This window comes from Lissotriton vulgaris, chromosome 10 (genome assembly GCF_964263255.1).
Source record: "Lissotriton vulgaris chromosome 10, aLisVul1.2, whole genome shotgun sequence".
NCBI lineage: Eukaryota > Metazoa > Chordata > Amphibia > Caudata > Salamandridae > Lissotriton > Lissotriton vulgaris.
The window spans coordinates 958,049,331-958,121,419 of record NC_141698.1 but is presented as its reverse complement, the minus strand read 5'-3'; positions in this window follow the sequence as shown (position 1 = coordinate 958,121,419).

The following is a 72,089-nucleotide window of genomic DNA, read 5'->3' as shown; positions in this document are numbered from 1 at the left end:
GCCACCAGGCCTGGGGCCCAGACGCCGCCAGGCCCGGGGCCCAGACGCCGCCAGGCCCGGGGCCCAGACACCGCCAGGCCCGGAGCCCAGATGCCGCCAGTCCCGGGTCCCAGACGCCGCCAGCCCCGCCTGGGGCCCTGACGCCGTTAGCCCCGCCCGGGGCCCTGATGCCGCCAGACGCCGCCAGGCCCAGGGCCCAGATGCTGCCAGACCCCCCCCCCCGGGCCCAGATGCCGCCAGACGCCGCCAGGCCCGGGGCCCAGATGCCGCCAGGCCCGGGGCCCAGACGCCGCCAGGCCCGGGGCCCAGACGCCGCCAGGCCCCGGGGCCCAGACGCCGCCAGGCCCGGGGCCCAGACACCGCCAGGCCCGGGGCCCAGACGCTGCCAGGGCCCAGGCGCTGCAAGGCCCAGGCGCCGCAAGGACCAGGCGCCGCAAGGCCCAGGCGCCGCAAGGCCCAGGCGCCGCAAGGCCAAGGCGCCGCAAGGCCCAGGCGCCACCAGGCCAGCCCCAGACACCACCAGGCCGGCCCAGACACCACCAGGCTGGCCCAGACACCACCAGGCTGGCCCAGACACCACCAGGCTGGCCCAGACACCACCAGGCCCAGACAACACCAGGCCCAGACACAGTCTGACCGTTACTGTTGTAGCAGTGTTTGGTGCTCAGTCTGCTTTTCCTCCAGAGAAAGCGTAGTTTAGTTAATTTGTTTTGTTAAACCATCGGCAGTCCTCATTCAGCTCCTTTCAAAGGAGTTCTGAGGCAGAAGATTCACGAGCTGTCATTGCACCAGCAGCTTCTTGCCAGAGTTGAAAGATTAGTTAAGACAGTTCCAGGGACGCAAGTTCAGCTCCGGGAAACAACTTCAAAATATATATAGACTACTCAGTAGTTCGAAACTGTTTCCGTTGCTCAGACCCCAAATAGCACTCACCTTTGGTATTCAAGGGTTCTTTTAGAAAAGGACATTTTTCAAAGAGTCTTAGGTTTAATTAATTAGTACAGTAAGTGAAAACTGACCTGTGTTGTTGCTTCAGTTGAGTGTAAAGGTTCGTTGATTCCACCTGCATTAAAAAGAAGAGAAAGGTTAATAGTTCTACCAACAGTATCCGATACGGATTAGTTAATAGACTGCACATTAGTTACTTTGAATTGTAATTGCATTCCTCCAGGATAGTCACGCATTGTGCATTGAAATCACTAGGAGTGAAGGATGCGGTTCCTATATCTCAACCCCTCTGTTTTCGTAAATCTTTGGGTATCTTGTGTAGTCTACTTGGAAGATTTCATACAGGTTCAATCTCTACATATGTTCACATGGGGGACCCTTTTAAGCAGACCCTGGTGGGCTCCCTCATGGAAACAAAGCACATAAAGACTCTTCTCTCTGGGAGACAGGCTTTTACCCTCGGTGAACACCGCAACACACTTCAACTCCATTTTTCAATCTATCAAATAGTTTCTGCATGATCGCAGCGATGGTCGATACGCTAATCTTGGAAGGGGTAAAGTTCCATCTGCTTCATTTCAACTGTCCGCAAACTCATGTATGTCCCTACCCTTGTCTTTGAAAGCAGCCAGGAAGTAACATGCACATATCTTACCTTAGACAAAGCAACATCTCATCCTGTACTCTCACAGTTTTCATTCAGCACCAAACTCACATAAATCCCCATGTATTGAAGCACTTTCACTCCGCACTCAGACACTTAACATTCATTCTTGCACAGAGGACTCACACCATTCTCTGTGCACTCATTTATCAACCTTCATTTGTGCACATATATTACTCACACCATTCCCTCTGCACTCACACGTATCAACCTTCATTCTTGCAAAGAGAGAACTCACACCATTCTCTGCACTGAATACTTATCAACCTTCATTCTTACTCATTACTCTGCTCCACCACCTCTGTACTTACTATTAATCCCCCCCCCCAGGCAAAACCTAATGCATTTACCATTGCTTGTCTTTTCAGTGTTGTTGCCCTTGATATATTCAATGGGTGTGGTGGTGGAACCCAGTTATTGTCTTGACAGAGCTGGGCATGGGCCTCAACTGCCTCCTTTAGCAACGCCACTGATCAAATGATTTATCTGCCATTTTTCATCCTGTAAACTCTGCTGAAATCCACTTGGGAAACATGCAGGAGCGCATGTTTTATTGCACAAATGAGTTGCCATCACAGATAGTGCAACTATCAAGGGTTTGAGTGTAATCGGGCCATAGAAAGCCCACCTCTCAGTCCCACAGGTTTATGGGAGATCTCTAGACAGGAGTGCACTGTTCCAGCTTGGTTCCAGTTTCCTTGTCTGGAAATCAATAAAGTTAGGCAAAGTTTGGGATTGCTTTCGGGGCTCTGCTGCCGTCTCACTCTGCTACAAAGGTTAGAAGCTTGGATGGCAAATGGCCTTTAAAGAAAGGACCTGGCTCGTTTCTCATGTGTCTGTTGGGGTTGGACTGGCCCACAGGGAGACCAGGCAGGGCCGGAGGGCTGGGGACAGGCCGGTCTGTGGTTAATTCCTGTCTGATGGCCTATTGGTAGTCTCCGGACTGCCGATTTTGGTATCTGTTGGTCTGGTGGTCAGAAATCCACGAGTTCTCCACGAACGGGAGTCGACGGCCTCCGTTCTTTGGTTGTTTGGTTCTGGGAAAATACATGTCAATGTAAATTTTTTTATGTTTTGTTAGTTTCTCTTATACGTCAGATCCTGTGTTGAAAGAGATTGAGTATGAGTGAACATGGCCATGTTTGAGAGTTTGTGAGCGGGTGTATCGTTGATAAATATAATGTGTTTTAGTAAAATATGTTTTTGATGTTGTTGCCGCAAGAGTGGACGATTAGATGAAAGCCAGCCTGCTCCGCCAGAGGGCAGCCCAAATTGAAATGTATGTAAAACATGGCCTTTATGCCTATTTTGTTTAATAATTTATGGCACAAATATACGAAGGATAATGTGGAATTACAATGGCCCTTAACTGGATCATTCAATGAGAAAAAGACAGTATTTACAGGATCGATTATTCGCTAAAAGAAGCCGACAGGAATGTTCGATTCTTTAAAGCTGTGTCAAAAAGAGGCGAAACGCCGTCGTATGCGAGAAGAAAAGCTGCTGAAGATAAATGGTCAGACCATAACTCGGAAAGCTGTAGCATATGACAGGGAGCAAACTGAGAAAAAGATTGAATGTTTAGATAGACAGTTTAGATTACAGGCAGATAAAAGTTATACAGCTTGAACTGAGCCGGAAGAAGACATTGAGGACCTATTAGATGTACGTCCTCCGCCTCCTTATGCCCGGAGTGTACCCCGCGATACCTCTTGAAATACTCCCCGCCTCGTCCGCCCCACAATCTACGGCCCCGGCTGTTACCACAGCCCCTACCCCTACGGGGGCAACTTTCACTCCTGCTTCTCTGGTACCGGCCACAGCCACATTATTGACTGGTATCCTGTCACCGCCGCTATGTCCTCTAACATTAGCTTGCCACAGCCCATTACAAAACTGTCACCTTTGTGAATTCTAAAGCTGAACAAGATGATGAAACAACTTGCTATAAAAAGTAACTTTAAAAACGTCATTGAAAACAATTAGAATTAAAAACATTTATGTAAAAGAACATATTTCACGGGCAGGGCTGGCGCAGAGGCTGCGAGTTGGGCACGCCAGCACGTGGAATCACCGTGGGGCACTTTAGTGCCCGGTGTCACGCGCCTGGCTGGGGCATGTTAGTGCACGCCGCCTCGGAGGCACTCGTCCGTGCAATAAGCACCAGTGCACAGGAGGGGGGTCAGATATGTTATTACATATATGTGTGGGTGGCTTGTGTTATCATATGGAGTCTGTTGGGATTTTGATGGGGCTTGGCGCGTGGAGTCTGAGTATGACGTGATTACATGGCATCTGAGTGAGGTCTGATGTTACACAGAGAGGGGGTCGGAGGTGTAGTGTGACATCCGGGTGTGTTCTGCGTGGAACATCTTATGTGAATCTGGCTGTAAATGCCAGTACGAAGGGCGAGGGTGGGTCCAGCTAGTGCTGTGGGACGTGTTACTACCTCGAGTCTTGGCGAGGTGTGTTATGTGGAGGCTGGGTGGGATGTGGCATTACGTGGAGTGTGATTGGGACGTGATGGTATGTGGAGTTTGGGAAGCCTTAGTACATGTGGTCTGAGTGAGATATGTTATTACTTTGAGAGTGGGTGAGGCGTGTGGAGTCTGCGTTGCATGTTCTGTTTATGTGCAACGGGGTGAAACATGGTATTAGGCTGAGTGTGGGTGGGAGTGGGTGTAGGATGTGGTAACTGGTGTCTAGGTGGGATTCATTACTATATGGAGCCTGGGCGGGACGTGTAATAATGTGGCATCTGAGTGAGGTGTGCTATTATCCAGTCTGGTTTGGATGTCTTATGTGGACTCTGGGTGGGTTGTACAAATATGTGAAGTGTAGTTTAGATGTGGTATTAGGTTGAGGGTGACTGGGAGTGTGAGCAGGATATGTAATTTGGGTGGGATGCGTTACTATTTGGCATCGAAGTGGGTGTGTTATTATGCAGTGTACGGTTTGGATCTGCTATCTGGAGTCTGGGTGGGTTGTGTTATGCGGAATTGGAGTGGGTGTGTTATTATGCAGAGTCTGACTTCGATGTGTTATCTGGGGTCTGGGAAGCAAATGATATGTGACATTGGAGTGGGTGTGTTATGCTGAGTCTGGTTTGGATGTGTTATGTGGCATCTCTGCAGAATTCAAAGGGGGGAAACGGAGACGTCGGAGAGTGACTAAAAAAGAGGCAGAGGAAGTGAGACAGGATGGAGATTCGAAGGGGGGAAACGGAGACGTTGAAGAGTGACTAAGAAAGAGGCAGAGGAAGTGAGACAGGATGGAGAGAGGGTCAAGGCCGAGGAATAGGAAAGATAGGCACATGACGAAAGAGAAATTAGGGTAGACTGAAAGGAAAGAGGGGGGAGAGAAGGTCACAAAAGAAAGACTGGCAGTGAAACAGAGGCGGAGGAAACTGAGGAGGCAGAGTGCGAACACAGAGTAGAAAGGCTTGTGGGAAAAGGCAGATTGCGATAAAGCAGAGACGTATAGACAGACGGACGGAGGTGCGGAAATGAAAGACTGGCAGTGAAACAGAGGCGGAGGAAACTGAGGAGGCAGAGTGCGGACACAGAGTAGAAAGGCTTGTGGGAAAAGGCAGATTGCGATAAAGCAGAGACGTATAGACAGACGGACGGAGGTGCGGAAATGTTAACAATGGGATAAGACGGGTAGGAGATGAAAGGCAAGAACAAAAAATTGTGAACAAATGCGTGCGCCGGGAAACGGAGCCATGAATAATTAGGGGAGGAGACGCCGAGAAGCCGCAGAGCGCACGCTGGGCGAAGCCCTTTGATGTGCTGTGCGGCCGTTAAAAAAAAATGCAATTAGGAGGGAGGGAGGCTGATGCGCGTGCTTGTGCGCATTGATAGGTCGCGAGGCCTAAAAAACAAATGGTGATAGACCAGGCATCCCAATGGGTGTAGAAGGCCATTTATACAATTACAGAAAGATTACAAATCAGTTATGCAACAATATCCTTTAGAAACTATGGCCAATCGTTTAATTTCCCTATGGGAATAATGTTTTGAGGATGGGAGAGCCCCACAGGTCCTATATGATATTGTGGACCGGGCACATAAATTTGAATTAGATTAGAAGATGTATACAGTAATCTTGTGACTATAATTAAGTACAGAGAAAGGCTGTTCACTAAATGCCCGAATTGGGACTCAGCATCCGATGTGGGAAGTTCATCCCATTTACCATCCCAAAATCCCTGAGGTCCGGGACAATGGTAATCAAATTATTCAAGCCCGTGTTGAAGCCAGGTTCCAAGAGCAATGGGTTTATACCCCTTGTAAAAGGAGTGAGGTTCTATCCCTGAAGTCCGAATTAATTGACCCTCGAAAAAATAACAGTGCTTACTATAAAGAACTTACTGAGGCCACTTCATTGGCCGTGAGGACCTTAGCTGATATAGAATTATTTTTCGGGTTACTGGTCCCTGTCGATGTATGGCGACAGGTGCACGATCATCACGTTAATGAGTTAGGAGAAACTTGGGATCAAATTAAAGATTGGGACAAGGATCGGAAACCCGGAGATAAACCTAGACCGGAAATGTTAGCCTTGCCGGGTCGGATCATTACATATATGCATACTTTAATCCAGCCCCGGAAGGTGGATTGGGATAAATCACCAGCTTGCAAACAAAAGAAGGATGAGAGTGTGTCTGATTTCTTCACTCGATTTGAGGGAGTGTTCATTGATTTTAGTGGGCAGGATTTGTCAGTGGAAGATGGGATAAGATTATTCGTTAATCGTTTTGTGACTAATCTGTTGTCCGAAATATCTGCCTGGCTCCAGGCAGCAGAAAGTACTTGGACCACCTCTACTCCTTCTGTTATTTTAAGAATAGCCCAATATTATGAGCATAGGAAAAACAAGAGCAAAGATAAGTCTGACAAAATTTGTTAGGATTGGACCTGTTGAAGAAATTACATGGAAAGATTTATTGTTCTCCCGATGGAGTGTATTTAACTATTCAATCCCCTAATCAGCATACTCGGCAGAGTTTCGCGAAAAAGAACCCCTCCCTCCTGAGTTTGCTGCCATTCCCTCTACATTGTGGGCGGCTGGTGATACGGACATTGGCCTTTTAAATGAATGAATGAATACACACTTAATTTGCACATAGATACCCAAGGGCATCCCAGCACATCTTGTGACACCTAATCATTCTTCATTAATCATTGAAAAAGAAAGGTTTTCATCTGTTTCCTGAAACGGAGATAGTTAGGTTCAAGACGAATAAGGTCAGGGAGCTGGTTCCAAAATGTAGCCGCACGGCGAGGAAAACATCGCCCCCCCCATCCGTGCCCGTTTAATCCTCGGGACTGCCAGAAGTTTTTTATTGTTGTTTTATTGTTGTCACAATTAAAAGCAAAAAGTTTAGGGATGATCCTGCCACAAGGGCCAAGTCCAAAACCCCTAAGTCCCACTCGGGACTTCGCTGGGAGTATGCCCCCAAAAACAAACATAGGCACTGTTGGAGCCGGGGTCACCGTCCACCTAGGGTAGCTTGGCTCGAGTGGGAAGGCCTAACTTCAAGGCAATTGGGTTATGCTTGCGTCACACTCACTCAGTAACCCTGCACCACTCCACTTGGAAAATGACACCACACCTTGTTAGAAAATAATATAATGCTTTATAAAAATTCCTTATATTAGCTTACTCCGTTAGCAATATATCACTTTAACATATTGAGCATTTCCACATATGATTACCTGCATCAATAAGAGCACAAAATTGCATTTAGTTAAAGAACCTTTCCCCCAGAGGAAATGAGTTCAGCAAATCCACTTAATACTCTAATTTTCAGGCAGTTACTTTGCAGTTTAAATAAAACAAACAGCAAGAAAACAAAATGCATCTATTCAGGGAAGCAAGATTGTGCATTACTTCTGTAAGGAAACAATATGGCATATCTCTTTTAGTAAGGTTGGAATATGCATTGATGTAGCAGGAGCCAGAATTATATACTCCCAGTAAAACAAGAACGTGCATTAATTTCAGTCAGTAAACATGCACTTGATCTGGTAACCTGCAATGCCCTGGCTTCTGATTAGCTATAGTGTTGTACCAGCAGCAGTTCTATGGATGGCAGATCCCTGGATCCAGTAGAGTAGTTTTATCAGTTTAAGCTCCCTTGGCTCACATTACATCTATTACCAAGGATCAGGAAAGTAGGCCTGACACTTGGCCCAGTGGAGATTTCTCAGAGTTTGTGTCCCGCACCAGCGCCCAAATCCATGCTTACTTGCGGGCTTGAAGTTATTATTGGCAGTTTCAGCCGTCACAAGCAGCTTGGGGAACTTACACCTTCACAGGCAGTCTTCTGATAAAGCGTCCGCTCCCTCGCAGGCAAGGCCGGCCTACACACTGGGCCTGCGCTGGGGAGAGGACACTTCCGCTACAATGCCCAGACGAGATTGCCGTTGCTCAGCCACCTCTACAGGCAGCCACTCCTCTCCTCCGAACGGCCGCGCTTCCTCCCAGAGAAGTCAAGCCCTCCACTGGGCCTGCGCGGGAGAGAAGTGTCTTCAATGCGGCGCCGCCCACTCAGGAAAGCCGTCAAGCCCGCCACTCTGCCTGCGCGAAGGGAAGGACGCCTCAATGCCGCGCTGCCCCTCACCGAAGATCTCCTCAGTGAGGGGCAGCTGCACAGGCGTCGGATTGATTAACGGTTCCTCACCCTAGGAGGGAGTCGCGTTGCCCATAGGAGGGCACACCTAATCTCACTGCCCCACCAAAGCCTCACAGGGCCCCCAGCCTGATGTCGCAGATCACGCGACCTCCACGCCACAACGGGGCCCCAGCAAAATCGTCCAAAAGGGGGGGGGGGGTGGAGTCAGCGGTGGAGTCTCTTCTCAGCGCTCCTCAGCACAAGTAAGTTGGGCAGGCACACGCAGTCTACATCCCCGCAGGAGCGGTGTCGCTAGAGAGGAGGGAGGGGGCAGTTCTCACAGACCCTTCTTGATACTTGTAGTTTTCCAGTGCCCTCAGGACAGCTCTCACCCCCACAGGTCAAAGGGGCAGTACTTTTTAATCAGCACAAGCCCCAACAGTTGCTCCGGGACAATCCAGTGAAAGTGACAGCCTCTTCCTTTTGTGTGGAGACACCAGGGCAATGTTCATCTACTTAATATCTAGGCAGGGTCAGGCCTACCTTATATAGCCTAGGCCCAGGTCACTGTAATGGGCCGGAAGGTTCTAGATCCCTCTAATGCTAACCTATGGGCCAAGCTCCGAGGTAAAACTTTGTCAGTTGGCAGGCCACCGTTTTGTGAGGGTTCCTACTCTTCCTCCATTTTACGAGAGCACCTGCGCCGCATTACTAAATAGTAATAATGAGGCACCCAGAGACCTATGGTCAATACCAAAAAAAAAATGTAGTGCACAAAAATTCAGAGGGTCAAAAAGGGGAGAAAAATTAGGAGGGACCACCCAAAGGACTGACAGGTCTAACAGGCACCACTGTGGGGGGCCACACCTCGGGGAACTTCTGAAGATACTTGCCCCCCAAAGTGTTGTAGCAGCCCGCTGCTAGACGGGGCTGCTTAAGAATGCAGGGGTCACACAGGGCCTCCAACGGGCACCACCAATAGTCCCCTCTGAGCCCCCCCAGCCCTTCCTGACTCACCGGACTACTCAGGGAGGTGGGTGCTCCTTCCGTGATGCGGTACTCGGTAATGCGGGGGCTCTCTGCCCAGTTCCTTTGCTGTGTGTAGATGCGACGAGGCTGCCCACGGGACTCCCTCTGCCCGGTCCGCCCTCCTGGGACCAGGACCGCACTGGCACACCTGCAAGCCTGGCCGCAGCTTCCTCCAAGCCGGGGGGGAAGCAGTAATTGAGCCCGCGAGGATCCTCGCCTTCTCTCTGCCGGCCTTTCTCCTTTGAGGGACTTCCTCTGCTTCCTGGAAGCCCCTCCCATGGGAGACATCGCCGGGTTTGCCTTCTGGGTCGCGCTGCTTCCAGGGTGCACGTGGGGAAGCCCTCGTGGCCCCAGGATGACGCGGCGGGAACCCTGACAGCCGGGGACCAATCCAAGCGCGTCTAGGAGGCGGGCCCAGCACTCTGCCCGGAAGCCCCCGGGGCCGGCGTCAGTGAAGTCAGTAAAACCACGGGGTAGGCTCCTGTTTAAAGGTACACAATTGCGGGGTAGGCACCCGCTTAAAGATAGGGTCCCTGGTGATTCAGCAGGTAGCGGGCTGGCACCCGATTAAAGTTATAAACGATACCCAAAGTCGCAGGGTGGGCACCTGCGCTGAATTGAAGCAAAAAATGGGGGATCCCCACGCCGGGGAATCCGTCTGGTTGCAGCTTCGCGCTGCGGCCACCAGTACTCTGAGACAAAAGTGGAGAGCACTCAGGACTGGGACGATGTAGCACTCTTTAGAAAAACGACAAATCAAGCGCCACTTAAAATAAAGGAACAATCGCTCCCATCCCTCGAAGGGAAGTTTCAGTGCTCCTCTGGAGGAGAAATAAAGCGCTGCCCAGGCGCTTTTAGGGACACAAGTTTACAAGTTCAAAAGAAGTCCAGCTAGGTCCTTAGGCAGGGGGCAAAGGCTGGGCCCAGGGGCCAGCTCACAGGGCCCTCCAGGCAGGAAGGCAGTCCCCAGTTGCAGTCCTCCTGGCGTCCAGCAGCAGCAGGCCCCGTTAATTAGGATCAGGAGAAGAACAACTTGTAAGGGGTCACAGCCCCTTTTTGTACACAGAAACCCTTTGTCTGTAGGGTGGTGGGGGAACGAGTTGCAGCTGGTTTTGAGCACTCCGATGTGTTCAGCCCCTCTCCCCATTCACTGGCCAGGCTAGGGTCATTAGTCGCACCACAGGGGGCGGAGCCAGCATTGTGTGGGGAAAGCCCAGCCCTATTCAGGCCCCAGGTGCACACCTCCCTCACATCACTCATGCAGATCTCTCCACTCACCACCGGGGCAGACCCATCCTGACTTCCTGGAGCCAGGCTCACCAGCCAGCTCCAGCCAATCACAAGCCAGGCAGCCAATTCACATACATTACACAGACATGCCAACTTCTAGAAGTGGCACATCCACAGTAGACAACGCCGCACACATCATCGCGCAGCATTTAATTACACGAGTCCACACATATAAAACTCGCATCTGCACTCCCAACGCATCAGGAACTACCAGGGACACATACATTCCACATGCATTCCTATGGGAGGGCAGGCCACCCTCACTACACGCACGCACTTTACCCTGGGACACAGTGGTCAAGTGCGCAGAAGCCAAAAATCACTAACACCAGGTCACAATTAAAAGAAAAACGTTTAGAGGTGAACCTGCCAGAAGGGCCAAGTCCAACACACAGCATTCATCCTTGTGCACTGCCAGCTCTGCACCCACACAGCACAACATTCAACCTTGTGCACTGCAAGCTCTGCATCCACACAGCACAGCATTCATCCTTGTGCACTGCCAGCTCTGCACCCACACAGCACAGCATTCAACCTTGTGCACTGCCAGCTCTACATCCACACAGCACAGCATTCATCCTTGTGCACTGCCAGCTCTGCACCCACACAGCACAGCATTTAACCTTGTGCACTGCAAGCTCTGCACCCACACAGCACAGCATTCAACCTTGTGCACTGCAAGCTCTGCATGCACACAGCACAGCATTTAACCTTGTGCACTGCAAGCCCTGCATGCACACAGCACAGCATTCATCCTTGTGCACTGCCAACTCTGCATCCACACAGCACAGCATTCATCCTTGTGCACTGCCAGCTCTGCACCCACACAGCACAGCATTCAACCTTGTGCACTGCCAGCTCTGCATCCACACAGCACAGCATTCATCCTTGTGCACTGCCAGCTCTGCACCCACACAGCACAGCATTCAACCTTGTGCACTGCCAGCTCTACATCCACACAGCACAGCATTCATCCTTGTGCACTGCCAGCTCTGCACCCACACAGCACAGCATTTAACCTTGTGCACTGCAAGCTCTGAACCCACACAGCACAGCATTCAACCTTGTGCACTGCCAGCTCTACATCCACACAGCACAGCATTCAACCTTGTGCACTGCGATCTCTGCATCCACATAGCACAGCATTCAACCTTGTTCACTGCCATCTCTGCATGCACACAGCACAGCATTCAATGTTGAGGAGTCCTGCGAGACTCTTCTGACGTTTCCTCTCGAGCTGCGAACTCCCAACTCCCTCAAGGATCAACCAAACCAATCAGGACTTTGACTCTGACTGAATTGACTTTTCCCTCAGGGAAAGGGGAAGTGGACAGAGAGACGTACAACAAATTATACAAGATTAAATCTTCGGTTGTGTCTCTCTCTAGGAAGTGCTCCAGGCCGAGGATCTTCTGTTAGGAATGTTCTGCGCTGTCTTTGCGCTAAACTGCAGTGCAATATTAACAACAATTACTAACTGCCGACTTCTTAATTAACCTTAATAATTAACTAAACATTGTTCTTACTGACCATTTGTCCGTCTGACCCTTGTTCGCACTTTTACTGAAATCTTAACTTTGGCTCTGAGTCTTGACACCTTTGAGTAAACATAACATGTCAAAATAACTTTGCACTTTTTCTAAGAAGACAGGCTAATTGGATTAATTGGGTTAGTTTTAAACTAAACGCAAACTTCATGCAGGGCCATACCTGAGTCTTTACATAAATCTTCTGTTAGAAGGTCCTGCAGTAGGAAGACAGGAAATAGCAGAGCAGCCTCTCTAAATTCACTCTACTATCTAAGATAATATTTCCTAATCAACCTTGTACATATGCTACTTTCCTTCCTTCACACTGTAATTAAATCTACATAACACTGAAAAGCACACATAGATTCGAATTGCCTTTTTTACAATGTTGTCTCTACCAAGGCTTGTTTATTTCTACTGTCCGCTGTTGAGCACTTTGATTAGTTCAGAGTTTGGCTCACTTTCAAGCAGACATAAGTGTCTTTCAAGTCCTTGCTTTAGAGTCTCTCAGCACAACAAGCGCTAAGCTAGCTGATTTATTCCCAGTTCACTATTCTGAAAGCCTTGCCTTTGACAAGGCTTGATGTCTCAATAACCAGCTTTACTCGGTGCGCTTGATTCTTAAGCGCTCCAAGCGTTTCCCAATTAACTTTCCTTGCCACTTCTTATTACCAGTCAATTGTTCGTGGCAAATTTAAATGTAATAAAACCTCTTACTGTCCCTTTTCAACTCAGGCGGCAACGTGGTGACTGGAGACTCGAATTGGCAGCCTGCAGAGGAGAGCGGATAAACAAACCCTCCGGCTGCTTCGGGGAAATGCCGGAATACAGCCGCGTCGTCTTCAGGGCATTAATCTGCTCACTGACAGCCAGGAAACACGTGAAGCAGTTTTCGGGGAAAAGGGAAATACGGGGCCAAGAAGAACCAAGCAGGTTATTTAGGATCAAGAGGGTTAAGGAATTCTTACGCGAGGGCAGAAGCTCTCGACAGGGACAACGAGAGACGAAGCGTTTGGCAGTTGGCTGAAGCTTGTATTTATAGCTTCAGCCACGAGACCAGCGCGAGGCTCTCACTTCAACTCACCAAGCGCGAGGACAGACACGAGCCTGTCTCACATGAGCGCACAGTCTAAGGAATTACTCATACCTAAATTAAATAACAAACAAGCATTGCTAAAGGCAATTGCTACAGGTTGCATTTCTAAAAGGATTTTTAATTACAACTGTACATTAAATAATACTGTAAATGAAATCACTAAACTAAAACTACCCATAGATTCACAATATATACACTGAGTCCATTCTGAGTCAGAATCTATTTAAGACGACCTGTAACACCCCTAACAGTTCCTCCCCCCAAAGGTCGTCTTACAGGTCTAGGTTTATCAGGATAAAGAGCATGAAAAGATCTAACAAGTCTAGGAGCATGAATATTTTTCTCAGGTTCCCATGATCGCTCAGAAGGATCATAACCTTTCCAGTCAACCAAATAAAACAAGGCACCCCGAATCCTTTTGGAATCCAGAATGGATTTAACCTCGTACTCAACATGGTCACCGACAATTACTGGCGGTGGTGGGTTATCAGCACGAGTAGAAGGTTCAAAAGGTTTCAACAGAGAAACATGAAAAACAGGGTGAATAGCATATTCCTCAGGTAAAACTAATTTCACAGACACAGGGTTCAGAACTTTCTTAACTTCAAAAGGCCCAATATATCTAGGCTTCAGCTTCCTGGGACCCTCCAACTGAATGTTTCTAGTGGATAACCATACCAACTGACCTTCCTTATACAAGGGAGCAGCTTTACGATGAGAATCAGCAGTCTTTTTCATAGATAACTTACTTTTGACCCATTGTTTTCTAGCCTTATCTTGGATATCTAACAGATGAGTCAACCTATCAGTGACCGCTGGCATAGACAAATGTTCATCAGGTAAGAGTATAGGAATAGATCTTGGATGTTGCCCAGTGAAAAAATAAAAAGGAGAACAACCCAAAGCTGAATGAGTGGTGTTGTCTGACCATCCGTCTGTGGGTGAAAAGAAGAAGACAGAGCCAACTCGATTCCTAAATGTTTACTGAGTTGTGACCAGAATTTAGAAATGAATTGAGGACCCCTATCCGAAATAATCTTTGAGGGCAGACCATGAAGTTTCACAATATTAGATAAAAATACAGTACTGAATTCAGTTGCAGAGGGAATCTTGTGTAATGGAATAAAATGTCCCATTTTAGATAGCAAATCCACCACCACAAGAACCGTAGTAAAACCATTAGACTTAGGGAGGTCAGTAATAAAATCTAAACTGATTGTATGCCATGGATGAGGAGGAATAGTCATAGGACGAAGTAAACCCATTGGAACTTCATGTAGAGCCTTTTGACGTGAACAAACTGGACAGGCTTTCACGAATTGTTGAACAATAGAAATCATTTTTTCCCACCAAAAATGACGTTGACATAAATCCAAGGTTTGTTAATACCTGGATGTGCAGCAATTGCCAAATCATGATTCCATTGCATGACCTTATCCTGTAAATCTCTTGTAGGAATAAACAATTTATCATTGTGATAGAAAAACCCATCTCTAATGGAATTACCTTTTTTTAATAACCATTCGTGAACATCAAAGTTCTTTAATTCCTTCCTAACGGAATCCAAGAAACTTTCTGAATGGATTTCAGCTACGATTTTTTCTAAAGGCAAAATGCTGGGAGGATCCTTCATAGAATTTAAATCTTTTTCACAAACTAAACGTGAAAGTGTATCAGATAACAGCTGTTTCTTCCCTGGTCGATACATAATTAAAAAATCAAATTCGCTAAAGAATTGTAACCACCTCATTTGTCTAGGAGTAAAAGCCTTAACAGTGGAATAAAATTGTAAATTTTTATGTTCAGAATAAACAGTAATAGTGTGTTTAGCCCCCAAAAGATGATGTCTCCATTCTTGAAACACATCTTTAATGGCCAACAATTCTCGTTCCGCAATCGTATAATTCTGCTCAGCCAAAAGTAATTTCCTGGAGAAAAAGGCGATTGGATGAAGGTGACCAGTATTTGAATCCTTTTGAAGCAACACACCACCAATAGCAGTCTGTGAAGCATCCGCTTCCACAAAGAAAGGCCTATCAGGATCAGGATGAACCAAAATGGGAGCAGAGGTAAAAGCCTTCTTTAACAATGAAAATGCCAGGTCAGCCTCCTCAGTCCAAGAGAAGACTTTCCCTTTTTTCAATAACTGGGTAATAGGAGTAACAATTTCTGAAAACTTAGAAATGAATCGCCTATAAAAATTAGCAAATCCTAGAATTCTCTGTGTGTCTTTTATTGAAGCAGGAATTGGCCAAGTTAAAATTGCCTCAACTTTCTTTGGATCCATATGAATTCCCTCAGGTGATAAACAATAGCCAAGAAATTCAACTTGAGAAGCATGGAAAACACATTTTTATAATTTAGCATACAGAGAATGATCTCTCAACTTCTGTAAAACTAACTGAACATGCTCTTCCATATTTTTGGAATAGATTAAGATGTCATCAATATAAACAATACAACAGACATCCAATAAATCATGCAGGACCTCATTTATAAAATATTGAAAAGCCGCTGGAGCGTTGCAAAGACCAAAAGGCATAACCGTATACTCAAAAAGACCAAACTTCGTACGAAAAGCGGTCTTCCACTCGTCACCTTCTTTGACTCTAATCAAATGATACGCTCCTCTAAGATCCAGTTTGGTGTAGACACTAGAACCTTTAATATGATTAAGAAGCACTGGAATCAAAGGCAATGGGTACCTATTCTTAATAGTTGCTTTATTTACCGCTCTGTAATCAATACAAGCCCTCAAATCACCAGACTTCTTCGCAACGAAGAAAAGAGGAGACGAAACAGGAGAAGTAGAATGTCGAATAAAACCTAATTCCTAAAGCTCATCCAAATAGCTCCTTAAATAAACATTTTCAGGTTCAGTTAAGGCGTAAATTCTGCTACATGGCAGAATAGCACCCGGAACTAAATCAATCCTGCAATCAAAAATTCTGTGTGGTGGTAATTTGGTTGCTTCAACAGGATCAAAAACCTTAGAAAAACTCCTATACTCTACTGGAAGTTTATTATCTTCAGCAGTTAAAGCAGCACAAAAAAGGGGCATCACTGGATCTTTGGTCTCTTGATAACAATGTAACTTACAAAAAGAAGACTCTAAGGTAACAGTCCTTTTGATCCAATCAATATTGGGATTATGCAATTCCAACCAAGGAATGCCTAGGATGACACCAAAACTAGGTGCATCAATAAGATCAAAAACCACTTTCTCAGTATGCCCATTATCTGCTACCAAAGTCAATGGTTCGGTGTTAAATTGAATCATACCAGAAGACAAAACTGAACCATCAACAGCTCTCACAGACTCAGGTTCCTCCTTAGTAACAAATTTCAGATTCAATTTATGAGCAAACCCAATATCGAAAAAATTCCCAGTAGCCCCAGAATCCAAAAGTACAGGAATGCTATGCCTTTGAAGAGTAGTTAAGATAAAGACCATCCGAATAGTAAAATGTTTGGGAATATGTGTAGTTACATTGGTGACAAATTTGGAGATCTTAGAAGAAATTTTGCTCGAGGAAACGATCTCTGCTTCCCTCGAGTATTTCAGTTTTCCGACGGCTTAATGGGAAGAGTTTCAACAGCTAGAACTTTCTTTTTTGCGGGTTTTACAGAACAATCCTTGGCAAAATGCCCAGGTTTGCCACAGTATAAACATAAATTACCCTTACGCCTCCGTTCTTTTTCTTCAGGAGTTAAAGGCCCCTTGAACCCACCCGATAGAACAGGCTCAACAAAAACATTCTTAACTTCTGACTCTTTTTTCTCAACTTTAACTAAAGGACTTCTAAAATCACTCCTTGCTTTTTCATTTCTACGTTCACCCAATCTGTGATCAAGTCTAACCACAAGATCCTGAAAATCTTTAAACTCATCAGGCAAATTCACTATGTGTGCAAGAGAATCTTTTAAATCATCTTTTAGACCTCTATAAAATAAAGAAATCCTCTTCTCCTCTGGCCAATGAGTTTCGGACAGAAGTCTATTAAAGGTAGTAATATAAGAGATAAGATCCTTAGTCCCTTGACGAAGACTCAATAACTCATTATCAAAAGATTGCATTAAGGTATGTTTAGCGAATAAATTGGACATGGCCAATTTAAAATTCTGCAAGTTATGAAGCAGAGGGTCATTATTATCTACTAAAGGCATGGCCCAATTGGCAGCCACCCCTCCCAAATAAGAAATTATAAATGCTACCTTAGCAGAATCAGAAGAAAAAATTTGAGGTTTACACATGAAGTGTAATTGGCACTGACTAAAAAAGGTCGCAAATCTGCTATTATCTCCAGTAAACCTTTCAGGGTTAGCCAAAGGGACAGGTGTAGGAGTAACAACAGTAACTTGAACTGGTTGTTTTTCAGACCGATCTTCTGAAATATGAGGCTGAACAACATCAGCTCCAAATCTTGCTGGCGCTAAAACCGGCTTCCTCTCCTTAGAGGAATCCCTCCAAGTCAAAAACCCAGCCCTAGTCTCACCTAGATCCTGACGAAGCGATTGATTCTCTAAGCGTAAATTTTCCATCTCCACAGTCATCTTCTGGACTAACTGTGACAACTGTGAAGCATCCATGAGGGTGAGTTTGCAGACTCGAAAGGAAACGATTTAAAAATTTTGGAAGATAGGCTTCGTCTACTGTTGAGGAGTCCTGCGAGACTCTTCTGACGTTTCCTCTCGAGCTGCGAACTCCCAACTCCCTCAAGGATCAACCAAACCAATCAGGACTTTGACTCTGACTGAATTGACTTTTCCCTCAGGGAAAGGGGAAGTGGACAGAGAGACGTACAACAAATTATACAAGATTAAATCTTCGGTTGTGTCTCTCTCTAGGAAGTGCTCCAGGCCGAGGATCTTCTGTTAGGAATGTTCTGCGCTGTCTTTGCGCTAAACTGCAGTGCAATATTAACAACAATTACTAACTGCCGACTTCTTAATTAACCTTAATAATTAACTAAACATTGTTCTTACTGACCATTTGTCCGTCTGACCCTTGTTCGCACTTCTACTGAAATCTTAACTTTGGCTCTGAGTCTTGACACCTTTGAGTAAATATAACATGTCAAAATAACTTTGCACTTTTTCTAAGAAGACAGGCTAATTGGATTAATTGGGTTAGTTTTAAACTAAACGCAAACTTCATGCAGGGCCATACCTGAGTCTTTACATAAATCTTCTGTTAGAAGGTCCTGCAGTAGGAAGACAGGAAATAGCAGAGCAGCCTCTCTAAATTCACTCTACTATTTAAGATAATATTTCCTAATCAACCTTGTATATATGCTACTTTCCTTCCTTCACACTAATTAAATCTACATAACACTGAAAAGCACACATAGATTCGAATTGCCTTTTTTACAATGTTGTCTCTACCAAGGCTTGTTTATTTCTACTGTCCGCTGTTGAGCACTTTGATTAGTTCAGAGTTTGGCTCACTTTCAAGCAGACATAAGTGGCTTTCAAGTCCTTGCTTTAGAGTCTCTCAGCACAACAAGCGCTAAGCTAGCTGATTTATTCCCAGTTCACTATTCTGAAAGCCTTGCCTTTGACAAGGCTTGTTGTCTCAATAACCAGCTTTACTCGGTGCGCTTGATTCTTAAGCGCTCCAAGCATTTCCCAATTAACTTTCCTTGCCACTTCTTATTACCAGTCAATTGTTCGTGGCAAATTTAAATGTAATAAAACCTCTTACTGTCCCTTTTCAACTCAGGCGGCAACGTGGTGACTGGAGACTCGAACTGGCAGCCTGCAGAGGAGAGCGGATAAACAAACCCTCCGGCTGCTTCGGGGAAATGCCGGAATACAGCCGCGTCGTCTTCAGGGCATTAATCTGCTCACTGACAGCCAGGAAACACGTGAAGCAGTTTTCGGGGAAAAGGGAAATACGGGGCCAAGAAGAACCAAGCAGGTTATTTAGGATCAAGAGGGTTAAGGAATTCTTACGCGAGGGCAGAAGCTCTCGACAGGGACAACGAGAGACGAAGCGTTTGGCAGTTGGCTGAAGCTTGTATTTATAGCTTCAGCCACGAGACCTGCGCGAGGCTCTCACTTCAACTCACCAAGCGCGAGGACAGACACGAGCCTGTCTCACATGAGCGCACAGTCTAAGGAATTACTCATACCTAAATTAAATAACAAACAAGCATTGCTAAAGGCAATTGCTACAGGTTGCATTTCTAAAAGGATTTTTAATTACAACTGTACATTAAATAATACTGTAAATGAAATCACTAAACTAAAACTACCCATAGATTCACAATATATACACTGAGTCCATTCTGAGTCAGAATCTATTTAAGACGACCTGTAACACCCCTAACATTCAACCTTGTTCACTGCCATCTCTGCACCCACACACCACAGCATTCAATCTTGTGCACTGCAAGCTCTATATCCACACAGCACAGCATGCATCGTTGTGCACTGCCAGCTCTGCACACGCACAGCACAGCATTAATTGTTTTGCACTGACAGCTCTGCAAACGCACAGCACAGCATTCGACCTTGCAATCACGGCCCGCATTGATCACTCTACAGTATGCCACTATTGCAGCTTGAAGTAATTTCAACCATTGCCCCATGTTAAACTATGGGAAGGGTAGATCGCATAGGTAGTGAAAACAGATGGGTATTCCTCACTACCTAGGCAGGGAACACACGTGTACCTGCCTGCCTTTCACCTACCTCTTGCTCCACCACTAGTGCTTACCCTAAGGGTGCTCTAGTAGTAGTGAAAGGTACCCTCAGGATTGGTCAGTGGTTAAGAAAGGCCAACCTGAGCATAAGTGGAACTGAGCAGACAGACCTGCAATGGCAGGCTTGACATTCAAAAACTACAAGGGTGTGAGTGTGACGTTGAAAAACATCAGGTAAGCAGCAACTCCTAACATGTGTAGGGAGGGTGTGCACACTTTCACACTGCATGGACAGTGGGAAAGTGCCCAGAGCCCTGATGCTACAAACAAAATCAGCAAAACCCGGGAGGAAAAAGCTAAAAGTTTAGTGTTAGAATTGGGGGTCTCTTGTTGGCACAGATAAGTACTTGTGACAAACAGGGACCCTCTCCTCTTGTCAGGGCAAGGGACTCACTCCTTAGAATAACCCCTGCTCACCCTCTAGGTTGCGTGGCACGAGCAGACAAGGCTAATCTTCAGAGCGTTCAATGGTTAAGCATTTATGACAGTATACAGCAATCAAATGACCCACCACGAATGGACACCAGTCTTAGGATTTATAAAAATAAGTATACTATAGATCTATATAGTATACTTATTTTTATAAATCCTAAGATTCGGTGTGTAACTCAGCTCAGGGATGAGCAGAGACACACGGGCAGGGTGGCAGCAGCACGGGGAGTGGATCAGGGTGCGGTGCGGCCCAACTTTGGTGCGTACCTCGGCTCGGGGATGAGCGGAGACACACGGGCAGGGCGGTAGCGGCAAGCATTTCCACTGCAGGGTTTGTGAGGTGCACTCTGCGACGGCTCCAGCGGCAGACAGACACCGGCAGTCCAGCGGCTCTTGGGGAAGGGCCCAATGTTCCTGGGGCTCAGTTCAGGGACCAAGCTCGCTTACAAGCCCTTGGAGATCGTTTTCAAAAAGCACAAGTAGATTCAAAAGTCTCTCAGTCTTTTCCTCTCCTTCTTGCAGCAAGGCACCCACCACAGGCCAGTCTCCCAGGTCAGAGACAGTACTTCTCCATAAAGCTTTTCCAGGTCCTTCTCTTCGGGCAGAGGTTCTTCTTGGGGCAAACAGGATCTGATTTCTTAGGAGCAGGGCTCCTACTTTTATACACAAAATCCTTTGTTCTTGCAGACAGGGGGGCCTGTGCCTAATCCAGTTCAGTTCCTGAGCAATTTGTTTTGCAGACTCTGGCTTCTTCTTTCAGTGAATAGGGCAGGGACATCAGACGCTCTGCAGGAGGTGGAGCCAGCATTGTGGTGACAAGTACAGTCCAGGAGTACTCTGTTGACAGTCTTCCCCTCTCTCCTCACAAAGTGCAGGGCAGAGTCATCAGTCGCTCCCCAGGGGGCAGAGCCAGCATTGAGGTGGCAGAGCATAGCCCTATTCAGAGTCAAGGGGCACTCCTCCCACCTATCCTGGTGTAATCTCTCTATTCACCACCTGTCAGCCCCAGCCGGTCTCCTGGAATTCCCCAGCCCTGTGTCACACAGAAACCAGACAGCAGATACAGATAAGAGCAGAGGTGGGCTGAAATGGTTACGCAAGCAAATGCCAGCTTTCTAAAAGTTTTTTTTTTTTTTAATGTAAAGGAGTTAGGCCCTTAACATGTGGGAAAGGTTTTTCACACAAAATGCCACCCCACTTCTTTTGTTAGCTCTTAGTTATAAGCAACACATCAACCTTAGTTTGATATGTTAGGTATATTTATTTTTACCTTTTCTTTCAAATCTCTTTTTGACAACATTTTTTTGGTTCTATGTCAGAGAAAGAACACAACAAATATAACATATATGTACATCAATTTAAACACAACATTTACCAAAAAGAAAACTTCCAGAGACCCGTCTCTGGAATTCCCTACCTCCTGAGCTGCGAAAGGCCCAATCAGAAACAAGTTTCAGGAGACAGCTTAAGTCGTGGCTGTTCTCGGAGCATCTATAAGCTGCAGACTCCCAGCTAGCTTTCTTGTCGAGCCCTCACAGCGCCGGGACGCCTCCTAGTTGAGGCAGCTGTTCGCGCTTTATAAATACTAGTATTATTATTATAATTATTATTACATCAAAATACATTCACTATACACAACATTGCATCTATATCTATTTCAGACTGTTCCAAAGGCAAGTCACAATTTCTCGCCTAATTAACCATCAGTGATTTGAAGTGTAAGGAGCAGTAGTGGACAAAGTCACAGTTAAAAGGAGATATCACGACACATTAATTCTACGAGTCAGTGGTTATTGGTATTTCTAAGTTTTTATCTCCTTTTTGCCGACGCGTTTCGAACTCCATACAGCAGTTATGGGTTCGCCTCAGGGCCTTGTCACTTCTATCTGCATATGTGTAAGGAAAAAAGAACACTGGTTCAGTGTCGATTCCCATAGCCTCATGTTATCATTCCGCTTATAATCTCCTACATTTAGAGACCATGTTACCTTAATCGTAGCCGTGGTTATACTGTGTCTGGTTCTGGGTCTTTTGAGCTGCAGTCTAAAGGACATTAAGAAATCCCATTTAGAGCCAAACTCAATACTAGCCCTACGGTCACTTTTAGCAAAAACACTGCAAGACATACCTTAAGCTGTCTTTTAGGCCCGTGTATGGGCGTCTCCCTATGGCACGGTGATGCTTTTAACCTAGGGGGAAGGCAAGGCTGGTTTACTACTAGTGGGCTCATGTCGTATCTCAACCGTGTTAGGTAGATTATTGCCACCTTCATACCTTATTCGGTGCACCGCAGGCTTCGGGAGCGACTCACTCTATGATCAACTTGTTTTGTGTCTGCGAGCAACCTTGTTAGGCACGGTCCTCCGGGCTCTCGTTATGTGTACCACGTGATTACTTCCGTATTGTTCTCCGGTTCATACACTGTTTAAAAGATAGACCGGAGTGCATTTTAGTTCCCCATTACATGTATCAGTCTCTACGTACACAACTCAACCCCTCTCAAGGCTCACCTTACTCTGTACAGCTTGCTATCGCTACTCCTTCGTTCACTGTGGAGGGCGGCGGCCAGGTTGCCTGGTTACTTATGACGGTCGCATGACCGTTGGAATTCTGGGATTTGTAGTTTTGGAGTCGCGAGAGTGCGCGACTACCTGTAGGCTAGCCCTACATGTTTCGGGAACATCGATGTTCCACATGGCCTCACCGATGCTGTGCCCTTCAATTAAGGGGGATTACCAAACCCCCGTGGAGCCCCACACAATTCTTTCACTACAATCTAGACACCTCAGAAAGAGTGTTTAATCCATTTTGCGTACTGTTAAATTTCAGAATCAGGTATGCCTCTTTTCTAAGGAGTGTGTCTTCAATGTCAATCGGACCTTTGTTACCTGTTGGCACTATTGTGCATAGCACAGTCCATTTGAAGTCCATTTCACTGTGGTTTGAATCCAAAAAGTGTTGGACCATTGGAGCGCTCACGACCTTCTTTTTAATTCTTGACCTATGCTGGGTGATCCGGCTGTTGACCAGTTGTGTCGTTTTGCCTACATACATCTTCTGACAGGCACAGACAATTGCATAGACCACGTTTCGTGTCCTGCAATTCGAGAAACTTGTGTTTTTACATTTTACTCCCCTGTGTTCAAACTCTGACCCCTCGATTGTGGACTCGCACGATATACAGTTTCCACACTTGCGATGCCCTTCGATTGGTTTCAGGCCCCATCTTGAGAGTAAATCACTTTTTGGCTTGGGGGTTAGTACATCCGCTCTAATTACATTTTGGCCAATGCTCTTATTTTTCTTATACGCGAACAATGGTTGCGGAAATGAGCATTCAAGTTCCTCTAACAGGTGCCAGTTTTTAAGGACCATTTGCCGTACTCTGTGTGTATCTGGTCCAAAAATTGTCACACATACCAGCCTGTCCATGTCTTGTTTCACCTTTCTCTCAAGTAAGCACTCACGAGGGGTGTAGTGTGCCCTCTTCTTAGAATTACTTAGCAACTTTTTAGGGTACCCTCGATTCTTCATCTCTTCGCAAAACCTAGTTGCGTGTTTCTCGTATTCAGTCACCTCAGAGCAATTTCTTCGGATCCGAAGCAATTGCCCATAAGGCAGGTTATCCTTCAAGCTTCTGGGGTGCGCACTTTGATGGTGCAGGATCATATTTTTATCCGTCTTCTTTCGGAAAAGGGACGACTTCAAATGCCCATCCGTGCAGTTTATTTCAAGGTCTAGAAATGTCATCTTCTCATTACTGGACTCCAATGAGAACTTGATGTCACAGTGCCTTCTATTGATCCACATATGGAAGTCCACCAACTCCACGTGGCTCCCCTGCCACAGGAGCCACACGTCGTCGATGTATCTCAACCATTGTTTAATATGTTTACTGAAGGGATTGTTAGAATAGATGAATCTGTTCTCATACTCTGCCATGTAAAGTATGGCCATCTCCGGCGCATACGGACAGCCCATGGCCGTACCTTTGATCTGCATGTAAAATCGGTCATTAAACCTGAAGTAGTATTTCTTTAGCGTTATTTCAGCTAGTTGCAGGATAAACGAGGTAGGGACTTGATGGGGCCTATCCCTCTTTTCAAGGTATAGTTCTAGCACTTCTAGTGCCTCATCTTGAAGAATTTGGGTGTACAAGGACGGGACGTCCATTGTCACCATCAATTTCATCATTGGGTCAAATTGCATTCTCTCAATTTTTAGCAGAAAGTCAGTGGTGTCCTTCAGATATGATTTTACACCACCAACAAAGGGCTTCAGAAAAAAGTCTATGTATTTCGAAAGTGACTCCAAACAAGACTCACACCCGGAGACGATTGGTCGTCCTGGGGGCTCCTCCGGGTTCTTTTGGATCTTGGGTAAAAAAAATTATAAAATGGGCGTTCTTGGAAATTTCTTTATGAAGAACTCACTTTCTTTCTGCCCCACAAATCCATCCTCCACACCACTCTTTATTATTTCACAGATTTGTCCCTGAATGGCCCGAACTGGGTCATCGGGAAGTTCTCTGTACCACTCAACATTGTTCACCTGTGTTGCCCCTTCTTTAAGGTATTTGTCTTTAGACCAGATGACCACTGCTCCGCCTTTGTCCGCGGGTTTGATGACGACCGACGGGTCATCTTTCAAATTTTTAATGGCTATGCGTTGGCCTTTAGTGATGTTTTGTTTGACATATTTTTTGCTCTTCTCTAATTTATTAATTGATGATAGCATGATCTGTTCAAACGCCACAACCTGCTTGGGGATATTTTGGTAAGGAATAAAGGTGGATTTATTCCTCAGACCTGTTACTTCCGCGTCAAGAACAGGTGGTTTGTTTGCAAAAAAGGCTCGTAGGCGAATTTTTCTACAAAAGGCAATGGTTTCCAATTTGAGTCTGGTAAAATCAGTTTGCTGACTGGGAACAAATTTCAAACCTAGGTTTAGGACAGATTCCTCATCCCTGGTTAATACTTTCGTGGAAAGATTCACTATTGTCGATGGTGTGGGTTTTAGGATTTGTAAAAATTTCTGCGAGTACGCATTTCCCACTGGGGTTTGAACCGGGTTTTGGCCTGTTGGCCTTTCTCTAAAAAAGGCCCCTTCTTGTTTGGATTATTCACTCTTTCCTCTGGCCCTGATGAGTTTGAGGAGGAGGATGTGTCAGAGAAGGTCTTAAATCGATTTCTCGAACGTCCCTGAAAGTTGTGTAGGGCTCCACGTGACTCTGTCTGAGTGTAATAATCCTCCTTGAGGAATGGGTAGGCCCTTTCTAGTGTGAAAGCTTTTGAGTCCCTCTCGTATTGTGCAGATTTTGAATTGATGGTAATGTCTTTAAACGTTTGGATGTCTTTTTCAATTTTTTCAAGCAGTGTCTTTGCATCAGTAACCGCTGGGCTTTCCTGAAGACTCTTTGTGAGAACCTCAATTTCTTCTAGTTCCTTTACACAGAGTCTCTGGGCTGTTTCAATGGTATGGACCATCAGGTCCTGGCTACATTTGGTGTTTATACAACTAAAACCTTTTTTGCATTCGCTATCCTCCGTGAATATGACCGGGACGTTTTTAACCTGAAGACCCCATGGGATGGTCCCACCCCTGAGGTGTTTCAGGAGAAAATGTCCGTGGAGCTCTGTCCGGATATGTTTTTTCTTAAGTCTGATGAGTTTATCCGATTCGTTCTGTTGTTGTGCGGAGGTGCTCAGAGTGATATTGTCAAAAGCGGATGAGGCCATTAGGCTCTAAATGTGTGCTTCTGAGAAGGACAATGTGTCTTTCTCCGCCATTACCTCGGAAGGACCCAAGGGTCCCCCGCGTTTCTTATGATAAGTAGTTAGGGCACAGCGTACAATACCCGTGTTCTACTCTCGCGAGTGTGCACCCGCCCTCAACTTTTTAATGTAAAGGAGTTAGGCCCTTAACATGTGGGAAAGGCTGGACCTTTATTATACGTTTTTCACACAAAATGCCACCCCACTTCTTTTGTTAGCTCTTAGTTATAAGCAACACATCAACCTTAGTTTGATATGTTAGGTATATTTATTTTTACCTTTTCTTTCAAATCTCTTTTTGACAAAAAATTTTTGGTTCTATGTCAGAGAAAGAACACAACAAATATAACATATATGTACATCAAGTTAAACACAACATTTACCAAAAAGAAAACATCATTACATCAAAATACATTCACTATCCACAACATTGCATCTATATCTATTTCAGACTGTTCCAAAGGCAAGTCACAATTTCTCGCCTAATTAACCATCAGTGATTTGAAGTGTAAGGAACAGTAGTGGACAAAGTCACAGTTAAAAGGAGATATCACGACACATTAATTCAACGAGTCAGTGGTTATTGGTATTTCTAAGTTTTTATCTCCTTTCTGCAGACGCGTTTCGAACTCCATACAGCAGTTATGGGTTCTCCTCAGGGCCTTGTCACTTCTATCTGCATGTGTGTAAGGAAAAAAGAACACTGGTTCAGTGTCGATTCCCATAGCCTCTTCAAATCACTGATGGTTAATTAGGCGAGAAATTGTGACTTGCCTTTGGCATTTTGTGTGAAAAAAGCTTTCTAAAAGTGGCATTTGCAAACACAGAACATTAAAATAAACTTTACTAAAAGATGTATTTTATTATTCTGAGTTCAGGCATACCTAACTTGAATTTCTACCATGTTCCCTGAATCTGTTGGGATTATAGAGTGTAATAATTCCAGCAGCCCATTCTGGCCTATGAGAACAGGTAGCTTTCCAATAGTGAAAAACGAAAAGGGCTGTAATTCACTATTAGGACATGCGACACACATCAGGGCTTGCCCTACCTTATGCTTACAATGCACCCTGCCCTAGGGTCTACCATAGGGGTGTCTCACATGAAGAAAAGGGAAGGTTTAGAGGCTGGCAATTTTGTGCACTTGCCCAGCCAGCATGACAGTACCAGACGGTATGCAGGTTCTGCAATGGCAGACCTTAGACACATTTTACCAGGCTGCTTCTGTGGGTGGCACAACCAGTGCTGCAGGCCCACTAGCAGCATTTATATTTACAAGCCCTGGCACTCCTGGTGCACTTTACAGGGGTCTGTCAGTAAACCAAATAAGCCAATCATGGAATCCAATCAATGTATACACTTTTCATAGAGAGCACTTGCACTGTGGCACTGATTGGCAGTGGCACAGTGCTCTGAGCAGGTAACACCAGCAAAAAACATGAGGCAAGCAACAAAAAGTGGAAGGGAGACTCACACCAAGGTGCCAGGTCTAACATTTAGGTAAAGAGTACCTGAAGAGTATCAGGTGTAACACCAGTTCAATGTTTTACTCTCTTCCGAAGGGAGCGTTAGGGCAGGACAGGGCCAGTGCGTCATTGCTGCTGATTGGCAACGAGTGGCCACTTCAGTTTGAAGTGCGCATGTCAGTTTGGCTGACTATCTGGTTACGGCCAGACCGCCATGTGCAATTCCAACCTCCGACAATACATGATCAAAGCAATTCTTAAAAAGCATTGATGGAGCCATTTGAAGCTTCATGGTGGCAATCATTCATTCATTCATTATGAGAGGTAACGGAAGGGTGTGATGCATAGTTTAATGCACACTTATAAAATGGGCTAGTGCACTGCGAACAGACTCTACAGGGCCCAGGCTGCGTCCACCCCACAAGGAGCAGCCTCTATCTTACAGGTCGCACTGCAGGGACTCTTCAAGGGCCCATCCATGGTCATCTCCAGGGTCAAAGACCAGAACCGGGAGAGCGCACATGCTTTCTCCAAGTAGTATGTGATCAGTTCCTTGCACTGCTGTGCTGGTTTGGTAATCGCGCCAGGGCTTTTTTACTGTCTGGTCAAGAGCTGGCTTTAGCGCTGGTGTCCGGTGCAGCAAGGTTTTTGGTAAAATGACCTCCATCTCGGATTCCTTTAGAAACATCCAGCAAAAGTGTCCCTCATCTCTCCATAGCTCCTCTCTCACATACATTTCATTTGTTTTAAAGCACTGATTACGGCTGATTTTACAAATCCACTCAGCTATCTGCAAAAAAGCAGATCTGTTCTTTGCAGCAGGGATATTATCCCACTGCTCTACTTTATGGCGAGTCAAAACTGCCACTAGACAGAACTCCATTTTTCTCTCTCTCTAGCAGGAACATTAACCACTGCGTCATCTTGACAGATTTATTACTGCCTGAAAGCTGGAAGCACAAGGAACTCTGCAGCAGGTGCATCTCATTGTAAGTTATTGCTCAACACAGCCCCCCCCCCCTTTGCGGTCAGTGCGTCCCTCCAGGTCAGCGCCCGGTGCGGCCGAACCAGTCGCACCGCCCTAAAGCCAGCCCTGGTCCGGTCTCAGTGGCTTCCCTTGGCTGCAGACAGTCCACCTCGCTGTGACACTTCAAGCGCCAGCACAAGGGTGGTGAACCTTAACAAACTCCTCAAAGGTCCTATGATTCAAGCCTATCTTCAAGGTTCTTACCCCTCACAGGACCCAAGGGGCCAACGTGCAAAACACTCCAGTTTAGCGAGGGGTGAACACAAACTTGTAACCGACCCAGAACCAGAGCTTTAAATGGGCCGGTACTGTCCAGTAATGAGAACCGGCACTTTTTATTTTGAGAGCGAGAGCGCTGGCACTTCTCAAGAGAGATGTACTAGTTTGAACTGGAGAGCACGGCACTTCTTAAGAGATGTACTAGTTTGAATTGAACACCTGCTCTTCTCAAGAGAGATGTACTAGTTTGAATTGGAGAGCAATGACACTTCTCAAGAGAGATGTACTAGTTTGAATTGAACACCTGCTCTTCTCAATAGAGATGTACTAGTTTGAATTGGAGAGCACCGACACTTCTCAAGAGAGATGTACTAGTTTGAATTGGAGAGCACGGCACTTCTCAAGAGAGATGTACTAGTTTGAATTGGAGAGTGCCGGCACTTCTCAAGAGAGATGCACTAGTTTGAACTGGAGAGCACGGCACTTCTCAAGAGAGATGTACTAGTTTGAATTGGAGAGCACGGCACTTCTCAAGAGAGATGTACTAGTTTGAATTGGAGAGTGCGGGCACTTCTCAAGAGAGATGTACTAGTTTGAATTGGAGAGTGCCGGCACTTCTCAACAGAGATGTACTAGTTTGAGTTGGAGAGCACTGGCACATCTCAGAAACAAGCAGATACTCTGGTACAAGGTAACTGCACTTCTATTTTCCCATTTCACGCGCTGCCCAGTACTGCAGGCAGCACGGTTCCCTGGCAACACTGCACACTAACAACTTTGTGCAAAGGCAGCCTTATTGCTAGAAGAGATGTACTGTCTGAGCAGGGACAGCTCCTGTGCATGTGAGCAGTCCTGCGGGGTGCCGTGCACACTCGCATTCCTGCACCCTCCCAAACCTGTGCACGGCTGCTCTTCTGTGCTTTTGTGAGTTTGTGCATTCAATGTTCGCTCTGCACGATAGCCCAGAAAGCAGGTGTGCCCTCAAGCATTGTTACAGAGGCAGATCTATGTACAGCAGGTGTTATGGACCGCTAGTTCTGTGCACTGAGCCTTACAGGCAGCTTTGCACTATGCTAGCTATGTGTACAGGTAGCGCTGCACTGAAGTCTGCCTGTGCAAGAACACTGTGCAGGCAGCCCTGAGAATAAGCTGCACTGTGCCCTGCAGCCCACCAGACTGTTCCACTTTTGCACTAGTCGGTCTGTGCACTGGAAGCTCAAATTATTTGGAGGGTACAGGGGACCCTGTGCTGACAGGTAGCCTTAAACAGAAACAGCCATAGAAATGTAAGCCCAGCCTGCTGAGAGCACATGCAGTCCTGCACAGTGCCAGCCCTGTGCATTTCCACCTGAGTGCACTGCCACCCATGTGCACTATCAGCCCATAACGTTGCCAGCCCTGCTCATTTACCCTGTGCACGCTGCCAGCCCTGAACGCTGCCAGACTTCGGCATTGTCAGCCCTGTGACCTCCAGCTGTATGCATTTCCAACCATGTACTCTGCCAACTCTGCACACTGCCAGCCATGGACACAGCCAGCCCTGTGCACTGCGACCCTTGCACATTTACAGCCCCGCCCGCCGCCAGCCCCGGACACACCCCCGCCAAGACCCAGACACCGCCTGCCCCGGACACACCCCCGCCAAGACCCAGACGCCGCCAGCCCCGGACACACCCCCGCCAGAACCCAGACGCCGCCAGCCCCGGACACATCCCCGCCAAGACCCAGACACCGCCAGCCCCGGACACACCCCCACCAAGACCCAGACACCGCCAGCCCCAGACACACCCCCGCCAAGACCCAGACACACCCCCGCCAAGACCCAGACACACCCCGCCAAGACCCAGACACACCCCCGCCAAGACCCAGACACACCCCCGCCAAGACCCAGACACACCGCCAGCCCCAGACACCGCCAGCCCCAGACACCGCCAGCCCCAGACACCGCCAGCCCCAGACACCGCCAGCCCCAGACACCGCCAGCGCCCCGGACCCGCCAACCATGGACGCCACGGACCCCGCAAATGCCCCTGACACCGCCAGCCCGTTACTGTTGTAGCATTGATTGGTGCTCAGTCCGCGTTTCCTCCGGAGAAAGTGTAGTTTAGTGAATTTGTTTTTTTAAACAGTCGGTCGTCCTCTTTCAGATCCTTTCAAAGGAGTTCTGAGGCAGAAGATTCACGAGCTGTCCTTCCACCGGCAGCTTCTTTCCAGAGTTGAAATATTAGTCAAGCCAGTTCCAGGGACGCAAATACAGCTCTGGGAAACAACATCAAAATATATAAAGACTCTACTCAGTAGTTCGAAACTGTTTCCGTTGCTCAGACTCCAAATAGCACTCACCTTTGGTATTCAGAGGGTTCTTTTAGAACAGGAAATTTTTCAAAGAGTCTTAGGTTTAATTATTTAGAACAGTAAGTGAAAACTGACCTGTGTTGTTGCTTCAGTTGAGTGTAAAGGTTCGTTGATTCCACCTGCATTAAAAAGAAGAGAAAGGTTAATAGTTCTACCAACAGTATCCGATACGGATTAGTTAATAGACTGCACATTAGTTACTTTGAATTGTAATTGCATTCCTACAGGATAGTCACGCATTGTGCATTGAAATCACTAGGAGTGAAGGATAATAATAAAACCATTTCTAAAGCGCCTGGTTACACTCAACACGGTGTGTCCCCGCTCTATGATTGCTGTCAACCCCCTAAGTAGTTGTTACCACCAGGCCAAGAGACTTGGCAAATTCTAGCAGAAGTTGAAGTATGTGGAAAAAGGTAGGTTTTAAGTTTAAGGTGAAATCTTGCTTCTGATGGCTCCATACGGAGTTCAATGGAAAGCTCATTCCAGTATTTACCCGCTAAGTACTGAATGAGCAGCCTCGCATTCTGGCCTTTCGGATGCGAGGTACCATGAACAACATAGTACCCAGTGATCTCAAATTGCGTCTGGGACAGTGAATGGTTAGTAGCTTTTGTAAATCCGCTGGGCCTTTCCCTTGGGCGATGGGCAATGCACAACACTTTAAACCTAATGCGTTCCTTGATAGGAAGCCAATGAAGTGTTGACAGGGCCTGTTTCCCTGATGCTCTACGAGGCAGGTTCAGCACCAGACGTGCAGCAGCATTTTGAATACGCTGCAGTTGCTGAAGCCCTTTCTTACTTAGGCCTATGAGCAGGGAGTTGCCATAGTCAAGATGGGGCGTGACTAAAGCATGAATTCGAGTTTTCCTGACACTGATAGGCAGAAGATCTAAAAATTTTGCGTAGTGTTTTTAGGATGCCATAGCATCTTCCTATCACTTTTCCAACATGTTGTTTAAAGGATAGATTAGCATCCAATAGGACACCCAAATTCTTCACAGTCTCCGAAAGAGAAGGTGTCGGACCAAGTTCAGACGGCCACCACGCGGGCGACCAAATGGTTGGAGTTTTTCCAATTACCAACAGCTCTGTCTTGTCACCATTTAGACGTAGACAGTTATCATTCATCCAGCTTGCTAATGCCATGAGGCAGGTGGAAAAATTAATTGCAGCTTCATCATTCTGTCCCTGGGTAAGTCTGATCATTAATTGAGTATCATCGGCATTTGTGACAATGTCTACTCCAAATGATTCCACAATGTGAGCTCGGGGTTCCATATAAATATTAAATAATGTCGGGCTCAGACTTGAGCCCTGTGGCCCCGTGCCTCAACCCCCGGGGGGAGGATTTGAATGGGGGACAGTGCACTTGGAAACTTCTATTTTCGAGAAAAGATCTTATCCACTCGAGGGCGGAACCTTCCACTCCCATTTCTGAGAGGCGAGACAGCAGTAAGGTGTGCGATACGGTGTCAAATGCCGCACTTAGATCTAATAATACCAATGCTGCTGTCTGCTCGTTATCTACTTTCTGTCTCAAAAGTTCAGTGGAGAAAAGGACAGCTGATTCAGTGGAATGGCTAGCCCTAAACCCCGACTGAGTGGGGTGTAAGATGCCCTTCTTCAAGATATTCCATGAGCTGCACATTAACTATTTTCTCTACCACTTTCATACAAAATGGAAGAAGAGAGATGGGGCGTAGGTTCTGCAACTGGGAGATGTGCAAATTGGACTTCTTTTTCAAAGGAATTACCTGAGCCCTTTTCCATACATCTAGCACATGGCACTCCTGAAAAGATAGGGTCAGGGCCTGCATCAAAGAGGAGGTCTCAAAGATGCTTGCTCTTGGGGTGATTGAGTCCTCCAGCAGTCCTTGGGCCAGCCCAGTGGTCTTGGTCCCAAAGGCTGCAGCGCCGGGTGCCACACCCAAACTCCGGTTCTGTGTGGACTACAGAGGACTCAAATCAGTCACCAAGACTGACGTGCACCCCATCCCCCAAAGCTGATGAGCTCATTGATCGGTTAAGGGCTGCCCGGTACCTCAGCACATTTTACTTGACGTCTAGGTACTGGCAGATCACCTTTACTGATGGGGCCAAAGAGGTCAGCATTCTACACACCAGATGGGCATTTCCCATTCTGGGTTATGCCATTTAGGATGAAGAATGCCCCTGCCGGTGGCCAACTACATGGGCGAGTGAGTCGCACGGCGCTGCAGCTCCGATGAGCCGAATTGATCCGTCGCTCTTTCACCCATCCAGCCACCCGAAGAGTCCCCCGGAGGTGTGGAGGAAAGGTAGCAGACCTCGGTGGCTGCCTTGGAGGTCTCCCGGAGGCCGGGGAGAGGCGGAGAAATACCGGGAAAAGTTTTGGCGCCCAGGCCCGGACCCATGATAGCAGGGCCCGCAGCAAAGTGAGAGCAGAGCCGGAGATCGTGCCCGGTGATCGCCCAGGGAGGCAAGGGAACGAGCACTGCAGTATCTGGGGGCTCCAAGACAGCAGGTGAGCCCTGGGGAGCCTGGCCGGGCCATCGGACAGGGAGCGTGATCCGCTGGAGGACACTGGGGGCCTGAGACCCACGCCCTGAACGGGGGTCCCCGGACGAGAGCGTGCAGAGGACCGGTAACCCCACTTACAGCATCTGAGAAGTTGAGTGACCTCCTCTCCCCCTTTCAGCCACCCAGGACTGTAGCGACGCACCGGGGGGCAGACTGAGACCGGGTGTGCTGCGCGGCGAGACTGCCGCCTCCCCCCTCCTCCTGCCTAACACCCACGATCCAGGAGAGGAGGTACTGAGGACGGACAGTGAGCTACAGCCGCAAAAGGTTGCGGGGGCGGCGCTCAGCGGCACCCCAGGGACATTTGAGAGGTGATTCTGAGACCAACTGCGTGTGGGGGGGTTCCTAACTGCCCCCCTCCCTGTCTCGAACTGACTGGTGGGCCTTGCGTACCTGGAACATGGAAAGAAAGGCCCTGATCGGGTGATCGAGCTGCGACTGGCACTTGCCCAGGGGGAAGCCCGAGGTGGTTCCTTTTGAGGCCGAGTTGGGAGAGCACCTGCTACCACTCGATCTGGGACGGGGGAACCAGCCTGACCAAGCGGCCCGACCACCATATGCCGATGTACACTACCCTCGGACCGGACATATTGCGCATCGAGTCCCAGGAGGTCTATGAGGTCCCACCGGCCCCTTGGGAGAGCAGACTTCTGGGCGCTGTGTCCCTGAGGCATGAACACTGACCCTTAGAGGTGCTACTGATGGATGAAAAGTCCATGCAGGACTTCTGGGGGCTGTGTCCCTGAGGCATGAACACTGACCCTTAGAGGCGCTACTGACGGACTTCTGCGTGCTGTGTCCCTGAGGCATGAACATGACCCCCTCAGAGGCGCTACTGATGGACTTCTGGGTGCTGTGTCCCTGAGGCATGAAAACAACTTTAGAGGTGCTACTGACGGACTTCTGGGCGCTGTCTCTGAGGCATGAACATGACCCCCTCAGATGCGCTAATGACGGACTTCTGGGCGCTGTGTCCCTGAGGCATGAACATGACACCCTCAGAGGCACTACTGTTGGACTTCTGGGCGCTGTGTTCCTGTGGCATAAACACTGACCCTCAAAGGCGCTAAAGATGGATGAAAACTCCGTGCAGGACTTCTGGGTGATGTGTCCCTGATGCATGAACATGACTCCCTCAGAGGCGCTACTGACGGACTTCTGGGTGCTGTGTCCCTGTGGCATGAACACTGACCCTCCGAGGCGCTACTGATGGACTTCTGGGCGCTGTGTACCTGAGGCATAAACACTGACCCTTAGAGGCGCTACTGATGGACTTCCAGGCGCTATGTCCCTGAGATATGAACATGACACCCTCAGAGGCGCCACTGGCGGACTTCAGAGCGCTTTGTCCCTGAGGCATGAGCACTGACTCAGAGGTGCTACTGACGGACTTCTGGGCACTGTGTTCCTGTGGCATGAAAACGGACCCTCTGAGGTGCTACTGACGGACTTCAGGGCGCTGTGTCCCTGTGGCATGAACACTGACCCTCTGAGGTGATTGAGTACGGACCTATGAAACTGGGTTGTAGTTTTCTAGACCCTGGGAATTTGAGATTTTTGGTGGATAACCAAACCTTTTCACCTATCTCATAGGGTGGTTCTACTCTGCGGGGTTTATCCACTTGATGTTTCATATATTCTTTGGCTTTTTTTAATTCTTGAGTGGCGCTTTCCTAAACTGCTTTCAATGGTTGATGATGTTCTTTTAATGCTGGGATGTTATCAAGTTCAGTCGGAAAGGGAATGGGTAGAAACACTGGATGTTGAGCATAATTAAAGAAGAAAGGGGAGACCCCGTTGGAAGTGTGAGTTGCATTATTATATGCGAATTCTGCCAATGGGATAGTCTCCACCCAGGTAGTAGAAAGACTGGTTAGAAGACAACGTAAATATTGCTCTAAAGTCTGATTTGTTCTGTCAGTCTGCCCATCTGTCTGTGGGTGATAGACCGTAAAAAGTCTGTGATCCATTTGTAACAATGAACACACCCCTTGCCAGAACTTGGAGATGAATTGAGGACCTCAGTCAGATATAATAACAGATGGGACGCCATGTAACCGAATGACATGAGTTAAAAAGATCTGTACTAGCTCTTGAGAACATGGTATTCTCTTTAAAGGGACAAAATGGGCCATCTTAGACAACATATCCACTACTACAGTGCTTCCCAAACTGTGGTCCGCGGACCCCCAGGGGTCCGTGAAACATTCCCAGGTGGTCCGCAGGCTACAGTTTTAAAAGCATATGAAAGTATCTTGTATAATTACCAGTTTTTAAACAACAATAAAAGTGTCAAGATAACACCAGTGATTAATGTACCTGCTGGAGAGAGATGAGAGTTTTGTCCAGTGGCAGCTTTTAATTTATCTAATGTAGCACCGAGGGTTAATATGCCTACTGAAAAAACATGTATAATGCATTTAAAAAACAGATTATTTTGGTATTGTGCAGTTCATAAGTGGCAATTGTAATCTAGCACAGTGACCTATAAACGGTCATCAAAGAGCTGCTTGCAAATTGCAAGGTATGAGTTAGTGACACGTTTTTCTCAGTCTTTCAATATCCTGATACTGCTAAAAAGGTTTATTTGGGTGGAAATCAATGTTATTGGTTAAAGTTAATGCTACCCAGTGTGTTATGTTCTGAATCCTGAGTTTGTGCTTTTCCACTATTTTAAAATGCCTACCAGTATGAATGACGTGAATTCCACACCTTGTAGTCCCCTTTGCAGGAGCCTCGTACTGCGAAATAAACCCAACCATTTAAAGGTTAGTCACGGAGATGCAGCACCAACCTTCCCATTAATTTTCTTAATTTTTTCCAAATTCTTTCAATATAAAATACAACAGAAGTGGCAGAGAGAGTTGTTAGCCTACTTTCTCTTAACGACACACTCCGCCACTTCAGAAACGCAGGGCTGCACCTATATTTACAAGAATATGATGCAGCCCTGTGTTTCCACTGCGCTTGCGCTAAACTTAACTTTGTGGCACCAACACAGGCACCCTTGCACCATAGTGCACGGGTAGATTGTTTATGTACAGTAAGGTCCCCCTTCCTGCACATAAACAATTTTGAAATGCCATTTTGTCAATTCTATATGTGCTGCTTAATGCAGCACACATGGAAGTTACAAAATGTCATATTTTAAAAAGGTTGTTTATGTGCAGGAAGGGTCACCTTCCTGAACATAAACAATTGATGGCGTTTCGCAAAAACAAGGAGAATTAAAGCATTTCTCCTTGTTTCGCCAAGTTAAGACCAGGTTTTTTCCCTGATATTAATTTTGGCGCTACCTCCCAATTACGCTGGCCTTGTTAAAAGGGGGCTGTGTCAAAATCAATGGGTGTTGCGGTGGAACGCCCACCGCAACACACACTGCCCACCCCTTTCACGCTAAGCATTGGTTGAAAAGGGGTGTTATTTACAAGCCAGTGTTAAGCCATGTTAAGTGGCTTAACGCTTCCTTGCAAATAAAGCGAAGCCCCTATCATCACGGGAACGTCACAAAAAGTGACGTTCTCATGGTGATAGGGGCTTGTAAATATGCCCCTAAAATACTTACAAATTTGAGTATTTGTTTTGTGTGCACACGGGTGTTTATTTTTTGGGAATTACTGTATTAATGTTTGAATTTTAAAACCTACAAATTGCTTGGGGGTCCCCGGCTTCCAGTGGTGACTCTATGGGGGTCCGCAGGAGTCAAAAGTTTGGGAACCACTGCACTACTATGTATATTGTGTTATACCCTTGACTATTTGGGAGCTCAGTTATAAAAATCCATGCTCATCGTATGCCAAGGCCTGGGAGGAGCAGGTATAACCCTTAGTAATCCTGTGGGAGCACAATGGGATGTCTTTTGTCTCCCACAGATAGAACAAGCTTTCACAAAGGCAGTTCTCTTTAGTTATGTTGTCCCACCAAAACCATTTTACAGGTTCTAGCAGTCTTGACATCCCCTGGATGTCCTGCTAAAGCACTGTCATGACACCACTCTAGTATCTGTCTTTGTAAAGATGAAATGGGTATGTACAATTTGTCATCATGATAATATAATCCTTCTTTGATAGAATGCAAAGGATTCTTTTTCCATTCTTCAGCGGGGATGAGGGCATATTGGTATTTTAATAACTCTAGAAAAGTCTTGGTAGTGTGTTCTTCTGCTCCAATGATCTTATAATCTGGAATGATAGGAGGTACATCATCCGTAATTCCGCCTTTGGAACCACCAATACTCGATAGCCCGTCTGCTTTGCCATGCTGAGCCGCTGGCCTATATGTTATTACAAAGTCATATTCACTGAAGGATGACACCCATCACATCTGTCTAGATGTAAGAGCTTTGACAGACTTATAGAACTGAAGGTTTCTGTGATCAGAAAAAATCGTAATGACATGTGGAGAACCCAAAAGGTAGTGTCTCCACTCTTGGAAAGACAACTTGATGGCTAGTAATTCTCTTTCTCCTATTGTGTAATTTTGTTCTGCAGGAAGTAAGATCTTTGAAAATTATGCAACTGGATGCAATTGCCCTGTACTTTTACCTCTCTGAGATAACACTGCTCCAACTGCTTGTTGTGAAGCATCAGCTTCCAAGAAAAAAATTTGAGTATTATCTGCATGATGGATTATTGAGGCAGATGTAAATTTGTTCTTTAGGATAAATAAAGCTTTTTCAGCTTCCTCAGTCCAAGAAAACGTTGTACCCTTCTTGAGTAATCTGGTAATAGGGGTGATTGTATCAGAAAAATGATCAATAAATCGCCTATAGAAATTGTCAAACCCAAGGAAGGAGTGTACCTCTTTGACTGAGCCTGGACTTGGCCACTGCACTAGAGCTTGTGTCTTTTTTGGATCCATTTGAATACCTTGTGGTGAAATCTTGAATCCCAAGAAATCAATGGTATCAGTGTGGAACGTACTTTTGTCCAATTTGGCTAACAAACCATTTTCTTGTAATTTCTTCAAAACTCTTTTTACATTAATCACATGTTCTTCGTCAGTCAGTCAGAGTAAATCAAAATATCATCGATGTATACGATGACAAACACATCCAGAAATTCCCGCATGATCTCGTTGATGAAATATTGAAACGCCGCTGGGGCGTTACATAAACCAAACGGCATAATCCAAACCTGGTGCGAAATGCAGTCTCCCACTCATCACCCTCTTTTACCCGGATAAGATGGTATGCTCCTATCAAGTCAATCTTGGTGTAGATCTTTGCACCTCGTACTTGATCAAGGAGGACAGGGATGAGTGGCAGAGGATACTTATTCTTAATAGTGACCTTGTTCAAGGCACGGTAGTCCAGGCAGGCTCTCAAGCCTCCCTCCCGTTTGGGAATAAAAAACAGAGGCGAGGACACAGGGGATGTTGAATGCCTAATAAAGCCTTTATGCATCATTTCTTCCAAATAATTCTTCAGGTATTCAGTTTCGGCCGAGGTAAGGGCTTACATTCTAATATTAGGAAGTTCTGCCCCTGGTACAAGATGAATACGACAATCGTAACTACGATGTGGGGGTAGTTTGGTTGCTTGTTCTTTATTAAATACAGATTCAAATTCTGAATAGATCTCTGGTACAGAGGAAGTGGTTGCCACTGAATGAACGGTGCAGCATAAAGGATGCAGACTGACTAGCTTCTTGATAACAATGCAGAATACAGAAGTGAGATTTCAGCATCCCCATACGTTCTATCCAATCAATTTGGGGATTGTGAGTTTGTAGCCATGGGACACATAATATAGCTCCAGAATAAGGGGTGTCAATCAAATAAAAAGGTATTGGTACGGAATGGCAATTACCACATCCGAATATAAAAGGCGCAGTTTGGTGAACAATCAAACCTGACGATAATTCCAAACCATCCACTGCCTTAACTGGTTCAGGGCAACTCTTGGGAATGAATGGGATGCCAATTTTGGTTGCTAACCGTATATCAAGAAAATTTCCTGTGGCTCCTGAATCTAGTAATATAGACATGTTATACCTTTCTTGATGAGAGATTATTAGTGTAACATTTAGAAGGAAATGTTTCAGTGGTCTTAATAAGGTCTAGGTTGGTTTTGAGATCTGATGAAACGATTAACTTGAAGAATCAATCTCATTATTCTTCAAGTTTTCTAGTTTTCCTGAGTGCTAGCAATCTTTTTTGGAGGAACTGGAGGTCTAATGGGACATTCTCTTGCGAAATGTCCTTTTCCACAATACAGACAAATTATTTTTAAGTCTTTTGGATTTTTCTTCATCTTATATAGGTCCTCTCAACCCACCAATTAGCATAGGTTCAGGCATATCTTTAGACTCTTTTGTCGGCTCTCTGTATGACACAGTGGAGAACCCAATCAGGATTTTTCTACTTTTGTTTTTTGTAGTCTATGATTTAGCTTCACAGTGAGTTTAATGAAGGAAGGACAATCCTCAGGTGGATTTACCATTTGTGATAATATATCTTTTAACTCATCTGACAAGCCTCTGTAAAACAGTGATGTCCTTATCTTCAGTCCAGTATGTTTCTTCAAGTAATCTATTAAATTGAGTAATATATGTAAGAAGATCTTTAGACCCCTGCTTTAAATTAAGAAGAGCATTGTCACTAGCCTGCATGTATGTATGTTTAGAAAAAAGGCTTCTCATCTTGTCTTGAAAAATTTTGTAATCATATAACAGAGGATCATTAGTTTCTACAAGGGGTACCGCCCATTCGGCTGCATTCCCAACTAGATAGGAGATAACAAATGCTACCTTGGCAGCATCGTCAGGCTGAGCAACCGCCTTGCACATAAACTGGAGATGGCATTGAGTCATAAAACTATTAAATTTAGCGCTGTCCCCTGTGATCCTTTCTGGCATAGCCAACGGGACATGGCTAGGGGTGTGGACAGTTACCTGAACGGGAGATATGGTACCTGTGTCACTAGCGGTGGCACTCTCAGAAGAGGACGGGACGGAAAAATGTGCTGGCTGAATATAGTTTCTCCTTCCCTTGGGAATTGCACCCAACCCTCCAGCCACACTAGTGTCCTGAACTTTTAACTGTGCTACTTCTGCCTGTAATTTCAGGTTTTCTGTACGCAACTGTGCTACTTCACTTCTCAATAAGTACTATAGAGAGTTCTTCTACTGTAAGTGTTTGACTAGTTAAGGGGGATGCCTGTTCGGAGGGACAGTGTCTGATCGAAATTCATCTTTGCTCGGGTGGATTACATTTGGGGGCTTGGCTTTCCTGTCGGGGATCCCCTAGTAGGGGGGCTAATTTTCCACAGGAGCGAAGATGAAAATCCTCCACACGTCCTAAAAGCAGTGACAAGAGTGGGGTAATATACACACTCAAAGCCAGCTGCTCCCAAAAAGTGTGGGGGGAATAATCCAAGGAGTGTACCACCATTCTCCCCCAGCTGGATGAAGCTGCTGCAGACTCAGTGACAGGGGTAAGGCTGCAAGAAATACACACTGCTTCATAAGTACCATAAAGCAAAACAAAAAGACTATATACATGTGTTCAGCATGAAGTTCCACTTACCCCACAATTGTGAGAGTCAGACCTTGAATGAAGTAGTACCAGGAAACTCCAATGAGGAGAAACGCCAGGGAGGATAGATAGCCCAACGTCAGCAAAGGACCAACAAAGACAAGAGGTAACAAAAAAAGACGTGGGTAGGATAGGAGTTTCACCCGGCCTCAAGGAGAACTGAAGCGGAGCAAACACTCACTATCAGTGGTATTCCTACCGGCTCAAACTTAAGACAGAGCGGGAAAAACAAACTACACACAGGAGGAGAAAACCTCGTCTGGCTCATAAGCTTAAGACAGAGCGGAACGGGCTTCCACCTAACAAACAATAAAACAATCTCCGTCCAAATCTAAACTAAAGACAAAGTGGTACGGGCTCACAAGAGACAAAGGGTACGTACTCACACAAGACAGAATGGGAAATGAAAGCGCTGTCCGGCTCTTACCCAGAAGACGGAGCGGAACAGGCTCCCCCAACAGAACCAACACAAGATGGGACGACTTGCACCCAATCACCATGAAATATCGGGTAAAGTCAGGATGAGGCGTCACCCGGGAGTGTAAGGTATAGGTCGAGGCACGGAAAACCACCACCCCTCGCGAGAGGGAGAGGGCGCGAGAAATGAAGAAACAATCCAGGCAGAAGAGAGGCAGGGAACAGGGAAACAGGAGAAATTGGGAATAGGAAACAAGGCAGGAAGTTCTCTGTAGAACGACAAACAGGAGCAGGAAAGAAATTCAGGACGCAAGGCTCCTGTAGCTTCACGAAGCATGAAGAGCAATCACTAGGTAAAGGGGGCGTGGTCACGTCGAAGTCAGTAAGCCAAGCATGGGTTTACGTAAGAGACGTCCTTTTCAATGCATGTCAGGGAACGTCTCAAAAGTGCACGTCAGGGCTAAAAAGGAACACAATTCCGACCACCCTGGACCCTGCCAGCCCCAGACCCCGCCAGCCCCAGACCCCGCTAGCCCCAGACCCCGCCAGCCCCAGACCCCGCCATCCCCAGACCCCGCCAGCCCCAGACCCCGCCAGCCCCAGACCCCGCCAGCCCCAGAAACCCGCCAGCCCCGGAACCCCGCCAGCCCCGGACCCCGCCAGCCCCGGACCCCGCCAGCCCCGGACCCCGCCAGCCCCGGACCCCGCCAGCCCCGGACCCCGCCAGCCAGTTACTGTTGTAGCAGTGCTTGGTGCTCAGTCCACGATTTCTCCAGAGAAAGTGTAGTTTAGTGAATTTGTTTTGTTAAACCGTCGGCAGTCCTCTTTCAGCTCCTTTCAAAGGAGTTCTGAGGCAGAAGATTCACGAGCTGTCATTGCACCAGCAGCTTCTTGCCAGAGTTGAAAGATTAGTCAAGACAGTTCCAGTGACGCAAGTACAGCTCTGGGAGCAAACTTCAAAATATGTAAAGACTCTACTCTGTAGATCGAATCTGTTTCGGTTGCTCAGACCCCAAATAGCACTCACCTTTGGTATTCAGAGGGTTCTTTTAGAAAAAGAAATTTTTCAAAGAGTCTTAGGTTTAATTAATCGAGAAATGTGTACAAAACCAACTGACCCACCACATCGATAATTTCACACTGCTAGACTACTGCCAATCCGGGTTTAGAACAGGCCACAGCACAGAAACAGCAATCCTACATATTGTCGACGATGCATTACAGGCCCTAGATCAGAAGAAAACAGGTCTACTAGTCCTTCTGGACCTGTCCTCTGCATTCCACACGGTAAATCATGACAAATTACTAAGCAGGCTTCATAACAGGATGGGAATATCAGGAAATGTGCTGAAATGGTTTGAACCCTTCTTAATTTGATCTGAGGCCCTCAAGGATCTACGCTATCACTCTTCAACCTATATGTCGAACCTCTGACAGAAATTCTCAAAGACACAAACATATCTTATCATATGCAGACGACACGCAGATATACATCAAGATTGCATGTCTGGAAGATATCACGTCAATGAATGAGGCCTTAAAAATGTCATTAAACTGGTTGACCAGCAATGTGAAGCTAAATGCACAAAAAACGGAGTTCCTTTTAATTTCTCCACCAAAGAACGACACGTAAGTGAAAGAATGGTCTAAATTGATCAGAGCACTAAACTGTACCCCTACTCTAGTGGACTCTGCGAAATCGTTAGGAATCACATTAGATAAAAACCTTGACATGAGAGCCCATATCAAATCAATGGCAAAAAATGCACGCTTTCACTTGAACTATATTAGGAAAGTGAAACCATTCATTTCTGCGGCAGTTCTCAAAATGGCAGTACAATCCTTAGTTATCTCAAGGATTGAATATGGATGTATAACCATAGCAGGGCTGCCAAAAATTTCCACAGCACCACAAAAAGCATGTCTCAATTCAGCTGCAAGGCTCATCACCGGATCGAGGAAATACGATCATATCACGCCACACATGAAATCACTAAACTGGTTCCATAAGAAGCAAGAATCCAACTTAAAATGGCATGTATCACCCATAAAGCGCTTCACTACAAAACACCAAGATACCTGGCTCAGAAGATAGAGCTATCTGGAGGAGACAGACGGGCCAGGAGTGTCAAGGAACTGCTGCTGAGACCTCCCATCTTCCGGAAGAAGAAAACATACGACAGAGCATTCTCAGGAGCAGCCCCTAGAATCTGGAACTCACTCCCTCCAAATGTTAGGAAAATTACTAACATGGCAACATTCAAGAGAGAAGCTAAGATTTTCCTAATGAGTAAATTCCTCACTTAGGCAAGAAGGGACATCACCGCCACCGCGACATAGTTGTGGCAAAGCAGAACAACAAATGGAAGTAAATAGAAAAACACTAATTGTAAAAGGGATAACCTAGAGGCGCTATGCTTACCCAGAATCTGAATGAAAAACTCACAGATAAAGACAATTCGGATCTATTGTGATTATACTACATTTTACAGTACAGTAGGCAAAAAGAACAACATGTATGATAACCCTGAAGACAGACACTGGCTGAAATTATATTGGAATATGGATGCACGGTGCACATGCCGATGTAAAGTAGTAGCCTGAAGCGCTCTGATACCCAAGGGTCACGTTCGCGCTATACAAAACTATCTAAATAAAATAAAATAAATAAATACAGTAAGCGAAAACTGACCTGTGTTGCTCCAGTTGAGTGTAAAGGCTTCGTTGATTCCATCTGCATTAAAAAGAGAAAGGTTAATAGTTCTACTAACAGTAGCCGATACGGATTAGTTCATAGACTGCACATTAGTTACTTTGAACTGTAATTGCATTCCTCCAGGATAGTCACGCATTGTGCCCTGTTGTGAAATCAATAGGAGTGAAGGATGCGGTTCCTATATCTCAACCCCTCTGTTTTCGTAAATCTTTGGGTATCTTGTGTAGTCTACTTGAAGATTTTATACAGGTTCAATCTCTGCATATGTTCACACGGGGGACCCTTTCAAGCAGACCCTGGTGGGCTCCCTCATGGAAACAGAGCACATAATGCCTCTTCTCTCTGGAAGACAGGCTTTTACCCTCTGGGAACACTGCAACACACTTCCACTCAATATTTCAATCTATGAAATAGTTTCTGCATGATCGCAGCTATGGTCGAGACGCTAATCTTGGAAGGGGTAAAGTTCTATTTGCGTCCTTTCAACTGTCCACAAACTCAGGTATGTCTCTACCCCGGTCTTTGAAAGCAGCCAGGAAGTAACATGCACACATCTTACCTTAGACAGAACAACATCTCTTACCCTGTACTCTCACACAGTTTTCATTCTGCACGGAACTCACATCAATCCCCATGCATTGAAGCACTTTAACCCTGCACTCACACTTAACAGTCATTTTTGCACAGAGAGGACTCACACCAGTCTCTTTGCACTCATTACTCTGCTCCACCACCTCTGTACTTATTATTAATCCCCCCCCAGGCAAAACCTAATGCATTTACCATTGTTTGTTTTTTCAGTGTCGTTGCTTCTTGATATATTCAATGGGTGCGGGGTGGAGCCCAGTTAGAGTCTTGACAGAACTGGGCATGGGTCTCAACTGCCTCCTTTAGCAACGCCACTAATCAAATGATTTATCTGCCATTTTTCATCCTGTAAACTCTGCTTAAATCCACTTGGGAAACATGCAGGAGCGCATGTTTTATTGCACAAATGAGAGTTGCCATCAATATTTTGGTATCACAGATAGTGCAACTATCAAGGGTTTGAGTGTATTTGGGGCCATAGAAAGCCCCCCTCCCCGACCCACAGGTTTATGGGCGCTCTCTAGACAGGAGTGCACTGTTCCAGCTGGGGTCCAGTTTCCTTGTCTGGAAATCAATAAAGTTAGGCAAAGTTTGAGATTGCTTTCGGGGCTCTGCTGTCATCTCGCTCTGTTACAAATGTTAGAAGCTTGGATGGCAAATGGCCATTTAAGAAAGGACCTGGCTTGTTTCTTATGTGTCTGTCGGGGTCGGACTGGCCCACAGGGCGACTAAGCAGGTCCGGAGGGCTGGGGACAGGTCAGTGCGACCAGGCAGGGCCGGAGGGCTGGGGACAGGTCAGTGCGACCAGGCAGGGCCGGAGGGCTGGGGACAGGTCAGTGCGACCAGGCAGGGCCGGAGGGCTGGGGACAGGTCAGTGCGACCAGGCAGGGCCGGAGGGCTGGAGACAGGTCAGTGCGACCAGGCAGGGCCGGAGGGCTGGGGACAGGTCAGAGCGACCAGGCAGTGCCAGAGGGCTTCGGACAGGTCAGTGCGGGGGACAGTTTTTGGGCTTCAAGCAAGGAAAATATAACTTTCTAAAATCCAGCCAATTAAAAGCGACGGTAAAGTACCTATGCTTCATGGGAGGGTTGAACAGAGTGGCAAGTCCAGACGAGTACTGACCACACATCTTCAAATTTATGTTGCTTTCTCCATTGTGTGCTTTCTTCACCTTCTGAACTACCCGGCGCTCTGCACTCTCTCCCGAGTGTCTCGCCTTGCAAATCCCTGCCTTACTCATTTCTCCTCTGCCTTTGTTTCTGTATTTCTCTCCCTCTCGTGCGCTTCTTTCCCCTTCAAGCCTCCCTTGCCCCATGATCTGTTCCTCCCCCATCCCTTGTGTGCTTCTCCCACTGGAGGATGCTCCGTCTGCTCTGTGTTTCTCTCTTCCTCATGTACTTCCCCTTCCAAACTCCCTCCATGCTTTGTGTTACTCTCCCCCTCTGCGTGCTTCTCCACCCTGAAAACACTCCTGCCCACAGTCCTTGTCACTCTTCCTTCTATGCTCCCCCAAAACCTGGAAAATTCCTCCCCTGCTCCGTGTTGCTCTCTTACTCATGTGCCTCCCTCCTCTAACCACCTAAAACTTGAAACAGCATTGGAAAAACCAGTAGCCAATCTTGTTGAGTGTTTTAGTTTTACACAAGGAAGCGTCGGGCGACTTACAAATACTGGAACGCACACATGACGCAGACGCAAGAAAGTTTAGAGAAACTTGGCATGTGTGTAACATTAATCCGAAGTACAGCAACTACACGCCATGGGCAAACACAGGAAAAGATTCCAGAAGAGTGACAGATAAAACAAACAAGCAAATCAACGCAGCCTAAGACAACATTAACAGAGGATCAAGCTGGCCAAAAGAGGTGCACTCAATGCTTTACAAATGTAAACAAAAAGATAAAGGGAGAGACATGTCAAAAGGTACCCAAAACAAGGACTGAATACATGGTCATTGCACACACATTGGTGCCACTGGAAGCAGCTGCTCAGAGTGCAGTGTGCTCTTCAACAACTGGAGTGGCACCGGGACACCAGTGTGAGGGAAAACTGAGGAACACTGTTAGACCTGGCACCATTGGCGTGGGTCTCCCTTACATTTTTGCTGTTGCCTCATGTATTTTTGCTGGTGTTGTATGCTTTGGGCACCGTGCCACTCCTATTCAGTGCCACAGTTCAAGTGCTCCCTACTGTAAATTGATGTACTAATCAGTGGTTCCATGTTTGGCTATTTGGTTTACTTGTCAGACCCTAGTCTAGTGCACCGAGTGTGCACTGGTTGTGCCACCCACAGAAGCAGCCTTGTAAAATGTGTCTAAGGTCTGCCATTGCAGAGCCTGCGTGCAGTCTGGTACTGTCATGCTGACTGGGCAAGGGCACCAACTTCCCAGTCCCTAAACCTTCCATTTTCTTCATATCAGTCACCCATATGGTAGGCCCACGGGCAGGGTGCATTGTAAGTACATGTTAGGACAAGCCCTGTTGTGTGTGGCATGTCCTAATGCTGAATTACAGCCATTTTTGTTTTTCACTATTGCAAGGCTACCTGTTCTCCATAGGCCAGAATGGGCTGTAGAATTGTTACATTTTATAATCTGAACAGGCTCAAAGAACATGGTAGAAATTCGAGTTTAGTATGCCTGAACTCGAAATAAAATAAATGTTTTAGTAAAGTTTATTTTAATGAAAAGATTTGTTGCACACCCAATCACAAGTACAGAAATGATGTCTCAATGGACATTTGCAAGATTTGGAGTCCACATTCGTAGAAAAAAGAGGACGATTGGTAGTAAGGTTCCTCTTTAATGTATGGTAGACCAGCCGACACGTGTTTCGTCGCCAAAGGGATACACAAGTATGGCGACTCCTCAGGGCTGTAGTCGGGTAAGTATATGGCCACAGGTCGCTGTGCCGGTGATAATTCCAACCCGGCCAGCTCTAGACCGGGGATGCTAGAAGTGATTGTCTGGACAGGTGGTGAAGTCCGACGTCACTAATCAATAAGAGAGACGACGAACCTTAGGAGTGTGTGCTTAGGTGAGCACAATCGAGTTCATTAGCGAGGTAAATATAACGAAGAGGAATCCACAACGCAAAGGGTAGGGTGCATAAAGTTCAGGCCAAGTCGTTCCCGAAATAAGGAAGACGACCAGCAGGATGAGTCTTCCTGCCGTGGTTCTGGGTGCATACCAGAACCTGGTCTGCACCCAGAATGACTTGGCCTGAACTTCATGCACCCTACCCTTTGCGTTGTGGATTCCTCGCAGTTTGCACTAAAAAAGGGCACTATGCACTTTGAAAAATGACTGTTTTTATTGCTGAGATACGGTGTCTTGATAATTGATAACCTTTTATTTATGTGTTTTACCTCGGATAGCTGCTCATTGTTGGTTTGAGGTCTTTCACTCGTTTTTAGGTCTCGCACCTGTCGCCAGCGAGACCTATAGCTGTCGACTCTGCTTTCAAGGAGACAGGAGATGGGCATGCGCAGGCCGGACAGGGGAACGCGTGCGTTCACAAGTACAGTTACGCGCTGTGCCCATCTCCTGTCTCCCTTGCAATCCTCATGCACTTCTCGCATGCAGTAACGGCCAACACAGCCACACCCCCCACTGCTTTTGCTTCGTGTTACACACACAACCGCACACACACGAGCGCGCGCAAACACACAAGCGCACACACGCAAGCGCACACACGAGTGCACACACACAAGCGCACACACACAAGCGCACACACACGAGCACACACACACATACAGAGATGCACGCACACTCCCGCCCCCCCCCCACCGCCGCCACCACCCCCAGTACAACTAATCCCCACTCACCGCATCGGCGCCACTCCTGACTTCTGCAGCCTCCGCGGGGCTCTCGTTCACACATGGGAGCCCCGAGTCACCTCTGCCCTTTTGGGCCAGCCACTCCGTGGGCGCAGGCTTCTCGCAGAAGATGGAAGTCCCGCCCCACGACAGGCGTGACGCTCCCGAACTTCCGGTTTCGGGATGTGCACGCTCACGGCTTGTTTAATTCTGCAGTCAGGCTAAACAACAGCTGTGAGTAATCGGTGGGCTTTTTACATTTTATTTATGGCACGATGCACTTTGTTATGCCTTGTACACTCCCTATGTTTATTAAGTGTTGCTGCTGGATGAGTTTTGTTAACCAAAATGATTTTCCCATGCCTGGCCATGCTTGTGTATACAACCCAGCATGTCACCCGCAACAGTTTGTTTTCTGCTGAGCGGTTTCCGCGTCAAATATGCACAGTGACGCACTTTAGTTATTGTTTGGTAACCCTCAGGAAATCTTGGAGAGACACCGACCTCTTATGGAAATGTTTGCAGGGAATGTTAGAAGACTACTGCTTATCGCACATGCCGGGTAAACAAATGGTATTGCACTTAGAGACTGGAGGCTTTGCCAGCCACACGTATCCATCCCTGCTGTTAGTATTCCTCTCCTTATTTAACCGTCTTACAAAGGTTCCACTCTAAGCTGTGTAGAGATGCGATCTCTAGGCAACCCGGAAGGTCAAAGCGTGTTTACAGACATGGCACCACGTGTACGGCAAAGAATTACACCTAACTATCCTGCTGAGCGCTTAGAAATACATCGCATTGTAGATAAAATAAGTGTGAGTTACCTTTTTAGTCTCCGTCACTAGCGAGCGCATTGCCCACCATCTTCCAGAGGCTACCTTTCATATCGGAATATCCCAGGGTCTAGTATAGTTCCCAGCGCTGCCTTTGTGTTGTGTTTCATTGCAAACAGCTGATATGAATAACTCGCGCCACCTTCTCTCCTTATTACCTCCATCTGCCCCGTGCCCCCCTCCCCCCTTGCCCTCTCCCCTGCCCCCCTTGCCCTCTCTCCTCTGCCCCCCCTCGCCCTCTCTCCCCCCTCTCTCCCCCTTCACCCTCTCTCCCCCTTCGCCCTCTCCCCACCCCCCTCTCACCCCCGCCCCCCCCTCGCCAAATGTCACAAAAAGATGTTAATATTGCACTTGTGTTCTTGTATTTTCGTCACAATAAAATACACTGAACATAATCTTCACAAAAGTTATTTACAAAAGTTTAAGCTATTGCCATTATAAATTACAATAACTTTTAAGTATCAATTATTTTAAAAAAATAAAAGCCAATATTTGGAATATCAATACATCTAAGTCACGTAAATACAACACATATTGCATTACAAATGCTATAAGTGGCACATTTGCGAAAGTTATAACTATTGGCATTGTAAATGACAAAGCTATTCATTTTGCTATTTTCAAAACCAACACATAAATAAAAAAATTGTCATTTACAATAATAGCTCAAACTTTCCTAATGCGAGACCTATTGCATTGCAAATGCTTGTTTAATTACTTCGCATCTTTGAGTGTATGTGACATATGGTTTATCAAACAAATGAATAAAGTTTATAAGCTGAATAAAAAACCAAACTAACAGCTGCACCAACCAACAGCATTGTCACTGCCTGCTGAGATGAAGGCCGTAACCAATCACTGGTGTAGGTGCATATGCCCTCGACAGACGCAAAAACCCTGACGAGGACTCAAGTAAAACACAAGGGACACCTGTCTTAGTGGTCTCAAGTTGAAATTTCAATCTGCACGAAAAACATTATGCAAGACTGCAGTGTGGCGTGGGTAAATGTAAATGTCATGGTACTTATAGAGCGCACTGTCACCAGACGATCACCTTGCGGTGTCGCCTATACGGCTTCCTGGCGCTGATACTCATACCGCTGTGGAACCCCTCCTGGCTTTCTCTGTGAAGTGTCCACTCTTGGGCACCCCCAGGGTGAAGCCAGGCATCCTTGGCGCTGTTGGGGTCGGTGTGGAGGCTAAGGAAGCTATTACCCAGAGTTTCAGCGTGGGGCCCGTGATTAAAATAGGCACGAGGCGAGAATTAACAGGTCCGAGGAAATTGAGCCAGAGACCCCGCCGAGGCGGGAATTGAACCCTGGTCCGTGGCCAGAACTCTGCATCAGGGTCTGTCGCTCTAACCATTGAGCCACACTCAATGTGTGGGTGCAGTGTGGCAAAGATGCAGTGTGGCAAGGATGCAGTGTGGCAAGCATGCAGTGTGGCAAGCATGCAGTGTGGCAAGCATGCAGTGAGGCAAGCATGCAGTGAGGCAAGCATGCAGTGAATTGAATTTAAAAGTATTTGTTAAGCGCACGTATACCAGGCGGTTTCTTGGCACTGAGGGATGCAAAACCTGGGAGGCAGAGGTGCGGGGGCTAGGGCGAGAAAGCTTGCAGAAAAAGAAAAGTTTTGAGCGCCTTGCGGAACTCAGTATACGAGGGTGTAGATCTGATCGTGGGAGGGAGGGAGTTCCAGAAAGTGGGGCCAAGAACAGAGAATTTCATGCCCCCCAATTTATTCTTCCTGAACCGCAGTACAAAAAGGAGAGACTGGGTGCAAGAGTGCCGTTCTCTAGCGGGACTATAGTTTTTAATGAGTTATTTAAAAGCTGGAGCAGTTCCAGCACAGGCCTAAAACGTTGTGCATCCCAGCTTAAATAGGGCCCGCTCTCTGATGGGGAGCCAGTGCAAGGCCTTTAATAGGGGAGTGACATTGTGCGATTTGGAAAGACCATGGATGAGGCGGGCAGCTTGGTTCTGGACCAATTGGAGAGGTCGGAAGGCATAGGCGGGGACGCCATTGTACAAGATGTTGCCGTAGTATAGGCGCGATAGAACCATCGCCATCAAGATGAGTTTTAAGGTAGAAAAAGAAAAAAATCTGGAGATCTTTCTAATGGTGCGAAGGGTAAAAAAACAAGATGAGACCACCATCCTGATCTGGGAGTGCAGAGTGAGATGTTGGTTCAGCGTGATCTCAAGTGTTTTGACTGAGTGGGAGGGTGAAGAGGGGGAACCAAGGGACGGGGGCCAAAACGTGGGGGTCCAGGGACTGGATGTACCGCCGGTGAGAACTAACTCGGTTTTATCTGGGTTGAGTTTAAGATGGTTAAGGTTCATCCAGTCCCTGATGAAAATCATAACTGATTGAAAACTGTGAATGGACTGAGGGGAGTGAGAGAGGTTGAAGATGAGCTGGAGGTCATCAGCATAATTGAAAACCATAACCTCCAGGTGCTGTAAAGCAAAAATGAGGGGAAAGATGTACAAATTAAACAGAAGGGGGGAGGAAAGGAGGAACCCTGAGGGACACCGCACTGCACCTTGCGTGGGGAGGCCGAAAAGTCTGCAAAGTGGACGGCCTGAGTGCGGTCTCTCAGAAAAGAAGTGAGCCAAGCCAGGACGGGCACCCTGACGCCCGCCGCCTCGACACAGGTAAGAAGAATGGAATGGTCAACCGTGTTGAAGGCGGCGGACAAATCAAGGAGGACCAGAGCCTGGGGCTGGTTGACATCCATCCCCTCACTGAGTTTGACTGAGACCACAACTTTCTCGGTGGAGTGGAGCGCACGAAAGCCAGCCTGACAGGGGGCTAAACAGCCATTATCCTCGACAAAAGAGCTGAGGGCTGTTGTAATGTGGCACTCCAGGATTTTGCCCAGGTGGGGGAGGAGGGAAATGGGACGGAAGTTGGAGAGGTCAGAGGTATCCGCACCGGGTTTTTTCAAAATAGGAATTATTGTTGCCGATTTGTGGTGGTCAGGGACAATGCCTTTTTTGAGGGAGTCGTTGAGGAAAATCAAGGGGGGCAAATGGCAAGCTAGGAAGATCTCCATCAATACAAAAGCAGGGCAGACATCGGAGGGGGAACCAGATTTGACCCAGGCCAGCTGGGGGGAAAGGGTTTCCCTGGTCAAAGGAGGTATATGATCCAAATGGGATCTGTTGGGCGGAGGCTGAGGGGCAACTAAGGAGGAGGAAGGCGGTGGTATGTTGGCCATGATGACTGCGATTTTCTCAATGAAAAAATTAAGGGAAACACAAAGAGATTGGGAGGGGGAAGGTTTGAGCGAGGCTCTATCTGACGAGGCCAGCTCATAGACTGTGAAGAAAATTTCCCTGGGCTGATTTTCAGCCGAGAGAATTTTTCCCGAAAAGTAGTCCGTCTTGGCAAGGGGGATAGCCTTTTTTTTTTAAAGTCGGGCAGTAAGCGCGCCTCCAGGCGCTCTACCTGGCGCACAACCAGTTTTTTCTCCTTAAGGTCATCAGTGAACCATCTGTTGGCATTGTGGGTGCATCTGACTGTGACGCGTCTCAAGGGAACCACTTGGTCACACGCCCTAGAGAGTCATTCATTGATGGCAGCTACCTGAGATGAGGGGACAAGCTCCTCTAGGGCGGGACAGGAACCTTGAAGGGAGGAGCAAAGGGAGGGCATGTCAAGCTTATTCCAATTACGTGCCCAGGTCTTCTTGGGAAAGGAAGGGCGTTTGGCGAGGATAAGGTCAAGGAAAAACGAGATCAAAAAATGATCGGGCCAAAGACAGGGCGTGATGATTGGGGTTGTGGTGGAGGCAAGGTGGCTGGGAGGGGGGGCGAGGTGGGGCCAGACAAGGCCGAGTTTGGCGATTTGGGCAGCGGTTCCAGGACTGGTGATCCAAGGGCCCTGGTAAGAGCGGAGTTCTTCCGAGGTATAGGCTAAAAACTTGGCATAGTGGGGTGCTCCTTGCCCCAGCCGGGGACGGGCGCAGACGGGTTTGCCTTTGGAGCGCCTTTGGCGCGCCGCGGGCGTGCCCGCTGCGCGCGTCCGCCGCGCGTGCGCATGGGGATGGCCTTAAGAGTGCTTGGGAGCGCAATGTCACTAGCGCTACCCAATGAGGCCAAAGCTGGACTGCCCTACCTAAAATGGCGCCCGCAGCCCCGTCAGCCCGCCGGTACAAGCAGCACTCAGCCATGCCAGATTGGGACCAGGGGAGCGGGGAGGTGACACAGGAGGCAGGCCACCAGGTAAGAGGAGAAACAAACAAACAGGAGTCTTAAAATCACTACCGTTTAAAAAAAAATAAAGAACTGAGGATTGCCACCACACAGCCAACAGCTTCCGCGAACCCACTGCCACTGGGGTTATTGAGGCAAGCATGCTGTGAGGCAAGGATACAGTGAGGCAACCCACAGGCGCGCAATGGCAGGCTTGACATACATAAAAACACTAGGTAAGCACCAACTCCTAACATGAATGCAAAAATGCAGATCTGTTCTTCGCAGCAGGGATATTATCCCACTGCTCTACTTTATGGCGAGTCAAAACTGCCACTAGACGAAACTCCATTTCTCTCTCTAGCAGGAACATTAACCACTGCGTCATCTTGACAGATTTATTACTGCCTGAAAGCTGGAAGCACAAGGAACTCTGCAGCAGGTGCTTCTCATGGTAAGTTATTGCTCAACACAGCCCCCCCTTGGGGTCAGTGCCTCCCTCCAGATCAGCGCCCGGTGTGACCGCACCAGTCGCACTGCCCTAAAGCCAGCCCTGGTCCGGACTCAGTGGCTTCCTTGGGTCACAGACAGTCCACCTCGCTGTGACACTAATCATGCGTCAGAACCTTGAGCAAACTCCTCCAAGGCGCTAGGATTTCTCAGCCCATCTTCAAGGTGCTTACCCCTCACATGACCCAAGGGGCCAACATGCTAAACGGTCCAGTTTAGCCAGAGGTGAACACAAACTTGTAACCGACCCAGAACCAGTGCTTTAAATTAGGCCTGTGCCAAGCACTACGCTCGCATAGTTTGCGCAACTTCGCACTACGCGAGCTGCACGTAGCACAGTGCGAATATGTTTGGCGTAGTGCAGTGGTCATTTTTTGCTTGCTCCCGGTCCTGCACAAGTTGGCGACCGCGAGAAAGCAAAATGACATTGCGAGACTTTTTCCTTGTTCGCGATCAGCAACATCAAGTTGCTGATCGCGAGCATGGAAAATAAACCTCCCGGCGAGATTCTCAAAGCGGGGAGGTGAGGTTCCGTGACGATTTGAACCCGTGTTTTCAACATTGTCGTAAATACATAATTTTAGTATCAGTGAACCGCAAATGATCCATTTAGCATGTCCTGGTGTTTTCGCTATGCTACGAGCAAGAGCACTCCTGTTATGACCATATTTCTGGTTTACCCATGGCATCCATCTTAGATCACGGCAGCCATTTTAGTTCTTGCCCTCACATAGTCAACGGACACGCAGTGACCTCTTTTACTTGAGGACACGTAAGCTTTAGCCGGCGATTCACCTTGCTAGTGACACGTGTACCTTAGGACAGAAAACGCCATGGCTGCATGACTCGACAGAAGTTGCCTCCTCTGCCTGAGGGCCAGTCCTGCTATACTGGTTCTTGTGTTCGTTGGCCTGATCATGATTAGGTGGCCGAAGCCGGTAGCCTTGCCCATTTACGACCCACAAACATCTCTTATCCTGTTTTTCTATCTTCAGCACCTGGCTCTGCTCCTTTCCTTCTGGGCCTTTATTAGGGGGAGGTAACAAAATTTACGATGAGGCGGTCCGGCTCTTGAATGAAAAGTTGACATTTGATTATGATGGAACAGTGAGAACCCCTCGTTCGTAATGTTTTGACATCAGATATTGTTGACGATTCTCGAGTAACGCCAAATATTTATTGATTAGGACATGAAGGTTTAGAAATGTACTAGCATGTAAAGAATTTGCCCCAAGCTGAAAATTTAATATTTAAGGAGCAACCCACTTTATACAAATCGAACAGGCTCCTGGATACTGCCCGTGTGTAGTTTCTGTGACTTCTGTGTCCCTGCAGTAATAAACCTTTGGTCTTTGACGCCACCATCGAGAAGCCCGTGTTTCTGTTTATTTGTGCACCGAGACAGGTAGAACTCAGGGGTCTTTGGGTGTTGTCCCTGACACCTCTGGACGGAACCAAAAAGTCCAGAACTCCAGAGGTCAGGTTTCTCAAGCAGTAGAATAGTACATCTCGCACTGTGCAAGATGCCGTTCTCAACGATTGCACAGTGCAAGATGCTTGTCCGCACTGTGCAATCATTGAAAATGACGTAGCTCGCACAGTGCGAAGTGCACTTCGCGTATCGCTACTTCGTGAACTACACCCACCCCTACTTTAAATGGGCCGGTACTGTCCAGTACTGAGAACCGGCACTTTTTATTTTGAGAGCGAGAGCACCTGCACTTCTCAAGAGAGATGTACTAGTTTGAATTGGAGCATGCCGGCACTTCGAGAGATGTACTAGCTTGAATTGGAGAGCGCCGACACTTCTGAAGAAAGATGTACTAGTTTGAATTGGAGGACACCTGCACTTCCCAAGAGAGATGTACTAGTTTGAACTGGAGAACTTGACACCGCCAGCCCTATGCACTGCGACCCCTGCACATTTACAGCCATGCCAACACTGCCAGCCCTGCTCGCCCCACCCATCATCAGCTCCGCCCAGCCCCGGCCAGTCCCGGACAACGCCAGCTCCGGCCAGCTCTGCCCGGGGCCCAGATGCCACCAGCCCCGCCCGGGGCCCAGACGCCACCAGTCCCGCCTGGGGCCCAGACGCCGCCAGCCCCGCCTGGGGCCCAGACGCCGCCAGCCCCGCCTGGGGCCCAGATGCTGCCAGCCCCCCCCCCAGGCCCAGATGCCGCCAGACGCCGCCAGGCCCGGGGCCCAGACGCCACCAGGCCCGGGGCCCAGACGCCACCAGGCCCGGGGCCCAGACGCCGCCAGGCCCGGGGCCCAGACGCCGCCAGGCCCGGGGCCCAGACGCTGCCAGGCCCGGGGCCCGACGCCGCCAGGCCGGGGGCCCAGACGCCGCCAGGCCCGGGGCCCAGACGCCGCCAGGCCCGGGGCCCAGACACCGCCAGGCCCGGGGCCCAGACGGTGCCAGGCCCAGGGCCCAGGCGCCGCAAGGCCCAGGCGCCGAAAGGCCCAGGCGCCACCAGGCCAGCCCCAGACACCACCAGGCCGGCCCAGACACCACCAGGCTGGCCCAGACACCACCAGGCCCAGACAACACCAGGCCCAGACACAGTCTGACCGTTACTGTTGTAGCAGTGTTTGGTGCTCAGTCTGCTTTTCCTCCAGAGAAAGCGTAGTTTAGTGAATTTGTTTTGTTAAACCATCGGCAGTCCTCATTCAGCTCTTTCAAAGGAGTTCTGAGGCAGAAGATTCACGAGCTGTCATTGCAACAGCAGCTTCTTGCCAGAATTGAAAGATTAGTCAAGACAGTTCCAGGGACGCAAGTACAGCTCTGGGAAACAACTTCAAAATATATATAGACTCTACTCAGTAGTTCGAAACTGTTTCCGTTGCTCAGACCCTAAATAGCACTCACCTTTGGTATGCAAGGGTTCTTTTAGAAAAGGAAATTTTTTAAAGAGTCTTAGGTTTAATTAATTAGTACAGTAAGTGAAAACTGACCTGTGTTGTTGCTTCAGTTGAGTGTAATGGTTCGTTGATTCCACCTGCATTAAAAAGAAGAGAAAGGTTAATAGTTCTACCAACAGTATCCGATACGGATTAGTTAATAGACTGCACATTAGTTACTTTGAATTGTAATTGCATTCCTCCAGGATAGTCACACATTGTGCAATGAAATCACTAGGAGTGAAGGATGCGGTTCCTATATCTCAACCCCTCTGTTTTCGTAAATCTTTGGGTATCTAGTGTAGTCTACTTGGAAGATTTCATACAGGTTCAATCTCTACATATGTTCACACGGGGGACCCTTTTAAGCAGACCCTGATGGGCTCCCTCATGGAAACAAAGCACATAAAGACTCTTCTCTCTGGGAGACAGGCTTTTACCCTCGGTGAACACCGCAACACACTTCAACTCCATTTTTCAATCTATCAAATAGTTTCTGCATGATCGCAGCGATGGTCGATACGCTAATCTTGGAAGGGGTAAAGTTCCATCTGCTTCATTTCAACTGTCCGCAAACGCATGTATGTCCCTACCCTTGTCTTTGAAAGCAGCCAGGAAGTAACATGCACATATCTTACCTTAGACAAAGCAACATCTCATCCTGTACTCTCACAGTTTTCATTCAGCACCAAACTCACATAAATCCCCATGTATTGAAGCACTTTCACTCCGCACTCAGACACTTAACATTCATTCTTGCACAGAGGACTCACACCATTCTCTGTGCACTCACTTATCAACCTTCATTTGTGCACATATATTACTCACACCATTCCCTCTGCACTCACACGTATCAACCTTCATTCTTGCACAGAGGACTCACACCATTCCCTCTGCACTCACACGTATCAACCTTCATTCTTGCACAGAGAGAACTCACACCATTCTCTGCACTGAACACTAATCAACCTTCATTCTTACTCATTACTCTGCTCCACCACCTCTGTACTTACTATTAATCCCCCCCCAGGCAAAACCTAATGCATTTACCAATGCTTGTCTTTTCAGTGCTGTTGCCCTTGATATATTCAATGGGTGTGGTGGTGGAACCCAGTTATTGTCTTGACAGAGCTGGGCATGGGCCTCAACTGCCTCCTTTAGCAACGCCACTGATCAAATTACTTATCTGCCATTTTTCATCCTGTAAACTCTGCTGAAATCCACTTGGGAAACATGCAGGAGCGCATGTTTTATTGCACAAATGAGTTGCCATCACAGATAGTGCAACTATCAAGGGTTTGAGTGTAATCGGGGCCATAGAAAGCCCACCTCTCAGTCCCACAGGTTTATGGGAGATCTCTAGACAGGAGTGCACTGTTCCAGCTTGGTTCCAGTTTCCTTGTCTGGAAATCAATAAAGTTAGGCAAAGTTTGGGATTGCTTTCGGTGCTCTGCTGCCGTCTCACTCTGTTACAAAGGTTAGAAGCTTGGATGGCAAATGGCCTTTAAAGAAAGGACCTGGCTCGTTTCTCATGTGTCTGTTGGGGTTGGACTGGCCCACAGGGAGACCAGGCAGGGCCGAAGGGCTGGGGACAGGCCGGTCTGTGGTTAATTCCTGTCTGATGGCCTATTGGTAGTCTCCGGACTGCCGATTTTAGTATCTGTTGGTCTGGTGGTCAGAAATCCACGAGTTCTCCACGAACGGGAGTCGACGGCCTCCGTTCTTTGGTTGTTTGGTTCTGGGAAAAGACATGTCAATGTACATTTTTTTATGTTTTATTAGTTTCTCTTATACGTCAGATCCTGTGTTGAAAGAGATTGAGTATGAGTGAACATGGCCATGTTTGAGAGTTTGTGAGCAGGTGTATCGTTGATAAATATAATGTGTTTTAGTAAAATATGTTTTTGATGTTGTTGCCACAAGAGTGGACGATTAGATGAAAGCCAGCCTGCTCCGCCAGAGGGCAGCCCAAATTGAAATGTATGTAAAACATGGCCTTTACGCCTATTTTGTTTAATAATTTATGGCACAAATATACGAAGGATAATGTGGAATTACAATGGCCCTTAACTGGATCATTCAATGAGAAAAAGACAGTATTTACAGGATCGGTTATTCGCTAAAAGAAGCCGACAGGCAATGTTCGATTCTTTAAAGCTGTGTCAAAAAGAGACGAAAAGCCATCGTATGCGAGAAGAAAAGCTGCTGAAGATAAATGGTCAGACCATAACTCAGAAAGCTGTAGCATATGACAGGGAGCAAACTGAGAAAAAGATTGAATGTTTAGATAGACAGTTTAGATTACAGGCAGATAAAAGTTATACAGCTTGAACTGAGCCGGAAGAAGAAATTGAGGACCTATTAGATGTACGTCCTCTGCCTCCTTATGCCCAGAGTGTACCCCGCGATACCTCTTAAAATACTCCCCGCCTCGTCCGCCCCAAAAGCTACGGCCCCGGCTGTTACCACAGCCCCTACCCCTACGGGGGCAACTTTCACTCCTGCTTCTCCGGTACCGGCCACAGCCACATTATTGACTGGTATCCTGTCACCGCCGCTATGTCCTCTAACATTAGCTTGCCACAGCTCATTACAAAACTGTCACCTTTGTGAATTCTAAATCTGAACAAGATGATGAAACAACTTGCTATAAAAAGTAACTTTAAAAACGTGGTTGAAAACAATTAGAATTAAAAAAAATAGAAGGGATAAATTTATGTAAAAGAACATATTTCACGGGCATGGCTGGCGCAGAGGCTGCGAGTGGGGCACGCCAGCACGTGGAATCACCGTGGGGCACTTTAGTGCCCGGTGTCACGCGCCTGGCTGGGGCATGTTAGTGCACGCCGCCTCGGAGGCACTCGTCCGTGCGATAAGCACCAGTGCACAGGAGGGTGGTCAGATATGTTATTACATATATTGTGGGTGGCTTGTGTTATCATATAGAGTCTGTTGGGATTTTGATGGGGATTGGCGCGTGGAGTCTGAGTAAGACGTGATTACATGGCATCTGAGTGAGGTCTGATGTTACACCGAGAGGGGGTCGGAGGTGTATTGTGACATCCGGGTGTGTTCTGCGTGGAACATCTTATGTGAATCTGGCTGTAAATGCCAGTACGAAGGGCGAGGGTGGGTCCAGCTAGTGCTGTGGGACTTGTTACTACCTCGAGTCTGGGCGAGGTGTGTTATGTGGAGGCTGGGTGGGATGTGGCATTAGGTGGAGTGTGATTGGGACGTGATGGTATGTGGAGTTTGGGAAGCCTTAGTACATGTGGTCTGAGTGAGATATGTTATTACTTTGGGAGTGGGTGGGGCGTGTGGAGTCTGCGTTGCATGTTCTGTTTATGTGCAACAGGGTGAAACATGGTATTAGGCTGAGTGTGGGTGGGAGTGGGTGTAGGATGTGGTAACTGGTGTCTAGGTGGGATTCATTATTATTATATGGAGCCTGGGCGGGACGTGTAATAATGTGGCATCTGAGTGAGGTGTGCTATTATCCAGTCTGGTTTGGATGTTTTATGTGGACTCTGGGTGGGTTGTACAAATATGTGAAGTGTAGTTTAGATGTGGTATTAGGTTGAGGGTGACTGGGAGTGTGAGCAGGATATGTAATTTGGGTGGGATGCGTTACTATTTGGCATCGAAGTGGGTGTGTTATTATGCAGTGTACGGTTTGGATCTGCTATCTGGAGTCTGGGTGGGTTGTGTTATGCGGCATTGGAGTGGGTGTGTTATTATGCAGAGTCTGACTTCGATGTGTTATCTGGGGTCTGGGTGGCAAATGATATGTGACATTGGAGTGGGTGTGTTGTTATGCAGAGTCTGGTTGGGTTGTGTTATGTGGCATCTCTGCAGAATTCAAAGGGGGGAAACTGAGACGTCGGAGAGTGACTAAGAAAGAGGCAGAGGAAGTGAGACAGGATGGAGAGAGGGTCAAGGCCGAGGAATAGGAAAGATAGGCACATGACGAAAGAGAAATTAGGGTAGACTGAAAGGAAAGAGGGGGGAGAGAAGGTCACAAAAGAAAGACTGGCAGTGAAACAGAGGCGGAGGAAACTGAGGAGGCAGAGTGCGAACACAGAGTAGAAAGGCTTGTGGGAAAAGGCAGATTGCGATAAAGCAGAGATGTATAGACAGACAGACGGAGGTGCGGAAATGAAAGACTGGCAGTGAAACAGAGGCGGAGGAAACTGAGGAGGCAGAGTGCGGACACAGAGTAGAAAGGCTTGTGGGAAAAGGCAGATTGCGATAAAGCAGAGACGTATAGACAGACGGACGGAGGTGCGGAAATGTTAACAATGGGATAAGACGGGTAGGAGATGAAAGGCAAGAACAAAAAAATGTGAACAAATGCGTGCGCCGGGAAACGGAGTCATGAATAATTAGGGGAGGAGAAGCCGAGAAGCCGCAGAGCGCACGCTGGGCGAAGCCCTTTGATGTGCTGTGCGGCCGTTAAAAAAAAATGCAATTAGGAGGGAGGGAGGCTGATGCGCGTGCTTGCGCGCATTGCTAGGTCGCAAGGCCTAAAAAACAAATGGTGATAGACCAGGCATCCCAATGGGTGTAGAAGGCCATTTATACAATTACAGAAAGATTACAAATCAGTTATGCAGCAATATGCTTTAGAAACTATGGCCAATCGTTTAATTTCCCTATGGGAATAATGTTTTGAGGATGGGAGAGCCCCACAGGTCCTATATGATATTGTGGACCGGGCACATTAATTTGAATTAGGATTAGAAGATGTATACAGTAATCTTGTGACTATAATTAAGTACCGAGAAACGCTGTTCACTAAATGCCCGAATTGGGACTCAGCATCCGATGTGGGAAGTTCATCCCATTTACCATCCCAAAATCCCTGAGGTCCGGGACAATGGTAATCAAATTATTCAAGCCCGTGTTGAAGCCAGGTTCCAAGAGCAATGGGTTTATACCCCTTGTAAAAGGAGTGAGGTTCTTTCCCTGAAGTCCGAATTACTTGACCCTCGAAAAAATAACAGTGCTTACTATAAAGAACTTACTGAGGCCACTTCATCGGCCGTGAGGACCTTAGCTGATATAGAATTATTTTTCGGGTTACTGGTCCCTGTCAATGTATGGCGACAGGTGCACGATCATCACGTTAATGAGTTAGGAGGAACTTGGGATCAAATTAAAGATTGGGACAAGGATCGGAAACCCGGAGATAAACCTAGACCAGAAATTTTAGCCTTGCCGGGTCGGATCATTACATATATGCATACTTTAATCCAGGCCCGGAAGGTGGATTGGGATAAATCACCAGCTTGCAAACAAAAGAAGGATGAGAGTGTGTCTGATTTCTTCACTCGATTTGAGGGAGTGTTCATTGATTTTAGTGGGCAGGATTTGTCAGTGGAAGATGGGATAAGATTATTCGTTAATCGTTTTGTGACTAATCTGTTGTCCGGAATATCTGCCCAGCTCCAGGCAGCAGAAAGTACTTGGACCACCTCTACTCCTTCTGTTATTTTAGGAATAGCCCAATATTATGAGCATAGGAAAAACGAGAGCTAAGATAGGTCTGACAAGAAGACAAAGGATCTTAAGACTTGAGTTATTACAACAAGTAGCCAGGGGACGGGGAAGAGGAGGAGGAGGGGGGTTTGTCCCAAGAAGGGTGGGAGCTGGACGGGGAGGAGGTCCAGCTGTTGCTTTAGGAGCAAACCAATGTGCTTACTGTAAACAGGAAGGGCATTGGCGAGCTCAGTGTCCCTTCCTCTTAGCGCAGAACGGAGCCATGAGAGGCAGAGGAAGAGGAGGAGTAGATCGGAGTGACATGAGAAGAGAAGAGGTTATACGAGGTGAGCCAGGGGGAAATTGCTTTGATAATCCGAGAGGGAGGCAATACTATAATGAGAATTATGGAGCTGATGGGCCAGAAAGGTATAGCTATGCATAGGACAGCCACGGACAAAGTAGGGGCCAAGTGTCAGTACCCGTCGGTCAGAGAGGGCCTTATATTAAAGGGCAATTAATGGGGACTGTCTAGGATTTTCTAGTAGACACGGGTGCAATGAATAGTTTGATTGCTCGTTCACTGGTCCCAGGGGCTGCTCTGTCTGGGCAAAATAATATCTTCGTCAGGTTTTCTGGAATACCGGTAGTGAGCCCCATTTCAAGGACTCTCCCACTTACTATAGGCCCAGTTACGGTGGATTCCCCATTTTTGTTTACGTTATATTGTGGGGAAAATTTGTTAGGATTTGACCTGTTGAAGAAATTACATGGAAAGATTTATTGTTCTCCCGATGGAGTGTATTTAACTATTCAATCGCCTAATCAGCATACTCGGCAGAATTTCGCGAAAAATGAACCCCTCCCTCCTGAGTTTGCTGCCATTCCCTCTACATTGTGGGTGGCTGGTGATACGGACGTTGGCCTTTTAAATGAATGAATGAATACACACTTATTTAGCACATAGATACCCAAGGGCATCCCAGCACATCTTGTGACACCTAATCATTCTTCATTAATCATGGAAAAAGAAAGGTTTTCAGCTGTTTCCTGAAACGGAGATAGTTAGGTTCAAGACGAATAAGGTCAGGGAGCTGGTTCCAAAATGTAGCCGCATGGCGAGGAAAACATCGGCCCCCCCATCCGTGCCCGTTTAATCCTCGGGACTGCCAGAAGTTTTTTATTGTTGTTTTATTGTTGTCACAATTAATAGCAAAAAGTATAGGGATGAACCTGCCAGAAGGGCCAAGTCCAAAAGCCCTAAGTCCCACTCGGGACTTCGCTGGGAGTATGCCCCCAAAAACAAACATAGGCACTGTTGGACCCGGGGTCACCGGTCCACCTAGGGTAGCTTGGCTCGAGTGGGAAGGCCTAACTTCAAGGCAATTGTGTTATGCTTGCGTCACACTCACTCAGTAACTCTGCACCCCTCCACTTGGAAAATGACACCACACCTTGTTAGAAAATAATATAATGCTTTATAAAAATTCCTTATATTAGCTTACTCCGTTAGCAATGTATCACTTTAACACATTGAGCATTTCCACATATGATTACCTGCATCAATAAGAGCACAACATTGCATTTAGTTAAAGAACCTTTCCCCCAGAGGAAATGAGTTCAGCAAATCCACTTAATACTCTAATTTTCAGGCAGTTACTTTGCAGTTTAAATAAAACAAGCAGCAAGAAATTAAAATGAATATTTTCAGGGAAGCAAGATTGTGCATTACTTCTGTAAGGAAACAATATGGCATATCTCTTTTAGTAAGGTTGGAATATGCATTAATGTAGCAGGAGCCAGAATTATATACTCCCAGTAAAACAAGAACGTGCATTAATTTCAGTCAATAAACATGCACTTGATCTGGTAACCTGCAATGTCCTGGCTTCTGATTAGCTATAGTGTTGAACCAGCAGCAGTTCTATGGATGGCAGCTCCCTGGATCCAGTAGAGTAGTTTTATCAGTTTAAGCTCCCTTGGCTCACATTACATCTATTACCATTTGTGGTATCGGGTTCCCAAGGCCTACATGTTCCGTAGATAACCCACTTACACCGAAAGAACTGTTGGCACGGAAACTGAAAAGTACAAAGAACAAGTTTATTAAGACCCCATGGGGTGGTGGTACATTCCTACAGCACCCTTCGGCAATGCAAGAAGTATCACACCGAACGTTGGTGTGATCCGTTCTTTTATACAGTTTACAGGTAATAAAAAGATAGGCGGTACAAGGTTACAGAGCTTTATGTACATATATGGTCATTTTTGGAACACAGCCAACTCATGGGAGGGGTTACAACTCCGTTGGTCAGTTTTGGCGGAACATTCCTGAGGGGTGACTGGTCAGTTGGGACTGCGCATGCACAGGCTTGACCGTTACTAAAAATAGCCTGTTGCTGGGCAAAACCGAGTGGTCAGTGGTACGGATAACGGACTAAAGGGCACGCTGACCATGCGGCCGCTCATTCCCTAAAATGGCCGCCATGACATACAAAATGGCGTTTCCTAATATGGCCAAGTTAAGGGGAATAACGTGTAGCAAAGCTAAGCGCTAACCCAGCCATCGTCAAATTACGACAGATGACCCTTTTAGCGTTTAGCTGAAGCTACCTCATAGTGGACATAGTCGGGATATTCGTCCTCAACATCAATTAACATTATTTGGGCAACTTCTTTATGAAGCATCATTTCGTTTCGAGCAAGAGTACGTCTGGATGGAATGCAAGCTGATAAACACATGGAACATAAGGCAGGACCACATTGTATACATAAACATACAGAGAACAGTATCCCAACGATGACACATAAAATCGTTAGTAGCTTCCAACCCCAAGCAGTAAGCATTGACCAGAACCACCCTGAAAGAATCCAAGTTCCATTGTCTGGGTGTATTTCAGCAGCTATTTTGTGCAACTTTGAAATGGCATCATAAACAGATGGCGAATTATCGGGCACGTATACACAGCAGCTACTTCCGATGATCCTACATGCCCCCCCACGGTCAGCTAGGACCACATCTAGAACCATGCGGTTCTGAAGCGTAACAATTCTAGAAATCTGGAGTTCTTCTGTTATCTTCCCTAATGCAATAGCAGTATCATTGGCTACAGCCTCAACAACACGAGTCAGTCGTCGTATTTTCCGACTATTCAAAGCAGCCCCCACAAAGGAAAACAGTCCCAGATTAAAGTCCACATATTGTTGTAAGGCAGTATCGGTCTGGTCGATGTCATCCAGAACCACAGTTTTTTTAACACGATTCAGTACGAAGTCGTGATAAAGCACATAATCATTGTGGTACATTGGTGGGGCAATGAATACAGGGGGCAATACAAAAGATACATAGCATGTGCCTAACCATCCTAAAGGGAGCTGATGATAACCTTTAGTTCCGCAAATAAAGTAGGTATTACGAGATGCCACAAACGATATGCCATTCGGGCTGTCAAATGTAAGTGTAGTGTTGCATTCACTTTTTCCAACTGGGATTGTACCTTTATTACGTATGCACAAATCAGCTTTAGTGGCGATAACATTAATAACATGTGAACTGGATACATTAATATTCCTTTGATTGCTGTAAACACGGGGTGCGGACACATTGTCGGGGCGGTACTCTTCCCATTCAAATCTAGTACCCTCAGCTCGTGGATACCCATCCCGGTCATGGGGACAAATCTTGTTCAAACGCAAAAGCACCCCCCCTTTCGTCGGCCATCGCAAAGTGAATAGAAGAGTGTACCAGGCATTGCAGGACCCATTATGCGAAAATGGGAGTGGGATGAGCGGGGTGCCCCCTTTCTTCTGATGCCCAGGCAACATCCCACACACCCAACAATTGGAAGTATTTGTCATGTTATGAGTATGATGCAGAATCTGAATGAAGCTATTGTTCAAGTAAGTCTGTCGGTGCCGTTCTTCGTGGTAGGGCAAGGTGAAGTGAAAATGTTCAGATGGAGCCGGGGTAGTCGGCAGCAAATATTCACGTACAGGCACCACGAGTTCTACTACCCAGGCTATCACTGCAATCACCACAATTGTCAAGACGAACAAAATGGCACCAAGTATTCTTCTGTCTCGTGATGCAGTGGATGCCATAGTTCAAAAGAGTTCACAATGTCTCAAATGTATACCTAAAAAAAAGAAAAATACGGTGCTGAGCTCCGAGGTAGCCGTTGTTTTCTTCTCCGGGGTCAAGACGGGTGTCGCTACTCTTGGCAGAACTCATCCCCCCCCCCCTTGAGATTCCCGGCTTCCGTTTCACAAACCCCAGAGCGGTAACCAACCAGTCTCGAAAAAACAAAAATCTTCTTCCTATCTTGGCCGCAGATCGTAGCGCTGTCGTCCAGAAACAGTGTGGTCCGGGAAGGCTCCCTCTACTTCGGCCGATGTCACAGCTGGGCTCTTTTCTTTATCCAGAATCTCCTTGTAGTCAGTCAACACAGCAGGATTCACCAGATCCGGAGAGACACGACGGCAGTGAGTTGAGTGCACCCACCGCTTTCTGTTGGTCACTCGTACAGCTGTTGGGGTTGCTAGGAGGACCTGCTCGGGGCCACGCCACCTCGGTTCCAAGCTATTTGCCCTCTCGAACGACTTCACCATCACGAAGTCACCAGGACGAAGGTTGTGAGCCTCTCCAGTGGAATTGTCAGGGAGCGCTTCTCGAACCTGTTGATGAATAGAAAGCAAATCATTTGTTAATCGTGCCAAATAATCGTTCATCATTATGCAAGGCACATCATGTATCAATCGCGGCTTGGGCACTCCCCATATATTCATAGGCCTTCCAAACACCACTTCATACGGTGTGAGGCCTGTTCGAGAGTGGGGCACTGATCTAAGAGAGAGCAATGCTAGCGGCAAAGCATCCGGCCACTTCAATGACGTAGACGCCACAATCTTAGCTAGTTTCAACTTCAGCGTAGCATTGTACCGCTCGACAAGACCTGCTGACTGAGGGTGGAACACAGCATGAAACTTCTGCTGGATCCCCAACCCCTTCAGTACGTACTCCACAATTTTCCCAACAAAATGAGGCCCATTATCGCTCCACAAAAATTTGCAAACTCCAAATCGAGGGAAGTACTCCTTGAGCAACACCTTAGCTGTTGTCAAAGCTGTATTATCTTTCGTGGGGAAGGCCTCAACCCATTTGCTAAAGGCACACACCACCACTAAGACATACTTAAGGTTATTGCAGCGCTCAATCTGGATATAATCCATTTGGAGTACCTTGAATGGTGCAGAAGGTGGAACGAACCCTCCTTTCGGAGTATGGGTCCCCTTTGCAGGATTGTGCTGCAAACATATCAGACAGGTCTGCACTACTCTCTTAGCAGTATTGGCAATCTCGGGATGCTCCCAAACTCGTGTTAACAATCGAGTGATTGCAAGAGCTCCCACATGCGCTAATCCGTGTGTCATCTGAACCATCGCCTGCAAGTAAGCTGCAGGCAATTTCCATCTCTCCATATCCTTACTTCTCCAACAACCCTCATCATCTAGTGTTCCGTCTGCCGCCCATGCCACAAGTTCTGATTCGGTCGCTGATTTTTGGATATCTAGTATCTCTGCTCTAGCATCATACCATCGCTCAGCCTGTGATTGTGTTACATACATGGGAGAGTCAGTTCGGGACATAGCTGTTTGTCTTGCTATGCTGTCTGCAAAAGCATTTCCTTGACCCACTTTATCAATGATCTTTTTATGGGCACTGCATTTAATTATCGCTACTTTCTTTGGACAAAGCAACGCGTTTAGGAGGTCACGCACTAGTTCTCCATGCATAATGTGTACTCCATGAGAAGTCAAAAACCCACGTTCTCTCCAGAGTAGCCCGAAATCATGCGCTACTCCGAAGGCGTACCAGCTGTCTGTGTATATGTTCACACATAGGCCATCACTCAGTTCACAGGCTCTTGTCAAGGTTATCAGCTCTGCTGCTTGAGCCGATTTCTGTGGTATTCTAGCTGTTTCTACCAATGTCTTAAGTGTCGTGATCGCATATGCTGCAGAAGTCGTACCATCTGGCAGCCTCAAACACGATCCATCAACCCACAGTTCCCCATCCACATCTGGAAGTGGCATGTCCTGTAAGTCGACACGACCCTTTGTCTGTTCCTCGGTCAGGAAAACACAACCATGATGTTTTTCTTCCTGACCCTCCTCGACCGGATAGGGCAATAAAGTTGCAGGGTTCAGGGTAGCGCATCTTTTCAGTGTGATATGTGGTGCCAGAAGTGTGAGCTCATATCCTGTCAGTCGTGCGCTCGTGAAATACTGTGTTTTCGTTTGATTCAACAGGGCATCTACTGCATGAGGAACTAATACCAACAGCTTGTGTGATAAAACTATTCCCTCACTTTGTCGTATGGCTACCGCTGTTGCTGCAACTGCTCGAAAACACCCTGGTAACCCTCGTGCTACAGGGTCGAGAACTGCTGAAAAGTACGCGCATGGTCTCTGCTTGTCCCCGTGTGCTTGCACTAACACTGATAACGCGCACCCATCTTTCTCGTGCACGTACAATGTGAAGATCTTTGTATAGTCAGGTGTACCGAACACGGGTGCAGAGCAAAGGGCTTGTCTCAATTGGTCAAAGGCATTTTGGCATTCATCTGTCCATTCAAGGGGCATCGGTGTAGTTTTGGACAGTAACGCTAACAACGGTTTTATAATGTGCGAAAACCCCATGATCCACTGTCTACAAAAGGACGTTAAACCTATAAAGGCACGCACATCTCTCTGAGTGCGGGGAATTGGTGTGTCTAAAATCGCCTGAATTCGATCTGATGTTAATGCACGCCCCTCCTTAGACAAAAGATGACCGAGGTAGGTCACCTTGGGTCTACAGTATTGAAGCTTTTTCTTCGAAACCTTATGATTGTTCTGAGCCAAAAAGGAAAACAAAGCGAGTGTACTCTCCTCACATTGTGCATAGGAGTCTGCAGCTAACAAAAGGTCATCGACATACTGAATAAGGGCAACTCCAGATTGCAATTCAAAAGAATCAAGCTGTCTTTTTAAAGCCTGGCTGTAGATACTAGGACTCTCAGTGTAACCTTGAGGAACACGACAAAATCTATACGATTTATTATTTAACGTGAAGCCAAACAAATATCTGCTATCAAGGTGGATGGGAATAGAAAAGAAAGCATTTTTAAGATCAATGACACTAAAAGGTCGTTGCCGTTGGGGGGACCAATGTGAGCAATGTCGTGATGTCAGACACCACCGGGTATTGGGGGATGACAATTTTGTTAATTTCTCTCAAATCAATAATAAATCGGTAGACCTTGTCGTCAGTATCTTTCTTAAGGATCGGAAGAATAGGGCTGTTGCAAACATTGTAAGGAACCTCCTCCACTACTCCTGCAATGATCAAATCTTGGACAATGTGAGTCAGGGCAATTTCACCTTCCCTCGAAATCTTATACTGTGGCACACGTGGCAAAAGTACTCCCTCCTTTACAGTGATGCGAATAGGTGGAATAAGCATCTGTCCCACATCCGTGTCTGAGGTCGCCCATAACGTGTGCGGGAGAGAAGCTAATGCTGCATTTTCCTGTATAGTGCAAAACCTGTCTGACTCGGGATAATTGTCGTTCAGAATAACTCGCACTCCCTCGGGAGCGCAACGTATCGTTGCTCGAAAATATTTGAGCAAATCAATACCCAAAATGTTATCTGGTGTATGGGGTGACAACAAAAATTGACCAAAACTAAAAAATGTATCAAGACAAAGTGCAAGAGGCTTCGATAATGGGCTAGGAGAGGGTGTGCCATCAAACCCTACACATGTTATCATTTCGCCAGACAGGGGAGCCCTCGGAACCAAGTTTTTAGACAAAGCGCTACGAGTAGCTCCTGTGCCGACTAAAAACTGATCAGTAGAACCCAAAATGCCCGCTGATACATATGGACCTCTCTGATCTACTGGCACTTCAACTGATTCCGTACCCCATCCTACGCAGTCCTATGCATGCACATAATCCTGATGCTCCACATTCTCACCCTCCGATATCTGATACTGATTCCGTCTATCAAAAGTGTTATGTTCATCCTGGCCACGGCCCCTCTCTTCAACCCTTCCACGATCACCTCCGCCACCTCTCGCCCCCGAATAACTGTTCCTTGACCTTCCACCTCCTCGACCACGCTGACTACGTTGTTCACGAAGTACCGGACAATCTTCAGCCCAATGCCCAAACTCCTTACAATAAGCACATTGATCCTCCGCTATATCCGTACGACCATACGACGCATTACTCCCACCTCGCCTGCCTCTGTCAGTCCCTCTAGATTGCGTTCCACGAACCTGTGCCAACATCACCTTCGTTTTCAATTCCTTCGCTTTCTTATCAACACTTTCTTTAGCCTCCAATTCCTGCCGCTCATAATACTGAGCCATGGTTAACAAAGACGCAGGGGTTGCCGTGGCCCAGGAACTTTCACTCGATTTTAATCGTTTTGCAATCTCCGGTAGGAGATTAGCCACATACTTATCTACAAACAAATGTCTACCCGTATCATCTGTTAATGATTGACCACTGTAATCATGAAACGCCTCTTCAAAGCGTGTAAAGAAATCTGAGACCGTTTCATCTGACTTTTGTTTGCACGAAGCTAGCATGGTCCAATCGATCTTTTTAGAAGGAACGAGCGTTTTTAGTTTAGTTAAGATAGCCGCCGGGAGGCCTAGAATCAACTCGCATGGCTTACAAGCTGGTTCCCTGTCTAAATCAGCTTGGTTTATTTCTTTCCACGTTCCCCCAAGTATTGTTTCATCATTATTTTTACGAATTAATCTCCACATATCAGGCGGAAGAATTAACCCAAAAAACAGATCTATATCGACAAGAGTCATAGCACAGGAGGAAATAGCCCCCTCCACCCCTTCATAGAATGCTGCTGGGTTTTTACGAAGATCGGGTAAGGAGTTTTTCAATGCCATAACATCCGCTCTATTCCAAGGCGTATACACCCAATTATATATAAAATACCCCTTCGCATCCTTCGATGTTTTATCCTCATCTGTACCGTCCCCTTTAGGTGGAACATACAAAGGTGCAGCTTCACGCATAGGCATAACATGCATTTTATAATTCTTATCTGAACCCCGGAGAGAACACTCCGTAATGTGCTCTGTTGACCCCGGCACGGGCTCCTTATCCTTTTTCCCTTCATCCCGCAATCTGGACGCCTCATCCCGTAGCTGGATCAGTTGTTTGAAAAGGTCATCAGTATCTGTAAGGACAAACAAACCTTTATCCAAGTTCTCACAATAAACCGACACAGCTTTAGGTTCTAGAGTATCTGAATATTTTCGATATCGAGTAACAACTTCAGTCGCAAAAGTAGCCAAAAAACAC